Source organism: Urocitellus parryii, chromosome 6 (assembly GCF_045843805.1).
Source record: "Urocitellus parryii isolate mUroPar1 chromosome 6, mUroPar1.hap1, whole genome shotgun sequence".
Classification (NCBI taxonomy): domain Eukaryota; kingdom Metazoa; phylum Chordata; class Mammalia; order Rodentia; family Sciuridae; genus Urocitellus; species Urocitellus parryii.
Window position 1 is genome coordinate 87576629 of NC_135536.1, and position 70294 is coordinate 87646922.

The 70294-nt window shown below is 45.3% G+C and overlaps 1 protein-coding gene across 1 annotated transcript; it reads right to left on the reverse strand.

Annotated features, from left to right (window-relative positions):
* Nucleotides 1–17169: 17169 nt before the first annotated feature.
* Bmf (Bcl2 modifying factor) lies at nucleotides 17170–38461 on the reverse strand. Its single transcript, XM_026393505.2, is given in 6 exon segments — nucleotides 17170–21079; nucleotides 33704–33864; nucleotides 35409–35705; nucleotides 37817–37897; nucleotides 37900–37938; nucleotides 38338–38461. Coding segments are annotated over 6 exon segments (804 nt in total). The 3' UTR covers nucleotides 17170–20977.
* Nucleotides 38462–70294: the final 31833 nt, after the last annotated feature.

Sequence of the window (70294 nt, forward strand, 5' to 3'; positions counted from 1 at the left end):
ATCCTTCTCACCTCAGGGGCACCAAAGTGAAACCTGGAAGTAGAGGAGTAGGTGTGGGGGGTCTAATAACTAGGGAGCAAATCTTTTTGCGAGTGAAATGGTTTCCAGCTCTCTGTTTTTAACAAAATTAAAGTAGGCACTAATCAAATTGTCAGGAGGTTGTTAAAAAATAATAATAAAGTTATGAGGCATATAACTTAGAAGAAATTCAAAGAATTGAATGACATCCCTATAACAAAATGTGTTGATTTCCTGGGCTTGGGGTATAGCTCAGTGATAGAGTGCTTGTCTACTGTGTATGAGTTTAATGTCCAGCAGAATGGAAGGAAAGAAGGAAATAACTCATGACTCACAAGGAAAATGATATTGATGTTGAGCCTATGACAGCCTAGCAATAAGTTACAGTCACCTACATATGCATGCACTAATTGGGAAGAAAATTGCCCCAATCATCTCATTAAGGAGACAATTTAGGATAAAAATTTACAATCCCCCCCACCCTGTACTGGGGACTGAACCTAGGGGTGCTCTACCCTAAGCTACATCCCCAGTCTTTTTTTTTTTTTTTTTAAGAAAGAGGGAGGGAGAGAGAGAGAGAGAGAGAGAGAGAGAGAGAGAGAGAGAATTTTAATATTTATTTTTTTTAGTTTTTCAGCGGACACAACATCTTTGTTTTGTATGTGGTGCTGAGGATAGAACCTGGGCCGCACGCATGCCAGGCGAGCGTGCTACTGCTTGAGCCACATCCCCAGCCCCCCAGTCTTTTTATTATGAGACTATTTTGTTTAGTTGCTCAGGCTGACCTCCAGCTTGCTATCCTCCTGTCTCTGTGTCCAAAGTAGCTGGGATTACAGGCATGCACAACGCACCTGGCTAAAAGCTTACTTTTTATGTTTAATAGTTGCTTATAAAATTTTAAAAATTATTAATGTTGTTCTGATCAATTGAATATTAACTATCATAATAACTGAAAGTGTGATAAAAATTTCTAACACTCTGAATTTTATGAACAAAGGAAGTTTTCATTGCAAGCATAAAATCACATTACATTAGCACCTGTAATCCCAGGAACTCAGGAGCCTGAGGCAGAAGGATCATAAGTTCCAGATCAGTATAAGCAACTTAGTGAGTGCTTGTCTCAAAATAAAAAAAAAATTTAAAAGGGCTGAGACTGTTGCTTAGTGGCAAAGTTCTCTTGACTTCCATCCCCACCCACCCCCCGCCAAAAATAATTACATTAGGATATAATCTATGACAGAAGTGAAATGGAAAGTTCATGGAGGGAAAGGAACAATGTAAGCTTCCCACTGTTAAATAATTAGTTTGTACACCTATTCTTTTTTAAATAGATAGTGAAGGATATAGAATTGCTATGGCATTTAGACTCCATATGATAGCTAAAAGAAATTTGCCAATTTTTTATTTTAAAATGTCACAATTAATTTTTCTTTGAATTTTAATAATAACTGCCATAGATTGAAAAGGCACATATTTATAAGGATATTCTTTGGAACTATTTAAACTTGTGTTGAAATTTTTAAATGCCAACTTAAAAAATACAATAGAGTATTTAATGTAAAAAATCTTTAAGAGAATTTGAAGGTGACTAGCTGGATGGGGAGTTAAGAACCTCAAGTCTCAAGTGCCTAACCCCACCCCAAGGCCTCTGGAGGTACATCTGCTGTACAGGGAATCTTTGATGTGGCTTAAACAAAAAACAAAAAAACAACCCTCAGCAGTGTGTCCTGCCCTCAGGCTCTGAAAGCCACAGTCCTGCCCACCCCACTTCTGGTCTGGCCTGCTTTCAGCCCCCTCCCCAGGCCTCAGCCCCCCACCCTATCCCTTCTAACCCCCTCCATCCCTTCTAAACCACCCCCCCTTCTCTCGCCCACCCCAACCCCTCCCACTAGCTGTACTGATGGCCCGCCACCTCCCAACCCCAGCCTGTCCAGCCCTGGAGTAAATAAACCACCGGGCAAGGACCCAGACAATGGGCCTTGGCAAGGAGTTAATGGGCTGGGCCTCTCGCGTTAGCCGAGTGTGACCGGAGCTGGCAGGGGGCCTGGCCTGGCGCCAGCATCGATTACGACTAGACGGAGCCAGGACAGACTTGGCAAGGCTCCACAGCTGGCAGATTCAGTCACCCTGGCCAAGAGGGCATGAGGCCTGCCCTGGGCACCCACTGCCACCCGCTGGCTGTATTCCTACCACCACCATTATTGCCTGTGGGAAGGGCTCCCTACTGGGCCCCCAGACCCTGGGCTCTGACTTTAGGCCATTCCCAGGGGACTGTCCCTGATCAGGCCTCTTCCTGTCCCAGGCTGTTTGGAGGCTGCTCTGTGACCCCCATAGGCTGGGAGATGGGGGATGGACAATGGCCTGCAGTAAGGACAGAGGAAGGCTGCAGGGCTTGGCTGGTGTCTGTCAGCAGGAAAAGCAGATGAAGCAGCCTGCACTTCTGGTCTCCAGATGGAGGATGAGTTTGGGTAGGGGGCTTTCTTTTCCAGACCCTCAAAAGTCCTGCTGGGCCTTTAGGCTCTACTCCACCTCAGCAACTTCACCCTGATGAAGAATTGGGAGGGGTGGCCTGGTGCCAAGGAGGCTCTTGTAAACTGTGCTTCAGAGAAGCTGTTCAGGTGGCAGTTTACAGTGGGGCTTGCCAGGGGCAAGGGCTCCTCCTTGACTTTGGAGTTTATTGCTAGCTCCCAGTATCTCCTTGGTTGCTCCCCTGGGAATGAGCAGCAGTAGCTTAATTCTTTATCAACAGGAATGTCTCCATCCTAAGATTCTGAGGAGATCTGTGGCCTCCCAGTCTTGCTGAGCAAAGATCTTGCTTCTTTGACATCAGGAAGACGGATCATTCTACCTGACAGTCTCTTGATATTGTAAACAGAATATCTCACTGAAGGGAGAAAACAGTAGCAGACAGTCCTTGCTTTCTGAGGCCACAGGTGGAAAGGGTACTCAGGACCAGAGTGGTCTAACCTGTTAGAGCCTGATCATCCTACCTCTTCAGAGCTGTAGAAGGAGAGATGCATCCCCTCCCAGCAAGTTATTCCTTCTCCTCACCCTCTTTACCCTGAGAGGGGAGTGCAATAGGACAGAGAAGGCATCTGAAATCAGGAGAGGAATGGCAGCTACCTTTCCTGCAGGCTGCAGGCCCCCTCTTCACCCTTGATCTCCCTTCTTTCCTCGTCTCCTTTTACTTCTTTGGTGAGCTCTGTTCTCAGAGGGAGTTTAATATGTGTATTGACTGACAGGCTGAGGGTAGGTTGGGCTTAGAGTGGGTAGGGAAAATGTGTAGCCCAAATGACAGCAACTCTAACAACCAGGGAGTCATGGGATCCATTGTGAAAAACAAACCAGTGGCAAGTAAGACTAGGGATTTGAACTGTCCAGAACAGGTACAAAGGATGAAGTTTCTAACAAAGAAATATTGATATTTGGTAGAGAAGTAGAAATGCAAGCAATTTTTGCTTTTCTCACAATACTTACTTTTTTAGTGTCCTTGAAGGACCTACAAAAATCACTTTGTTCGTTTAGGAACATAAAACATGCTATGCATAACTTGGCTCATAAAATTGTCACCTTTGTTATATAGTTTCAGAGATGTGAAGTCCTGTCTGAAAGTTAAAAAAAATGTGATTTTTACAGTCTTTATTTCTATCTAATACCTTTAAGCACCAAAAGACCCTTCAGGAGTCTGATTGCCTCTCCCCTTGCCCTTCACATCTAGTCTGGACTCATCCTTTAGATGTCTTTTTACAAAGGACTCTTCTCACTAGATCAGCTCACATCCTAACCCTTATGAACACTGGATTTATTTTAATACTTGGTTGTTGCCCTCTTAAAATTCCTCATACTTTTTTTTTTTTTAAACAAGGGTCCACATTTTTCATTTTGCATCAGTTCCACAAGTCAGGTAGATGTTTCTGCTCATAGCCCTGCCTAAGGCCAACATTGTCCTTCCCAGCCCTTTGGGCCACAGCTAGGCCTCACCAGTGCCATCTCTCCAGAACCCAGGATGCCCTTGCCCTTGGGTAACTCCAGCTTCTCCTTAGGCCCCCCACAGGTCTGGCTTGGGGCCTGTGACAGCACATCTGCATCTGCTTCTTACATTCCCCCCTCCCTTTCCCTGTGTTGACTGCTGGGAGCAAGACAGCAGAACAGTGTGGCTGTGGGTGTGAGAGGAAGGCTTGCTTCTCACCCCAGCTGCAGCTCCCTGAGAACCATGCATACCTCACGCAGGGCAGAGCGGGAAGCCTTCAAAGGAGCCACTCCTTCCTGACTGCTCCCTTTGCATCCTGACCCAGTCTGATGGTGTTTTTGCAATTTTCCTGTCAGCTTGGTGGGAGAAGTTCAAAGAGCTTCTGTCTTCCTTTCTGACTTCCTCTCCAGACACGCAGCTTTCTCTGCTGCTCCCCTGCCCCAGGTCTCTCGAGGAAACTGATTTCTATCCTCCCCTTCCCACCCCCTAAAAGGTCTGTTCTTGGGTGTATATATCCTGAAAGCTGGAGAAGTGTGGTGTCATCTGAAGCTCAAGGGGAGGCTGCCAAAGCCTTTGTGGGGTTGGATCCTCAGAGGCTTTGGGAAGGAAAGAGCTCCTAGAGCAGGAATGGTCACCAATCTTGAAAGAAGCTGATGGATAGTTCATAATTTACTCTCTGGGACATGCTTCCTAGTGGCCAGTGACAAATGAGAATTTGTCCTCAAGGCTGCCTCCATAGTGAGGAAGCTTAGTTGCCGAAACTATTCACTGGGAAGAGCCTTGGATCCCAGGGCTCTCTGAACAGGCCTCAGAAACAAGAATGTGTGGCAGTTACTTCTGTCAAGATGTCACTCTCTCAGATTGGAGTTTTCTGGTTGTCCCAAGGCATGAAGTGTCACTCAGCATCATGCTCCCTCAATTCTAACTACCCCAGAAAATCCAGCACCTCTCCTTCACCCTGCTCTCTTTCCTCTACTAAACAGGTCCACAGGACCTGGAGGTGGAGGGACCTTATAGTCCCCTGCCAGGTCTATATACCCACTGGGGGGAGTTTGCCAGTCCCAGAAAGAAGCAGGTCTCCAAGTCCACCCTTTCAGAGATGGGATTAACTAGGTAGGACTATAGGCAGGCCTAGTAGACCCCAGAGCTAACCAGAACATGATCTGAAAATCTAAATCCCTCAAGAGTAGAGGGGCTGGTTTTCAGAGAAGCCCCAACAGTAAGCCTTGTGGACAACACTCAGAAGGCAGATAATAATCTGGGCTGCAGAGAAAGGGGGCTCAGGACTGTGGGGCAGGAAGAGGGCAGAGGACAAATGAGTCAGCAAAATTACTTCTCACCCCCCCCTCCCCAAAGGAAAGAAGAGGGGGGGATGGAAATTTCCATCAAGAAAAACTGGCAGGATGCTGGGTAAAAGTTGAAAGGCCAAGAGATACACAGGGCAGGAAAATAACATCATCCAATCAAAGCGATTCACCTTGAGTCTAGTGATAAAAGAAGGAAGGGAAGTGAGTAAGTGCTGGGATTTTGGTCATTTTGGTCAACCGTGTGACCCACCAGTGCTGGGGATTTCCCTCATAGAATTAGTACAAATGGACTCAGAAGTATATGCTATTACAGAAAGAGCACTCAGTGAGAAATAGAGAAGCCCAGGAAAATAATTAATGACTTCATGTTCATTTGACCAAAGGGCTACTGAAGGAGATCTAACTCCTTCCTTCGTTAACATCCATCTTTTTGATATTTTAGATCTTCAAGCAAATATCAGTATCAGAATAGTGATTGTTATGTGGAAACGACTACTTTTTGGGTAGGGGGTAGGGGGTGGACTTAAGGTAGTTTCTTACTTCAAATACATATGCCAGAATGAGTGACAATTAGAGCAAATAATTATTTTTGAAGGGAAACAATTTTATTTATTTATTTATTTATTTATTTTTATTCATTTATTTTTTTAAAGAAATGGTTGATGGACCTCCTTTTTTAATATTTATTTTTTAGGTGTAGATGGACACAACACAATGCCTTTATTTTTATGTGGTGCTGAGGATCGAACCTGGGTCCCACCCGTGCTAGGCGAGTGCTCTAGTGGAATTGAGCCACAATCCCAGCCCCAAGGGAAACAATTTTAAAAGAAGAAAAACAAGAATCAAAACACTTGGGTTTTTGGGTTTTGTTTGTGTGTTTTGTGGTGGTGGTGGTGGTGTTAAGGATTGAACCCAGGGCCTCAGTCTTCTGAGTCGCTGGGATTACAGGTGTGCACTACCATGTGAAAAGTTTTTTTTTTTTTTTCTTTTTAAGAGAGAGTGAGAGAGGAGAGAGAGAGAGAATTTTTTAATATTTATTTTTTAGTTCTCGGCGGACACAACATCTTTGTTGGTATGTGGTGCTGAGGATCGAACCCGGGCCGCACGCATGCCAGGCAAGCGCGCTACCGCTTGAGCCACATCCCCAGCCCGTGAAAAGTTTTATAAGCATAAAAACAACAGGAGTTGCTTGATTAATTTGACTATATTAAAAAAAAGTAATTTATGCCAGGCATGGTGGCACATACTGGTAATCCTGGTTTGGGAAGCTGAGGCAGAAGAAAGCAAGTTTAAAGTTAGTCTCAGCAATTTAGTGTGGCCCTAAGCAACTTAGTGAGATCCTGTCTCAAAATAATATAAAAAGGGCTGGGAATGTGGCTCAGAGGTTAAGTGCCCCTGGATTCAATCCCTAATAAAAAAAAAAAAAAAAATTTAAAAATTGTGCTGGGCACAGTGGCACACAGCTGTAATCCAAGCTATTTGGGAGGCTGAGACAGAAGTTCAAGGTCAGCCTGGATAACAACAAAACCCTGTTTCAAAAAAATTTTTTTAAATTAAAAAGGCAAGGATGTAGTTTAGTGATAGAGCACCCCTGGGTTCAATTCCTAGTAGCACACACACAAAAAAAGATTGAAACTCATATAAATGAAATTAAAAGACAAATAATAGCTTATAAAGAATTATATAAATCCCACAAGTTGAAAGAACCAAGTACTAAGAAAGAAGCAATTTATAGAAGAAATTATGGCAATTAAGTATTTAACAATTTCTCATTCTTTTGGAAAATAAGAAAGTGTGAATTAAGCAATGAAATATTCCTTTTCACTCAAAATGAGTAAAATAAAATGTTTCAAATGATAAAATTGCATTCTCCATAGGTAAGACACTGTAAATGAAAGCATGTACTGGAACAGACTTTCTAAGACAATTTGGGGGCAGATATCAAAGGCCTCTAAGAAATGCATTCTGTTTGTGACCAGAGATAGTAGCTATCCACTGATTATGTTCCCTTCCACAGTATACAGGCAGTTCTAGGAAGTGGGAACCCAGCCAGGGACTATATTCCCCAGGTCCACTTGAGGTAAGTACCATACCATGTAACTAGCCCTCACTGATGGAAGATGAGTGGAGGTAGTGTGTGTCACTTGTAAGCTGAATGGTTAAGAAGCAGATGTACTTAGTCAAGCATGGTGTCATATGCCTATAATCCCAACAACTCAGGAGGCTAAAGCAGAAAGATTGCAAGTTTGAGGCCAGCCTCAGCAATTTGTCAACACACTGTCTAGAAAAAAATAAATAATTAAAATAATTTTTAAAAAAGATTAAAAGGGCTGGGAAATAGCTTGGGGGTGTAGGGCCCCAGGATTTAATGCCCAGTGTGGAAGAAGAAAGAGAAGGAGAAGGAGAAGGAAGAGGAGCAGGGGGGTGGGGAGGAGAAGATGATAATAATGTACCTTTTCTACCCCCTGTTTCCCTATTTATAGTGGTACATGCCAATGATGGCAAAGCAATAAGTTAGAAGGAACCTGGGTCCCTGAATGACCATGTTGAAATCTATCCACCACACTCTTATTAGATAGCTGAGTGAGAAACACTGTTTTATTTGGGGCTTTATCTATTGCAACAATTGATATTCTTTACATCTACTACCCAGAAATTGCCCTTATAGGAATATTTCCTAAAGAAATAATCAGAGATGCAAAGAAGATAGGACCCAAGAACAACAAATAAAGCCTAAATGTTTATAATCACAGAGCATGCTTCAGAGTGTTCTGGAACATGGGAATGGGAAGTGACCAATTGAGAAGAGAAAATAAATCAGGCAATGTTTCAGTAGTACAAATACTAATAGCTGTGATGGGAATAAGGAAGAACAGCAGATGAAAAGAAAAGGGGGGGGGAATAAAAAACTGGTCTGCAAACCTTGTATTTAATAAGTATATAAACTGAACCATTTGTACAAACATTTTGGAACAGAGTGGTGAATGGATCCTGGCATGGAAATATTTTGTTAATTGTGATCAGCTTTTTCTTCCTAAGAAATCTTCTGACATATGACTAAATTTCCAAGGTCTCTTTTACCTTTTAAATCTCCAGCCCAAGTACCCTAACATTGTTTTTTTTCATAATTATAAAGTTTTTCATCTCCTCTTTATTACTGATCCTTCTCACCATTTTATCCAGTCCCAGGCAGTGATGGTCTTACTAGTCGGGTAAGTACCACTATTAGAGGTATATTAAATATATGGCTGGACACAGTAGTGCACACCTGTAATCCCAGCAACTCAGGAGACTGAGGCCTTAGGGTTGCAGGTTCAAGGTCTAAGCAAATTAGCAAGACCCTGGCTCAAAATAAAAAATAAAAAGGACTAAGGTATATAGCTCAGTGGTAGAGTAACCTGCGTTTAATCCCCAGTACCACAAAATATATATGTTTGTATATTGCTTATACTTACACATTACTTTCACATATATTTTCACTGTTTTATATAAAATAATCCCTACTTCAAGCAGCATGGTCTGAACTGTCAAGTCTTCCATATACCAGAGTTGATTTTCAGGGTTCTATCATTTCATTTTTTCAAAATGAATTAATTAATTGTTTTAGTCAGGAAAAGGTATGGTATGCTGCAGTAACAAATAACTCTCAAATTCCAGGGGACAGGGGCTAGAGTGGTAGAGCACTTGCCTAGCATGTGTGAGGCATTGGGTTCAATCCTCAGCACCACATATAAATAAATAAATAATAAAGGTACCTCAACAACTGAAAAAAAATTAAAAAAGAATTCCAGGAGACAAAAAAAAAATTTTTCTCTCACATGCTACATCATGTGCATGCCAGGTTGGCCAAGGGCTCTCCTCTACATAATCATTCAGGGACTCAGGGTGACAAAGTTACATTATTTCCCTCCCCCATCAAATCCAGGGCCTCAGGCATGATAGACAAGCACTTTACTACTGAATTACATCCCCAGCCGCTGTGGTTATTACACCCTTTTGTAAATGCACTATTAAAAGAAGAGGCCTCTTCAATCACTGAAGAAAAGAAAAGAAAGCTTAAAGAATGAAATCCAGGGGCTGGGGTTGTAGCTAGTGGTAGAATGCTTACCTGGCATGTTTGGGGTACTGGGTTTGATCCCAGCACCACATAAAAATAAATAAAATAATAATAAACTTCCATTAACAACTAAAAAAATTGTTTTATAAAAAAGAATGGAATCCAGTATTTTCTGCCTTAGGCAGAAATGACGACATAATTTCTGCTTAATTTCATTGCTTAGAACTTGTCACATGGTTCACCTAACAGGCAAGACTACAATGTTCAGTGTGTTTCACTGTCTCTGCCTTAATTACCACTGCTTTTATCATCCTCTCTATCATTTCCTCTCTGGCACTGCCTGTTTTCTACTTATCTTTGCACACAAATGATAATCTAACTTTCTGAGATTACACTAGGATAAATATTGCTGTCCTGTCCTCCTCCCATGCCCATTAGACCTTGCTTGTTGGCCATTACCCTCTTTTCTGCTGAGCCTGGAGAGAACAACAGAATCCTTTTCAACCCAGGTAGCTGCAGTTTGTCAATGCCATCACTAAAGATGAAAATTGTTTGTCATTCTCCACCTGAGGAGGAGTTTCTCTGGACTCCAGGACACAGAACTTTCTTGATTCCATCTTCAATACTCCCTTGCTCATTTTTGTATTGTTCATGAATTGTACCTAATCTAGGAACTCCAATGTTATTAGCATTTTTGGGTTCTGGTATTTTCCCTTCAACTTCTTCCACTTTGATCAGGGTAAGAACAATCAAAGGAAACCTGACTTCCTTCATAGCTAACATGGGCTACTACCCATAAACTGAAAGAAAAGGAATCTTTAGGCTACAAACAGAAACATAAATGCTTTTCAAACAACTTTGAAAGAGCAGCCCGACATTTCTAGAAGTCTCCTTGGTATCAAGAGCACTCCTCTATGCCAATGAAAGGAACAATTTTTTCCTACCCCCCTGTGACATGGAACAAAGAGACTATCCCTCATTAAAAAAAAAAAAAAAAAAATTCCTGCTGGGTGTCGGGGCTCACACCTTTAATCCCAGCAGCTAAGGAAACTGATCAGGAGGATTACAAAATTGAGGCCAGTCTTAGCAACTTAATAAGGTCCTAGGCAACTTTGAGACCTGTCTCAAAATAAGTAAATATAAAGATAGATAAATAAATAAATAAAACAGCTGGGGATATGGCTCAGTGGTTAAGCACCCCTGGATTTAATCCTCAGTACCAAAGAGAGAGAGAGAGAGAGAGAGAGAGAGAGAGAGAGAGAGAGAGAGAGAGAGAGATTCCTCTTTAAAATTAAAGAAAGAAAGTATCACTTTCCTTATGAGTTAAAGAAAGTAGGATCTCCTAAGGAAAATCCAGAATGTTCTGCCTCTCAGCTGTTAAAACTCTGTTCACCATTTTGTTTCTCACAAGTTTTTTACTGAGCCCCTGGGGTCTCCGGTAAGAGATACTTTAGAAAATAGAGAAGTTAGGGTAGGCTGCTGGCTTCCTTGTATTTTTTCCTCTAAGCCATTTCCCCAAACTCCTCAAAAGTCCTCACGATATACAAAGTGAAGATTTGTTCTCTCTACACCAATAGTCAAGAAGTCTCTCCTGACAGAAGTTTTCACTACTGTTGCTGTTTGGAATTGGCTCCACAGACGTAAACAGGGTCATCTGGGGCCAAAGAGGGTGGGTGTTTAGTTTTAAAGCTCTGGGGTTAAGAGTGAAAGCATGTGACTTCAGCTCCGCCAGAAACAGAGAAGCCTTTGTGTGCAGAGAGCAAGCGGCAGTCCTGAGGCTAAACACAGGGGGAGCGGGAAAAGAGAACGCTGACACAGGTTCCAGGGGCTGGTAGGACACCAGAGAGAGAGGTTAACTCTTTGTTTCGAGCTCCTGGGCTTCCAGAGGGAGAGCTTCTGTTTGTGGTTCATAGTAGAGCAAAGCACTTACAAAATAAAAATTTAAAAAAAAGAGCTTGCAAAGGGACACATGTACTCCTACAGCCAGCCTTGAGATGAGAGGCACACCAAAGCAACTGGAAGCAAGAGCAATGTCCAAGGTCTCCCTTGTGTAAGATTTTCCATAGTACTTCCTTAGGTCCCCACATCTAAACATCGCAGGCTGGTCCAGTTTCCAGTGGTACCGCCACCCCCCTTGCTCATCCCCCTCCCCCCCTCATCCCCCTCCCCCTTCTGGGTGAACCCAAGAGGAGAGCGGCCAGATAGAACCACACATCCCCCTTGTCCCTCCCTCTTAGGAGTGGGAGGGAGGTGGTTGGCAGGCATTGCCAGAGGGAAGCTGCAGCCTGCCTGGCTGCACCCTCAGGCACCAGGAGCCCACTTGCACCATCTTTCACCAAAGTGCTTGGCCCTAAGGACACTTGGTGAGCTTAGACTTTGTTCATGACCCACACAAAGCAAGGCAGGTTGCCCACTATCCAGCACTCTTCAAAGCTTACCTGCCCCAGAGGCCAGCGTGCCCTTTCCCCAACCCCACCTCAGCCCAGAAATCCCTGCACCAAGACTTATTGAAGTGAGCTAGTCAAATTTCCTAAAAGTTTGCAGACTCTGACCTTTAGACTTTGGAGGCAGGAGGAAAGGAAACAAGGCTCATTTTGCCACTCAAAGACTGGTCCAGCAGGACTGCTCAGGAGGAGTTCCAAAGTGACCACAGCAGTGGATGGCATACCTTGCTGGACTTGACGCTATCAGCAGTCATTAATCTTCCCTCATGACTCCTCACTCCTTCCTTCCAAAGATTTCTGAGCCTCGTGTCAGAGTCAAGTTCTTTGCTAGATAGTTCTTCTGGTGAATCAGACAGACCAGTCACTGCCCACCAGGGGCCTTCAGTCTATCCAAACTAAAAGCAGAGAGCTGCTCACATGACAATGTCCATTGGTGGTCAAGAAAATAGTGACCAACTGTTGTGAAAGGGAAAAGGGATATTTGCTGGTCCTTAATGGTATAAAATCCTGTCATACAGGTGGTTTTCAGTTTCCCTAATTGATGATATATCCCCAGTTCTTCTCTGCATTTTAGGGAGGAATCATCAAAATTATGCATCTGGAATGGCCATGTGCTGCAAACATTGGGTTAGTACTGAAAGCCTCACAACCCCAGCCCTACAAGATTCAGGGCCTAATGGATTTTTCTGGGGCTGCCATTTAGAATAGTACCCAGCCCACTTGAGTGTGTGTGTATGTTTCCAGTATCTTTGCAATGAGTGCCTGGGACTTGAGGGCATTTTGGCAAATGTAATGGTGTGTTGGCAATGAGGTTGCCACTAGGCACTGAACTCTCTCCACTTCAAAGATAAAATCATGGGGCAGAACCCTGGGCTCACTCAGGTAAAAAACCAAGAAGCTTTTATCAGGGTTGTACATATCTCCTGGGCCTCTGCTCTGGATGTCCCATGGCTACTAACCACATTCTCCTACACCTCCAATGTCTAATTGCTTCCACCAGCTCATTCAGCAAGAACCTGGAGACTCCTTGATCAGAGAAGCCCCCTGTAGAGTTTGTGGGAAGGCACCCAGGTTCACTGCCCTTTTTAAACTAAGATAGAAGGGCTACAAAGGACACAAATACCCTGTTTGCACTAGGGTTGTGGCCTCTAAAAGAACTAGACCATTGTCACAGCTTCAGTCTTTGAGCGTGCTGATGGGAAGCGTGGGTCTCTGAAATCAGGAATACAGTACGATAAACATGAGTCTCCAGAGATTGCACCATTCTCCCTCACAGGACACAGAGGCAGCTCCTTAAAATATGAAGAAAGTCATGAGCTTGCTTAGGTTTCTAAGTTTATTTCAATGCTTATTCTTTCTCTTATTGCTTTGCATAAAACCAGTAGTCATTAAATTTCATGACCATGTGACAGATTTAGACATTCAATTAATTGCCTGAATTTTTACACACAAATTCTTAAGTTTGTGCATGTTCTGTGCCTTTTCCTGAGGAGAGATCGATCTATTGTTTCAGGAGAAGCAAAAGAATTCAACACTGAAAAAAAAAAAAAAAACCTTCTGGATAAAATGGTGAACAGATATGCTGACAGATGAAGACATTCAAGACCAGAGAAGTAAAGTCACTTCTTTGCCCCAAGTCATTTAGCCAGTCAGTAATAGAGTCAGCTTAAAAATTTAAGTCTCCTTTGTCCTAGCTAAGCGGGTTTTCCACTATCCCATACCACCTGGACTTCTCACAGGATACAATTTTCAAGACAAGGACTCTGGCCTGTTTCTTTTGAATCTTTGCACTGGGTTTAGGGTGGTGGCTTACCCCCACAGCCAGTGCCATTGACTCATTCAGTGGACCTTGTCTTCTCAGACAGAGTTGGTATTCATTCAACTGCAGGGTGGCACAGAGCCAGGGGGCCTTTGAATTACACCGGTCAGGCCATCACTAACACCACTTACTCTTACCACCCTCTTTAGGGCAATTCCAATTCTATTTCCACACTGAGCCTTCCCAGTTGGGATGGAAAACATTTCTCCCAGGAAGCAGAGGATTAAGGGCAGAGTGGTTGGGGTTAGTGGTCCAAAGGAGTCTCATTTCACACAGGCATTGGTTCCAAGACCTCCTGTGAGGCAGAAATCGCACAAAGTGAAAATTGTCCTTGAAAATCCTTTCCATGAAGTACCCATGAAGTTCAACAAGCAGACCTGCTTCTCAGGACATCCCAGCCAGCCAGCTTTTCCTTCTGTTGCATCAGTTGAGCAGCAGAGGAAAACCCTGGTTGGCATTTAAACCCCACTGGACCAGAGAAACTTATCTTTGAGTGTGATCAGATGCTGGTGTGCTGTGAGGCCAGGGAAGGGCTATCATGCGTGTTCCCTTACACACTCCCTCCAGGCACCAGTTGCTTATGGAATGAAGGACGGGAGTGCTGTGTTGCATCACTATGTATCAATCAATCTCTCTCTTCCTCTTCCCTCTCAGCTGAAGTGTACAGTAGACTTCATGCAAAGTAAATAGGTGCTTCGGGAACTATTTATTTTACTAGGGATTGAACCCATGCAGCCTCAGCAAGCATTTTGCCACTGAGCTACTCTCCAGCCCAGAAATCTTTACCTTAATAATAGCATCTCATCATACTGCCACCTTTCCTGAATCTCTGATGCACAGAAATTATGAGATAATAGATGTCTGTTATTTTAAGGCAATAAATTGGGGGTAGTTTGTTGTATAGAACACAAATAAAGAATTCTAATATGATGGGTAGGTGCCTAGAGCAGCAGGCTAAGGAATAATCCAGTAGAGCAAGTTTTCCAGTGGGGTTGATGGGATCAGAGTTGCTTTTAGAACCACCCCTCCCCCTCCAGCAGAGAAGGTGGCAGGTTAGCAAGTGTCACTGTGGAGGTGGCATGGCTGACAAGAGACCAGTTAGGAGCCTTTGCAGGTGTCCAGGCAAGAAGATTTACATTAAGACAATGCAACTAGGTGTGGTGGTGCATACCTGTAATCCCCCGTGACTCAGGAGGCTGAGGCAGGAGGATTACAAATTGAAGACCCTGAACAACTTAGTGAGATTCTGTCTTAAACTAAAAAATAAACAGGACTGAGGATGTAGTTCAGTATTAGAGCACCCCTGCATTCAATCCAGAATACCAAAAAAAAAAAAAAAAAAAGACAATGCCATAGAGAAGAGCACCTATCTTCCTAGGTGCTGGAGATAGGTGCTCTTCTCTATGGAGACATTTCCAAGTAAGAGTAGTCACAGCTTATTGATCCATTGCCTATAAACAATGATCAAAGTAATATTATTAATAACCAACATTGGGGCTAGGGATATAGCCCAGTTGGTAGAGTGCTTGCCTCACATGTACAAGGCCCTGGTTTCAGTCCCCAGCACTACAAAAAAAATTAATAACTAACATTTATTGAAAACTTATGTCCCCAATACTGTTTCTAAGCACTTTACATGTGCTCGCACATTTAACCCTCATAACAACCCTATGTCTAGGTGCTATTATGTTACAATGGAGGAAATCAAGGCACAGGAAAATTATGTGATCTTCCCAATGCCACACAACTAGGGGGAAGCACAGCCTGGTTCAAACTTGGGCCACTGTGCCCTCACTTTCACAATGTGTTTCCTCTGTACAGATCAGAGAGAGGAAGAAGGAGAGGGTAGACAAGGGTGAGTTCTCAGGTTGCTACTCAAAGTAGGAGCAGATGACTTGCATGAAAGACCTGACCATCACCAGACACCTACTCCTTATAGGAGCTGCTTAATGGACCCAACTACAACTTAGCATGTGAAATGTAGAATAACATCCGGATGTGGCACCAGGCCCTACTTCTGCCACACTCCAGTAAAAATAAACTTCACTATCCAAATATAGAGTGGCTAGCAGTGCCATGTTTTACAGGAGAAGAGGCAGTTGTTTGGCATTAAAAATAGACAAGTTTGGCTTCCTCAAAGAGCTGAGCAAGAGCAGCGCAATTTCCAAATTGCACAGATGGATGGGTTGATACCACTCAGCCTGACTCAGCTATCGATTGATTGATTGGGGTACTGGGGATTGAACCCAGGTGTTTTCTACCACTGAGCTACATCCCCCTTTTATTTTTTTATTTTGAGATTAGGGTCTCACTAGCTGGCCTGGAACTTGTGATCCTCCTACCTCAGGCTCCAGAGAAGCTGGAATTACAGGTGTGCACCACAATGTCCTGGCTGACTCAGCTATTTAGAGTCCAGGGCTGGGGGTGTAGCTCAGCAGTAGAGCACTTGCCTGGCCATGGGTTCAATCCCCAGCACTGCAAATAAATAAATAAATAAATAGCGAGCTCAAATGTGGTTGGGGAGGTAGCTCAGTCGTAGAGTGCATGCCTAGCTTATACAAGATCCTGGGTTCTATCCCCGGTACCAATAAATAAATAGCCCAGACAGAAAATTACAGCTCCTTTTTGGGCCTCAGTTTACTCATTTGTAAAACAAGAGATTAGACAAGATGGTCCAGACTGCAACCATCTGTGGAGGTAGGAGCTGGAGTCCTAGACTGGCCCTCTTGCTCACAACTTGCTGCTGATAGAACCAGGAGTAGTTTTTCCCAAGGGCTTACAGAATTCTGTCAAGAGCTTTAAATTATTCTTTTGAGTCAGACACATTATTAATTCATAGAGAAATGCAAGCCAGGAAATCCTGAGATGCTACATGGAGAAAGGAAAACCAAAGCCCAGTTTGAAGGAGGGTAGGTGGGCATGGAAAGGGTGCTAGAGGTCCTTTCCACAATTCAGGCTGCCATTGTTGAGTGTCAGCAGTGGGCAGACCCTTTGACACATCCCCTTTAATCTTGCAAGGCAGGCACAGCTGGATTTTACATGGAAGAACTGAAAGCTCAGAGAAGGTTACAAACTTGCTCAAGATCATTCAGCTGGCAGAGAGTGGAACCCAACCAGGATCCAAATACAGGTTTGATGAAAGCTCCATTTTTCCATCTTATGGGACCTCTGTTGTGCTGCTTTCTTTGCAGTCAGACTTTGCTCTTCTCCGTTCCAAAAGGGCAAAGGAAATCATGACAAAAGCACAGAGTCTTTGGGTAACTCTTGATGCAACTGAGAAACCACTCAGTAGTCTTTAATTCTCCAATGCTTCCCTTGCATTTTTTTTTGATGGGGGGCCTAACGAGGGATTGAACCCAGGGGTGTTTGACCACTGAGCCACATATCCAGCACCCCCTTCTTTTTTTAAAGACAGGGCCTCACTAAGTTGCTGAGGTTGGCTTTGAACTTGTGATCCTCCTGCCTCAGCCTCCGGAGTCTTTGGAATTCAGGTGTGTACCACCACACTTGGTATCCGCTTGCATTTTACCACATCTCAAAAAAGAAAGACCAGCTTTGCTTTAAATGGTTTTATTAAAAATGGTACCAATTGATGAAGGAAAAAGATATACACACAAACACATATATGCATGTGAAGAACAGAAAGTCAGATGCTCTGTACAAGTTAAAAAATAACAGGTACCCCTCTCTTTTCCCCTCCTCAGAGCAGAGTGCCCAGACCCCAGGGCAACTACCTGGGGATGAATAAAATGCTACATCTCACTGGGTCTCCCCCTGACAGTCCCTGTGGATCCAGGGATGGGGTGGACCCCTAGGCAATGCTCCCAGATTGGGGAAAGGCACTGTCATCTGCACACTGAAAGGGGTGCCAGCTGGGGCCCAACATATGCACAGCACCTTTGGAGGAGGCTGGCCCAGCTATGGGGAACTCGGCTTTCTCTGGGGTTCTCTCAAGGCTCAGTCCCCAGGGTAACCCCAGGGAGCTTTGAAGGTTGATGAGTTAACTCCTTCCTGCCAGGTATCTGGCCAGAATGGCCTGCCTCCAAGGGTCCTCATCTTTACACAGAGTAGAGACTCTGCAGCTTTCTCCAGCCAGGGCTGGCTGCAATAGCACTAATTTGCAGAAGCCCAGAAGAGCTGCAGTGACTGAGGACTTGTGCTACTCTGCATTCTCCCTTCCTTGCCTCCCCATCAAGCCCCCAGAAAAGCTCTCATTGGGGTAGTGTGTTCCTTGCTGGTTAGAACAGTGATCGTGGCTTCGTTTTCTCAAAAGCTTTAGGCTGACAGGGTCCCTGGCTGGATCATCCTAAATGACCCCCTCCTTGTCATGCCCTGGCACCAGCTGAAATGCCAGAGGCAGCAAGACAGGTCAGCCCTCCAAATAACCTTGTCTTGTAGCTCTGGCTATCAACCCGCTCCCCTGGGGCCGGGGCGAGGGATGTCACTGAGAGGTGATCTTTCTACCTCAGATGGAGCAAGAAAAGGCAACCAGGGGCAGCTCTGCAGCGGCCCAGTCTCTGAAGCAGGCAAGGCAGTCCAAGCTGAGTCCTGCAACCTCACCCAGGGAGTTAGCGTCTGGCCTCCCCCATCTCCATCTGTGCACAGCCTTCTAGAAACTCCTCCTGGGGGTTCTGAATTAGAGGGGCTGTTTGGACCCTGAATATTAGACTTCCCTCCCTCCAAGGCATTTCCACACTGAAGAGGTTTCCAGCCCCTCTCCCGCCCCCACCCTTAGCACTCCACAAAAGTCCCACTTGCCTTCAGCCTTACAGGTCAGGACCCAGGTCGACTCTCCCTCCCTCTAAAACCTTACCCCCTCACTAGAGACTGTTAGGCTCTTGGGGTGGGGGATGGAGCCAGAGGGGCCCAGGCAAGGGGCATCTCCTAAGGCTGGACTTGGGGAATATAAAGCCAATTCTCTAGGAGAGGAAAAGAGGCCAGTCCGGGTTACTAAGCCAGCCAGCCAGGAGGAACCTATTTATATATTCCGCCCCCCCTCAGGGGCCTCCCTCATCTCACTAAGCCACATCCCCATTCTAGTTTGGGATTTTTGAGAGGCAGGGGAAATAAAAGGGGGTTTAAATTTTGCCCTGGCTGCCTAGGATAGTGAGGGCATTCCTGGCATGGCTTAGATGGAGACCACACAGTGAGACCAATGTCTGCCTGGCTTGATGTTCAGGTGGACTTGTCAAACTCGGCTCAGTTCTCAGGACAGGCCACCAGGCATCCAGCCTGGGCATGGCCAGGTCTGAAGCTGATGGTCTGGCCTCAGCACCAAGTCTGGACATTGTTTCTCTTAGCTCAGGTGGAAATCTGCCAAGAGGGGTTAAAAGCTGCAGGTGTAAATAATCCTGTGTGTGTGTGTGTGTGTGTGTGTGTGTGTGTGTGTGTGTGTACTACTCAAGCAGCCTGCCTGTCACAGCCTTGATTCAGGGGGGGAAAACAACGTATGTCCTATACATGTCACAAAACAGTATGGAGACATGCAGAGAAGGCTAGATTTCACAATGGCCAGCATGTCCTCTTATCCATTCCCTGGGCTCCTTATAAGCAGGAACCAATCTTCTTAGCAGACAAACCATGGTACACACCCTGAGAAAATGATCCTGGCCAAGAAGAGGTAATATCTCCAGATCATCTGAGCAGAACATAACAGAGGCTTATACACACAGTCATGAGGTCCCTCTCAGGACCACTGTGAGTGCATTCAGTACCTTTGTGCAAATTAGGAAAGGCACCCCTAACTCTGAGCAGATGCAGCCCCACATCAGAGCACACAGGTTAGAGAGCAGAGTATAGGCTGGATTTCAGCCTCTATCAGCTCCCTCTGCAGGTGCCCTTGCACAGTGAACAACCCGCCCAACTGTACATCCAGAAGATCAGTTGTCCTTCAACAGTACTGAGTATCTCTTCTCTGCAGAACTAGAGGAGCTTGGGCTCGTTCAGATTTGAGAGTCTACTCTGGACTCCACCAGTATTCTTGAGTTGTCATGGGGTCTTCTATGCCCAGGGAAGTCATCCTTTCTTTAGGTCTTGCTTTAACTTTAGCACCAATGTTGTCTTCTCTTACACATGCAAAAATTATAATTTAATTTCTAGGTTAACAGATTCCCTGTGTCTGCTATCAGAGCTGCCAGACCAGCTGCTTTAAATTCCCTCCATTAGTGCCACAGCAGGGAGAGAAGGGAAGAAGTTCAGAGGCAGCTGTGATCCTGCTGAGTTCCAGAGCTTGCCCTCCTGGCTTGGCTGGAAGCTGAAGGAAGACAGGAAATGTGTACCCAGCTTTGACAGTTCCACACTCTGATCACTGTCTATGACTCTAAAAGTCACTTTTCACTGACAAAGCCACTTGTCCTGGCTTTTTCCTCTATCCCACTAGGTGTGAAAAAGGAATGGGGATGAGGGGGAGGAGGTATGTTGTTTCCAAGGAAACCAAGGGGTCTGGGGCCTCTGGAGCTTTTATCTGTGGGATGGCTGCCACATTTCCCAGCCCCACTGAAAACCTGCCCCTTTTTGTGCCACAGTGCTGATATTTGATGGAATACAGTCCAGTTGGCAGGGTCTTTGGAAAACAGAGCTGACAAAGGCACAGGCCGCTGGGCACAGCAAGTTGACTGGTTGCTGGGCCCATCTGTGGCTGACACCCAGGCAGTAGAAGTAGCAGTGGTTCTGTGCCTCAGGACCAATCCTGGAGCCTCCAAGTAGGATCAAATCAGATCTGAGGTCAAAATGCTTGGTTCATTCTGCAGCACCTTCAAGGAGTCCTTGGAGAAGCTCAACCCTCCCTGAGTCTGATGGAGGGGACAAGTTCTGGGGCAAGAATCCCTGAGTCCTCAGGGTGGACACTGGCTGGGCCCAATAAGAACCCAGATGTGGAGCCGGCTGGCTGGACTAGTGACATTGCCGTCCATAGCTGGAAAGGCCCTGGCCAAGGCCCTGTTGGGTTAGAACAGTATGACCATGAGGAACAAGGCTCCCATGCATGATGGAAGGCTGATAGGTTGGTGGAACTGGAGGTCTAATCTAGCGTCCTACTTCTTAACTGAGTTCCTGGAGAATAGTCCACTAACTGGTCATCTCTGATAACTCTGAGTGAAGAATCTACTTGTCAGAGCCCTTGGGAGTTCCCAGCATCACAGACACACGAGCCTCTCCATCAACAGTGTTTGACAAAGGTCCCCATTCAAGGTCAAGGCCCTGAATAGGGACAGAAGGTCCGGATGGGGTATGTCATATGTACACATAGAGGAAAAACTTAAAAATAACAAAAACAACTTCACAAGACACAGTGTCGGTCCTTCCCGACGTCCTTCTGCTCCAGACTGCATTCCTGGTGCCCCATGCGAAGCAGGCAGCCCAGCCTCACCTAGGACCTGCCCGGTCCCTGTTCTCATCTCCATTTAAGGCCAGGTTGTGCAGGAAGAGGAGAATCTGCCACCACACACGATTTCGGTTCTGCTGGTGCTGAAAGGGGGAAAAAAAAATCACCATAACTGCCAAACACCACCTAGACCATTTCCAATAAAAGTTCAGATCTCCATGCCTCAGGGCCGCACTTTAATCCCAACAGTCCAGCAAACTGGAGGAAGAGCGGGGGCGGGGGGGGGGGTGGACAGACTGGGGATGAGGAGGAGATGGTTGGGTTCTCCAAAAACAATTACAGTTTTAACATTCAAAAGAAAATACTGGCTCTATGTGCACTGTGCACAAGAGGATTAGACTCTTTCCCCTGCTTGCAGGATTTTCCAGAGTTTAGCCAAGTGCTGCTTTTAATCAGTTTGGCTCTTGAGCCCCCAAAACCTCAGCTGCATGAACAACAAACTTGCTTCAGAGAGAAAGAGAAGAAGTGCCCCCCCACCCCTACTCTAAAGTAACACAGAGAACAAGGGGAGAAAGAAGGGGGGGAGCCTCCATCTGCAAGTGATTTGACACTGTGAAGGTCAAAGGGTTAATCTTCAATTTAAACCACACTGCTGAGGCAGCAAAAATCTGATTTCATCCAGTGCAAACACACACACACACACAGACACACACTTGTGTGTCCGCCCTCTCCCCCTTCCCAGCATCTCCAGCTCCGTGCTGCCCTTTTTATAGCTGCTCTTGACAGTAAGCCATAAATAATCCCTCTTGGAGCGCTTTCCTACTGACTGGAGCCAATTAAACGTTAAGCAAGAACATACTTGAAAACAAAACAAAAACAAAGAATGCACACCACGCTCTGGAGGTTATCCCAGGTCCTACTGTCAGGCTGAGAAGTTGGGGGCAAAGTTCAAGGGTCAGTGGCTCACAGGTTTGTGGCTAGTGTCCTATCCATACAGGTACCACTTCCCAGGGGCCAGCAGAGGCCCAGAGGGGATAAGGGGGGTGCTGGAAGAGGCAGTCTTTGTTCTCTCCTTGTCTACCAGGGGAGGAGGACCGGGCTGGGGCCTCTCCACAGGGTTCTCAGTGGACAGGGGAATAAAAACGTAATATGCAGAAAGGGGCCAGCACAGGCTGGCCTTAGATTCCTTAGATGACCCAGTCTGCAAGCAAGTTTATGTGAAGAGTCCAGGGGAGCTGGAGCCCTCTCTTAGACAGTCTTTAGCCACAACTACCACTGGTCCCCATCAGGCAATTTCTGGTCAGATGAGAAAAAGATAGAAGAAGCCAATGTGATAACTGGAACGTTGAGCCCAGGTTTCCCAGACTCCCAGAGTCTGAAGTTATGTCCAGTCCCAGTCTCCCTGATCTTTCCCCAGGGAACCATGAAGAGGCTTCCCTTCTCCCTGCTTAGACTCATATAAAAGTGGTGTCCACTGAGGCTGACCTCAGGGCTCTGACAACCCAGGTGAACAGAGAACACCTCACATCCATGGCTAGAACATTCCTCTTTCCCCTGCAGAAAAGACACTGGAAAACAACCCAGCAAGTGGAGGCACAGCGCCTGCTCTCAGGGGAAGGGAAGTGGGGTGTGCCACAGAGAGGCCTGGCAGGTGGCTGGGAGACTGATAGCTTCCTCGTGTTTTGTAAACAAAGATGAGTAAAAAGAGGAAACACACCCGGCTTAACAAAATCTGGTTGGAGTAAAGCAGCGTGAAAATGGACTCAGCTGCAAACCTGGAACTCGGGCCTATAGCAGCTGGGCAGAGGACCCCTTCCTCCTGTATCCCCTCCCCAGCTGCTGCTCAGGACAGGTGCAAAGGTCATGTGGTGGAACAGAAGGAGAATCCAGGAAAAGACAGATCCCTGGAGAGGCCAGTCTGCTGGCATTCTTGCTCCTCAGGTGCCTGTTTGAAAAGGCTGAGTAGCAGTAATAACCATGACTGTAACTGTAACAGTGACATGGACTGTGTACCAGGCTTTGCGCTGAGTGCTCTACATCCCTGCTTCTCAAAGTGTGGTTCATGGTTGGCCACGATGGTGCACGCCTGTAGTTCTAAGTGACTCAGGAGGCAGAGACAGAAGAATCCCAAAGTCAAGGCCAGCCTTAGCAATTTAGCAAGACTCTGTCTCCAAATAAAAAACAGAAAAGAGCTGGGGGTAGCTTGGTGATAGAGCACTCCAGATTCAATTCCCAGTACCAAAAAAAAAAAAAAAAAAAAAAAACCATGGTCCATGGGCCAGCAACCTTGGTAATATCTGGGAGCTTACTAGAACAGGCCCGCTGGATCAGAATGTGCATTTTTTCCCCCTGTGGTGCTGGGGATTGAACCCAGGGCCTTGTATACATGCAAGGCAAGCACTCTACCAACTGAGCTATATCCCCAACCCCAGAATGTGCATTTTAAACAAGATACCCACGCATTCTGAGGCATACTTTCGTATGAGAAACACTCCTCTGTACACATCTGGTCCTATAAAGACCTGATGAAACTGGTATATATTACCAACCATTACAGATGAGATAACCAGAGAGTTAGGTATCTTAAACACGCCATACCTACTAAATAATAGGGACAGGATTGAATCTAGACCATCCATCACTAGAGCAATATCCCTACCTATTATCACTCTGCTCCAAGTGCCATCATCTATCTTACACCAAAGCAGATCTTCTATCCTTTCCTTTACTGGATCATCTCAAAACAGCTGAATAGCCAAGGGAAAGAGATTTGAGGTCTGGACAAATCCCATCTCTGTGTGCCTCAGTTTCTCCCATATTCCACTAATGGAGGCCACCTGCTACATGATAACTTCCTGGGTCTTCATGTCTCTGGGGATGAGAAAGGCAACACCCTTACCCCCATCCTTTGAAGGAGTTTGGAGAACCAGAAGCAACTGTGGGCCAGTAAGTGCTGTAATACAGTAGGCTGAAGTTTGTGGGGACACTAGAAGATGCAGACGTAGGAGTTGGCCACGCAGGCCAGCCTTTGGGAAGAACTTGCTTCTATGCCTCCACCTGTGACAGTCCTCAGGCCAGGAATCAGAGGGCCTTGCTTTAAGCTGTTACCTCCCACTGACTATTTGTTAGAACTCACTTGATTCAAAAGGAAACTGCAGGTATCCTGTAAGATTCATGGTTTCCAAACTCACAAACCAGCTGAGGTACTATTATAGGTCCTACCCAGACCACCAGGGTCACTCTCCAGGAAAGGGGCCCAGTGATTTGTACATTGAACAAGCTCCCTGAGTGACATTTTAAAAATCAGAAGTAATGCCAGTTGCGGTGGCACACATCTGTAATACCAGGAACTGAGGATGCAGGAGGATCACAAGTTTGAGGCCAGCCTGGACAACTTAGCGAGATCTTCAGCAACTTAGCAAGACCCTGTTTCAAAATAAAAAACACAAAGGCCTGGGGATGTAGCTCTGTGGTAAAGTGACCCTGGGTTCAATCTCCAAGACCAAAAAAATTAAAAATTAAAAACAAAACAAAAAAAGAAGTAACATTCATTGCATATTTTAATCATAAAAGCAATATGTGCTGATTGTAGAAAAATTTAAAAATATTGAAAATTGCAGAGGGGGAGTTAAAATTGCTTATAATCCTACAGCCTAGAAGAAAACACTTCAAAATGGAACATCTTCTTCATTCCCTTTTAAATCTTTCCAACAAAGTAATGCCTTGCCCTAGAGACAAAGCTGGAGCTGAGTCCTATCTAGGTGGCTTTGCCAGCCAGGCCACAGTCAAGTCTTTGGAAACCACCAAGGTGCTTTCCAACGTTAAGGAATTTGTCATCATGATTACCTTCAGGATTATAATGCAGAGTGCCAATGAATGGATCCTGTTGGCCTGGTAGGTCCTGGGTGGGCCTGGAGACCCAATCACAGACCCAGGAGCCTCCCTGGGCACAAGCAGTATTGTACATACCCCTCTTGGCCATCTCCTGCCACAGAGCAGCCCCCCAAAGGAAACCAAGCTGCCTCGCACCAAGAGAATCAAAGAATGCGCTGATGACAAAGAACAACAATTAATAAAATATTTTTTAAAAGTTGAACAAAAGAACCTGATTAGAAAGAAAATAAAAAGGACTTGAAGGGAGGCCAGAGAGAAAAACAGTAAGGAGGAAGGAAATCAGCCTTCACCTAACAGGATGAAGGATACAAAGATACCAAAACACCAGAGAGAATGAGTCCTTCCAGAGGAGGTCGTGGAGAAGAAGGGAGAAGGAAGGGGGAACCAGGAAAGAGTGTGCTCAGCTTCTGATTCGGGTATGTGGCATGGTGCCCAGCACACAATCTGAGATCAATGAGGACAAACACCTGGAGTAAGGTCTGGATCTTTCACATCAGCATGAGTGCCCCTCACAGAAGGGGGTTCCCAGAATGCACAGTCAGGATGGCCCAGAGGCAGGAGGCTGGGGGTAGGGGACAGAAAGCTTCCTCTGAGTCCTCAAAACTCACACAGAGCCTAACACCAAGGCATAGAGGGAAAGAATAGAAAGAATACCCCTGGGAAGAGGCCAATCATGGGGGATAAAATAGTTGTCCTCAAGCCAGGTATGGCAGTACACACCTGCAATTCCAACTACCCAGGAGACTGAAGCAGTAGCATCCGCAAGTTGGAGGTCAGCCTGGGAAACTTAGGGAGACCCTTTCTCAAGGTAAAAAGGGCTGAGGATGTGGTTTGAATAGCTTGTGAGAGGTCTTGGGTTCCATCTCCAGTACCACTCACATACAAAATGTCTTTTCCTCAGCTAAGAGAGCCTAAGCAGGTACCAGGGACCCACAGGTCTTCTCTGGCTCAGCCTCGCTTTCCTGCTGTGGTCAGGGGATGTAGGCATCCATTGACAAGTGTTTAAATCCTTAGTGTGTACAAAGCACTACAACCTAACACTCCATCTCTCACCCCATATAGTGGGTAACATGGAGGACACATTGTAGGTACTCAACAGGCGCCTGCTGCACAGACTGCAGAAGAGTCAGCCCTGCAGGATAACGCATTTGTGTGAGGCCAGGAACAACTGATGTCTGGCCAGGTCAAAAGATGCATTTTATATGATAGCCATGGCCTCTCCCCTGGTAGAGGCCCACTAGTAAAAGGGTTAAGGGGGAAAAAAAAGAGTTGGCTGTGGTATCTGACAAGGTTGGATTACACAAATCAACCTCTGTTCATCCCACACGGTCTGCACATTTAGCACAAAGTGTGTTCCAGGGCCTCCCTGGATAAGAATCTTCTTTTGCCTCTCCCATTCAGATCCAATTCACACCCTCTGGGGGCTTCATGTGTCACCGGTGTTCCAGATGCTCCAGCAGAGCTAAGTCACCCAAAGAATCAGGAAAAAGCAGATCCAAGCTGCACACCGTTTAAAAAGGACCTTACACACAAAATGCAAATTTACCAAACAGCAAATTATACCATCTTAGGACAAGAGTGCTTTCCTATCTTCTCATTTGATCCCCACAAGGATCTGGGACATAGGAAGGGAAGGCAGTATGGACCCCATATTACAGATGGATAAGAAAAGGCTCCAAAAGTCACCCCACATGGGTTAAGTAAGTTATTCAAACCCCTGGCTTCTGACTCCAAAACCATGCTCTTTTGCTAAAATACTCCACCTATTTATTCACATCATGAATACAGTATTTCCTTTTCAAGGAGAATCACTCCTGAATTGCTCCCCTGGTATGTTTAAAGACATCCTTTCCAGACCATTAACTATTTAGAAAGGATGCTGTAGACCAGAAAAAAATAAACCTCTCAGAGGCAGAGCTAGCTGAAGATCAAACAGAAATAAAGCAAGACTGGTATAAAATCAGAACTTCAGACTGTGTTCTGAAACCACCCTCATTTTCTTCAAAATGCAGAACTGTACACACTCTACTTCACAAGGGGATCTGCACTCTATGAAGTCAAGTTTTCCTACCTCTTCCCTTTCCCCTGTCACACCCGAAATCCCTCCAGATCAAGGCTGAAGGAAAGAGCCTTGTAGCTGATAACAGGAACAGGATCAGGGCAACTCTGGGAAAATTCCACTTGGGAGAAGTTGGGAAGATGTTTTTGTTCAGTCTAGCAGGCTTTGATCAAGCACCCAACTGAGCTAGAGCTATGAGGGATCCAGATGATTCAGATATAAACCTCATTCTCAATTATTTTACAATCAGATGGGGAAGAAAGCAAGAACACAGAACTAAGTATTATCTGAGGGAGGATGGCTTGGGGCAATAAATGAGAGCTCCATTGTATTCTTGCTTCCTGGCAAGTCTGCTGAGAAGCAGGTATGGGGAGATGGGAATATCATGGTTGTAGAATCAATCAAGTCTGTATGGGTCCTGGCTCTGCCACTTACGGGGTAACTTAGGCATGCTACTTCACTTCTCTGAGTCTCAGTTTCCTATAAAACAGGAATAAGGGGCTCTAGTGATTATGGAGAAAATGTTAAATTAAGCCCTGGGTAGAGTGCCTTTTCCTGGTGAGCACAAGGAAAACCTGGTATCCACTTTATCTTGCCAGGCACTTCCCTGGACACACTTTGCTCACAGGGCCAGCCTCAGGAGCACCACCCTGAACAGACTGATGAAATCCTGGGGAAATCCAGAACTTACCACTTGGAATGGCCACAGTAGCCAGAGGCAATTAGGCTCTGAATCCCAGGCTGCCACGCTGAGCCAGGACTTCTGACAACCAGGGGGAAACCTGTGGGCCCAGGGGGCCCTCTGCTCCAGACTGCCTCTGACCTAGACACCCAAGTAACTAGCAATGTGGCAAAATGGAAGAGGAATAAAACACTCCTTGCCAAGAGCTTCCTCAGCCCAGCCAGCAGTGCTAACAAGATGTTGAAGCCACCATCCCAATGTCAATCATTTCTCCAAGGAAGAAAGGGCAACCTGGGGGCCCTGCTCTCAGTTGCAGACAGAAGGGCTTTCTACAGCATTACTGGAGTGGTCTGGCTCCAGCTATTGGGAGATGAGGGAAGGGTGGGGGGCAGCACTGTGCTGCACCACTCCAGTCCCCAGACCCTTGTTCTATACCTCCACAGCCTAGACGTAGGAAGTACTGAGACCCTTACCCAGTTTCCCCCAGAACTGCTTTGTATTTTGTTTCCCTCAGTCTCAGAGCAGCTCCATCAGAAGACTGGGCAACTTTAGGAGGAATAAGAGTTCAGGAGGAAAGTGTTTTGTGTCTTGGAACAGTGTTGTGTGCCCTGGTCAAAAAGGAGGGCAAACTGACTACCAAGTTGAGGCCTTGGCAGCTGGCTGTTCTCATCCCGTCTGGGGTCAGTTCTCTAGACAGGACAAGGCAAACTGGTGGGGATAAAGGTTGGAACCCTCCCCTCAGCACACATGCTGACTGTTCTTGTGCTGGTCATGGAACATGCCCTCTTGGCTGCCAGACTTGGATCAACCCTATCCCCACTGTCTGCCTTGGTGGGCAGAGAGGGATGAACTGTCCGGAACTACAAGGCCCTTCTCCTGGAAGGGAGAGCAGTCAGGTGCAGAGTGTGTGGGGAACTCAGCCTCTAGTCTGCCACGCTGATGACTCAGAAGCTAAATATAGCAAGTGATATAAACAGAGCCAGCCACAGAGCAAACAGGGCCCCCAAGCCCCGGCAGCAGCTCTCACGCACGCCTGCTCTCCATAACCCTGCCCCAGCCTCACTGTACCTCAGCACTGTCCAGGATAGACCTCGCATTCCTGAGACTGGTGTCCTAGGGGCACTTCTTACTAGAGTAAAAAGGGCAAATTTCTGGGGATCCTGCCCAGGACTGTCCCATCTAGAGCCCCAGCAACCTCTTTAGCCACGGACCTGACCTCCATAAAATCACTTACCAACATGGAGAACATCCAGTCAGGGGCGCCCTGAACAAAGAATGAAGGTTGCTAGGCAGAGATGCGGCCAGTTAATGAACCATACAAACACCAACTTGGGTAACAACATCCAAGACAGCTTCCAAGAACTATAAAGCCAGGTCCAAGTAAAACTCCCAAACTCATCTTTTAACATATTTCTAAGAGTTCAATTTGTCTATTCTTTAATAGTTTTTTTGTTGTTGTTGTTGCTTGAAGTGCTGGGGACTGAACTAGGACCTTACACATGCTAGGCAGGTGCTTTACCAAATGAGCTATATCCCCAGCCCTAGTCATTTGCATTTCAGTTCCCAAAGACCTTTCACAGCAACTCTGCAAGGTAAGCATTGGCACCGGAGGTTTGGAGGGGTTAAGTGATTTGCCTGTTAAGACAGAATGTTTAAGTGGCAAAGCTGGGATTTTAGCCCAGATCTAGCCCTGCCTACAAGTCCTGGATCCTTCCTGTGATATCACAACTGAAGATGGTTTCAACTGAGTGGCTGAAAGTTTTCTTGGATTTCATTTTCCAAAAAGTCTAATTACTATTTGGGGAATTTCCGAATCTAATTTTTCTGAATGGAGCCACTCCTGGTCCAAGTGAAAAAGTCATTTCCAGTCTGAAGAATTCCAATCCTCTTGTAGCTTTACTCACTCACTGACCTAACTCAGTTACTTTTTCAAGGATTCATGTCCTCTTAACATTGCCCAGAAATATCATCACAGATTTCAAGATGGGGCACTAGGACAGGAAACTTTCCCAAAGGGAGGGAAATCAGTTCCTGTCTCTCTCTCTAGACCCATGCTGGAGATCACAGGATGAAGAATGAAAAGAAACTGAGGCTCAGACTTTCTAGTCAGGGAAGTCTGTTGAGCTCTTAGGAAGGAAATCTCTGCCTCCTTCTTCCATGCAAAAACTGGATGGACATGGGAACACTCAGATACCACCTTCACAAAACCCAGGTGGAAGTTCCTTGCTGTCAGCAAAACTCCAGAAATCCCTATTGTAGCCTGTCAGCCCAAGAGGAACAAATTGAGGAACCTTCCCTCCTGATGCAGCTAAAGGAAGCAGGACATGTGGCAAAACTAGAAAATGTTGATCTCCACACATATTGTCTCTAACTCTCTCACTGCTTCGGAAACCCTAAGAGATTTTTGCCTCTAGATTCTTCTTGTAGGTCCAGAGGAGCTACCCTGAACCAATCACTTGGGTAACCAGTCTAGCCTTCCACTATGAACACTCCTCAGGAAACATACTTAGAAGTTGCAAGGCATGTATCAACTGACACCCAGGGGAATCTTGAATCTGTTTCATCTGAGATCATGTTGATACACTCCAATTTGCTATAATACCAACCTACTTCATCAACATGCTCTCTTCCTCTGTTCCATATCTCCAAGGGAGGTTTCCCCTGGTGCAGACAAAAAAGAATAACTGGTATCTAATAACCAGAGACAAAATGGAGTTCACACTTCCTATAAGACTGATGTCCAATGGCCATTATCTGGTCCCATGACACTGTCCTAGATCTGGGGGGAAAGGAGGTGGTTGGGCTTCCTTAACCTCTTGCTGCCTGTTGGGTAACCCCTCTCAGGTCTCCAAATTCAGTCTACAACAATAGGGAATAACTCATTCTCAGAGGAAAAAGCGATGAGGCCAAGATTCATAACCAAGCAGCTTGGACACTGATTTCTCTGGATAGGGCAGGTGGAGGGAGTGGTGTTGAGGGAGGGCAGCTCTGCTCAGGGATCAGCTTGGCAGGTAGAGGGGGAAATGAACTGTGAACCAAAAAGAATGAAGGTAGGGAGTGATCAGGATTATAGACAGAAAGAAACAAGCAATTCAAGGATATCTACTATGTGCCCCAAACTTTCATAGGTGTTTTCTCACTTAATCTTCAATAAAATTCTGTGATTTTAGCTCTAATTCACAGAAAAGGAAATTGGTTCAGCAAGGCCAGTGACTTCCTGAAGGCTAGTAGATGGCAGAGCTGTTATTTAAACCGGGCCTTCTGACTTTGTACCTGAAGCCTAGAGAGTTAATCTTCAACAACTGGCTTCCCCGTGCCTCAGTGTCTCTGCCTGCAAAAATGAGGAAAGGAAATAGGGGAAAAAAGATAAAGGATCAAAATGTAAGAGTAATAACGATACTTTCTAGATATGATATATCATATCATAGTTTTCAAAAGAATCAAGTTCAGAAAATGATTAACTTAAAAGGGCCCAGCTGCTAAAAGGTCTCAGAGTGCTAGTGCTCCACCTGCCTGTGGCTATCACCCCAGTCCTTAGTGGGAAGGAGAGGGTTAAAAGTAAGAGGACCTGGGAGAATTCTCCTAGGAGAAGACAAAAAGCCTATTTCTTTGTAATGGAAAATTGGGGGAAACCAGGTCTTTGGCCTAGAAAAGCCTTACTGTCCAGTCTTGAGGCTCAGACTTTCTGGCCAAGGGAGCTCACAGAAATACAGACTATGAGGAACTTGAGAGCCAGTGTGAGGCGAGGTACAGGGCAGGGGAAACCCTCATACAGTTCTTCACCCATTTTCCTTCTCCTCAGCTGGGATGGTTCTGGCTGAGAGGACAGCACTCTCTCTGGAACTGACCTGCACCTTCAAAGAAGCAGCCCTGAACTGGGAGAAACAATGCCAGCAAAAAGCAGGGTCAGACCTCAGGATAAGGGCCTCCTTTTCCTACACCAGGGTCCAGCTGGGTAAGAGAGACCTACCAGCCTGCTCCTAAGGTTATCAGGGCTCACCAGTGTACTGTTGAAAGAGGTCAGATTACTGTGAATCACATGAGCTGCCTTCCAGATGTCCATGGCCACTGTATCCTCCTACCCACACTGGTACCAGGACCAGAAGCTATGAGCTGGGCTCAGCTTTGGGCCTGTACAACCAGGGTGGAGTGAATGGGCAGGAAAGAGGCCAAGAGACTAAAAGCAAGAATCAGAGGGAGTCCACACATAGACTGAAGGGGAAATTCTAAGCCAAGTTTCCACAAAACAATCAAAGGAGGGAATAGGGACTGGAACCTGGAACTAGGGCTAGAGGAGGTAGCCAGGCTGCCTTATAATCTAAGCACAGGGCTGCCTTTGCTTCCTGATCACTAAGGGCTGAGATAACCTACCAAGACCAAGTCTAGCCCCAAATTTCCCTCAGAACTCCTTGGCACACCTATAATCCCAGCTATTCAGGAGGCAGAAGCTGGAGGATCACACGTTCAAGGCCAGCCTAAGCAACTTAGGAAGACCCTATCTCAGAAGAAAAAAAAATTTAAGGGGTAGAAGCTGGGCATGTTGGTGAACACCTATAAATACAAGCTATTCTGGAGGTTGAGACTGATCTTCCAAGTTTGAGGTCATCCTGGGCAACTTGGCAAGACCTTGCCTTAAAATATAAAATAAAAAGGCCTGGGGAGGTGCTGGGGTTGTAGCTCAGTGGTGGAGCACTTGCCTTGCATGCGCGGGCCCTGGGTTTGATCCTCAGCTCCACATAAAAATAAATAAATAAATATAAAGATTTTTTTTTAAAGCCTGGGGGTATAGCTCAGTGGTAGTGTATGCCTGGGTTCAATCCCCAGTACCCTGTATGGCCCCCGCCAAAAATGTGTGTGTTGGATCCTTGGATGAGGCCCTGAGTTCAAACCCCAGTACCACAAGAACAAAACAAAACAAAACACCACTCCTTGGCAGAGGGCATAACTATATCTAACCCTCAATAACTTGTTCTCAAGAAACCCCCAAGTCAATTCCTTTTCCCCCTTGGGCTGCTAACGATTTGGTCCTTACTATTACCAATAATTCTTCTGGTCACCTGAAGTTACCCATCTAAACTCAGGGTCTGTCCAATCATGGTAGCTATTTATTTCCTTGATCCAGACAGACACATGGCCACAGGCATACACACACACACACACACACAGAGCCTGCTGGGACTGGACAAAGCCCCAGAGATAGGAAATGTATTCATTTACAGGTGGTGTGGCTTTGCTTCAGCAGTGGCTGTACCAACACGGATCCAGTCTGGGGCTCCTCTCTCTACCTTGGCAACCTCTCAAAAAACCAGCCTGGAGAGGAAGGGTTAAGTGCCTGGGGACCCAGTGCAGACAGAGGCTGTTGAGCAGGGCAGCCTCCAGTCCATGGCACGGAGGGTTCTTCCAGCACGAGCCTGCCAGCCGCCGCCTTTGTTGATGGACTCTGCCACATGCTCGGCTGACACGCGATGCTCCGCCCTGGCGGGGCTGGTGCCAGGCTGCCGGCCAAGCACCCGGCAAAGCGCGCCCGGCCGGCGGCCAGTCTGGGGAGACTCTCCGAGGTACACTCTCCAGAGTCCCAGGCCCGGGTTCCCAGACACAGACAGTGAGGAGTGGCTCCCCAGCTGGAAAGTGTCAGGTTTCAACCGGTTCCACTGCTTTCCCCCACTCAGGCCCCATCCCCTGGCCTGATTACCCGTTTCCCTCTGTACCTCAGCCAGGCACACACACAGCCCCCCCCCCAACTGCCCAGTTTCACTGCAGCACCCTGAAAATCTTTCCCTCAGGTCTATAAGAGACAAGCCCCCAACCCTCCCTGGAGAAGAGATAGTCTATCAAGTCACAGTGCAGAAAGCCATCCCATTGGCATGGATAGATCACAGCATCTCTCTGCTCTTCTGGATCATGCAAGAGCTGAGAGTATGCAGATAAACCAAATTAGGGCTCAGAGATGAGGGCAAGAGTGCTCATCCAGTCAGGCTCACCCAGTTCATAGGAATGACAATGGCTAAGGCCAAAACTCTGGAACATATCCTCCAGGCCTGGCAAAGACCAAGTTCCTGACAAGAGAACAGAGGCAGGCACTGGCCCCCAGCCCCAGTAGACTCATGCCCCCTCCCCATCCCCCATGCCTACTTGCTGCATATGAAGCCGGTGGAACTGGTCTGCAATGCACTGAAGTTTTCGGGCGATCTGTACCTCTGCTCGATGTTGCCACTGACCTTCAGGGGGCTGCTCTCCAAGGGGCAAGCCTGCAGGGAAACTAGCAGGGAGAGGAAGCCGGTAGCCAGCATTGCCTGCAAAGAGAGAGGACCCACATCTCAGCATTCTCCAGTACTATCGCATCCTCCCCAAGCCTGCCCTTTCTGGCCGAGACTTGGGCTGAGGGTAAACCCTAGAATGAGAATAGAGAAGAACTGCCTGCCTTTATCAGGGAACTCTGCCAAGCTTGGACAGCCTGCCTTGCCTGCTGCCCAAGCACAGAAAAGTGACACAGAGGATAGGGGTATAGTTCAGTGGTCCTTAGCTCATGGAGGCTCTGGTTCAATCCACTGCATGCACACACACACAATATGTTGATGCCAGGAGAAGAAAAACGAACGGTCCCAATCTTCTCTTTAGTTCTCCACTTCCTGTAAATGCCATGACATAGGGCAGGGTGGTAGTGTGTGTGAATGAACATGCCAACCTTCTGTCCTTATTTATCAAGCTACACTTGACCACAATTCATTAGTCATAGTAGCAGGTTGAAGCTCTTCAGAGCTCCTGGGCTGAACAAACCAAGATACACAGAGAAGAAAAAAAAACAAAAAGTATTTTGCTTTTTTTCTTGATTTTTTTAGCATAGTGGAAGAAAGCTCAGCTCAATACCTATAGCAGTGGGTGGTGACACAAAAGTGAGTCAGAGAAAACTCCTGAGGCCCTCAGAAGAGCCAAGTTCCTCTCTAGAAACAGCCTCAGGAGAGCCCTCTAAGGCCAGAGCATGACACTCACCAAGTGCTGGCACTAGAGCCTCCACTAGGGGCGCCAGCCCAACTGCCTTCTCCCCCTTCTCCCTCTTCCCCAGCCACTGGCCTGATCCAACTTCTCAGGCTCCCTCCAGAACCGCTTTGCCAGAAGTGCCCTAACAGACAGTTTCTGAGAATAACTGCATAGCCTCCTTAATCTGCTTGGGCAGACACAGCAGGATGGCCTCTGAACCTTTACCCTCCCTCCAAAAACCAGTGTACTAAAAGAAGAAAAAAGACTGAATAGTAACCCTGCCCTTTTGCCAGAGAAGGGCATAGTCCTCATAAAACAAACCATTTAGGCCCACAAATGAAGGGGTCTTGTCTGATTTAGCCTTGGAAACAGCCCCTCTGCTGGCACTGAGCCCAGGCAGGCCCAACCCCTTTCTCCAGTTCCCCTCCCAAGTACAGAAAGTCCTAAGTGACAACTGGAGGCCACCTTCTGCCTTCAAGAACCTTCCCCTACCACAACTGGCTGGGTTTTTTTCTTGAGTGTCAACAGCAAGTCACAGATCCCTCAAGGGCAGCATTAGCTACTTTATGGAAGGTGAATCACTGTCAGCATTTAAAAGGCTGACACTCAAGTGTATAAAATATAAAAGGAGAAAGCACAAAAGAGCCAAAAGAAGGACAAAGCAGTTTGCCTTTTGGGGAGCATGAACACAGGTGAGAAGCAATAACAAGCAGCAAGACAGAAGGTTGAAAGTCGAGGAATCAACAACCCCCACTCATCAGTTTGGGGAAGGAAATAGCAGAGGCCATGTTTGGGAAGGGAAAGTCCCCTCTTTTCCCCCAATATCTATGGGAGGAGCCCTGAGGCTAAGAGCACCTACCATAAAAGAGTCGCTGGGGTTCTTCAGTCACTCCACAAGGCAGCATGACACCCTGGCTTGGGGAGGCTGGGCTGAGGGTCTGAGTGGCCTTGTCTTCCTGGCTGGTAGGTCGAAGCCCAGGACCACAGCAGTGGGTGAGAGGGAAGAGCTGAAGCCTGCTGAGGGGGCAGTCCAGCTGGCTCTGGGCAAACAAGTCAGCAGAGAGCAAGCTCCCAGGCTGGGTCCCTGGCTCCCCATCCTCTGGCTGGAACACATCATCTTCCAGCTCCTCCACACACTGAGGCGGCTCCATCTCCTCTGTCAGGGAGCAAGGTAGTCACGTGAGATGCTGTCCCATCCAGTCCACACCTAGAAGGGCTTCCTCCCCCTTCTTCTTTTCTTGCTTCCCCTTCTCATTTGGGGGAGTTGGGCCAGATACTGATGACATGTACCACTGGTAATAAAGCATTGCCAAGAGTGACATCCACTCCCTTCATGTAGACTGCCTCAATGTTAGGGACCACCTGAGCCATTCCCCCAATCTCTTCTGACCTAGGCTGGTCACAAAGTTTGACTCTGAGGGTTTAAGCAATAGCAGAGGTAGGATCAGGTACTGGCAGCATGCAGAATGCCTGGGAAAACATACATAATACTAGTTTCCATAAGTGACTATGGGAGCATAGAAGGGGCCATGACTCACCATACAAATAGTGCTCACAACTCACACACACACAACGACTACCCTAAAGAGTAACCTCCAAGATCTCATCTTAGTCTGAGTTGAGCTCCAGGCTCAGCAGCAAAAACAAAAGCCAGCAATCCTGAGACAGGTTCCCTCCAAACCTGCTAAGTCCCGCCCAACTGCCCATCCACACAAGTCTCCACCCCCTGCTTGCACAACACAACAAACAGACTCTGCTGTGTGGTGAGAGTGTGTCCTGGGAGAGGGGATAAAGACCCAAGTTAGTCACTGCAGCTGCCCTCTCAGCTTTCCTGGAACAGAGAAGAGGTATTTGACCACCTTAGGCTGGCCTCTACGTTGGGTCCAGCCTCTGGCAAATTGTTCAGCCTCCCCCAGCTTAGTCTACTCACTAGTCTCTGCAACTTCAAATCCTCAGGAACAGCCTCCCATTCCTGCCTGTGCTGAACCTGAGATTGATGCAACGTGTCTCATAGAAGGAAGTGAAATTTGGCCCTCACTCTGTGACCTCACTCACTGCCTATACTATTTGGGTTGTTGATGTGAGTTTCTTGGTGATAAAGAAGTTCCTCTTGCTCCACCTGATGGCTCATGGAAGTCTGCCACCGAGCAGCTTGAGCTTCTGACCTAGCCCTCTACACACACACACACACACACACACACACACACACACGCTCGTGCCAGCACCTAGGGACCATGGGGCAGTCAGCAGCAACCACATGAAGGGTTGGTTAAGAGGTGGTGAGATGAAGTTTGTCCTTGTCCTTGTCTGTCACTATTAGAGTTCTGCCCCCTATCCCAGTGTCTTGCCTTTGAAGAACAAGCTTATGAGTTAGTGAAGGAATCTCAGTAGAATTCAGAAATCCTGCCTTTCCCAAGCTCAATCTCTTTAAGGTGCTTGCTCCAAACTTCCCTTTACCTCATCTAGTCCCTGAGCTACCTATGGTCCTGTCTCTGCCCTCTTCCCTAGAGATTGAGGAATGACTGCTAGAATGACAAAGCTGGTATCTTTGGACATGATTTCTCAAGGTCAGGGGTGGTGGGTGGAGAGGGTTCAGATTATCAGCAACAGGAAACAAAGTTCCCTGATGAAAGGACCTAGTGCTGTCACCTGGAAGGGGCTCCCCTCCTGCCCTCCAACTCCTCTCTGCAGGCCGGCAATCCCAACCTAAGAAGAGACTCTCCAGCGCCAATCACAAGCAGGAGTCATTGTCTTGGTGTTTCCTTTGAAGCCTATCACCTCCCCTCCCCCTTCCAGCAAAGCCCCAAAGTTCAACTCTTGCCTAGACTGGACAGTGGGGGAGGTGCAGCCAGAGGGTGTGGCTCCGCAAGCCCCCAGGGACCCCTCCCACTCTCCCCAAGAACTGCAGGTGGCTTTCCAGTCCGTGGGAGTCTCCAAAGGGGTGCTGGGCAAGGTCAAGTGTAAACTGGGAAAGAGTAAAGAGACCCTCTCGTACCTCTTTCCTGAGTACGAGTAGTGATGTCCAGATGTAGGACGAGGGCACTTCCTCAGAATACTGCTAGGGAATCTTTTATTCCTAGCAAAGGGAACTAAACCCAGTTGGAGCCATCCCAGAGCCTAAGGGCTCCAACAGGGATGCTGAACTTAGACTCCTCCTCTTCGTAGGAGAAGGCAGTAGCCAGATACCCCCAGCCTCAACAGCAGATAAAACCGCCTAACAAACGAACACACACACACACACACACACACACACACACACACACACACCTGGGTGACTCCAGGAGAGAGTCTCAGCCTCCGAGTCGTGATGCCAGGGCTCTGTGCCAGGGTCCAGCGTGATGAACACTTGGGGGCTTGGCGCCCAGACTCGATTGGGAAGGAGGGGGAAAGCCCAGCTGTTAAGGAGAGGAGCCTTCAGACTCCGCAGGGAGGTAGGACACCCCATAACTCCCTAACTACCCGAAGTCAGACCCAGAGGCTGGTCGTTCTTAGGCGCCCAGGTGTGCTTAGCAGTGCACCCAAGGATCTCCTGCTCACCTGCACCCAACTCCTTAGAGTTCCAAATGCTACCCCAAAGTTTCCACTTGGAGCAATGCGCCCAGATGTGAGTTCTGCATCTCATTCCCGCACCCTAGCGCCCCAGTTCCTCATGGTCACCCCAGTTGCCCAGAGCCCAGACCTTCCCGGGCCCCCGCGAGCAGCGAGACTCCGCTCCCACTTCCCCGAAGAGGTGCGATCCAACTCCGCCCAGCCCCCGGCCGCCCGGTCGCTCACCGGGCTCTGGCGGGAGGCGGGAGGCGGGAGGCGGGAGCCGCTGGCAGGGCCGGCGGCGGCTGCGGACTCTGGCGGGCGCCGGAGGAGGCCAATGCGCACCGCGCGGTATTGTTTCCAAAATACGCCCGCTCGGGGCATCCCGCAAACAGCTGATGAGGCCCCGCCTCCCAGCGCGTCACGCCAAACACTGGCCAATGGCGAGTGGAGCCCCAAGTCCCGGGATGGGCGGCTGCCAGGGACAGCCACAAATGTAGAAGCTTCCCTTGGAAACATTGTAAGGGGCCGAACAAATTTCTGACCGCCGCCAGAAGCGCAGTTGAAACGCCGTCGCCCTTGTGGATTCCGTTCCTAACGCAAGCTTGAGAAGCATTAGAGAGTCCCTGAGTTCTCTTAGGTGGGGTGAGGGGGCGCCAAAGTGACTTTTTGTCTTCTCTTCGCGAATGGGCACCTCTAGAAAGGGAATTGAGGCGGCGGAAGCTTTGAGACACGATCGGCAGTGTCCCGTGGGTACAAGTTGCGGGTCTTGGTGAATCCCGAGCAACTGGAAAAGAGTCCTCCCCCCTACCAGGCGGGTCAGAAGAAAACTACAACCCCAAAGCCTGAGAACACGTGTATCTGGCGTTGTTATTTGAATGACATTCGAATCAAACTCGGGCCCCTATGTCCTCTTTTTTACTGGGTGAGAACACTGGCAAAATAAGTATCTGGCAGAGCATAAGAGAGGCTGGGGCTCCTTGGACTGTTGACACACAACTCTCTATATGGCTGCATGTAAAGACAGTGCTGGTGTTGCCAGGAGCGCAAAACGTCCCGTCAATAGATCGTCCACTATCTACAGGGGAGTCTAAGGACTACTGAATATTTATTGAGCACCAACTCTATGCCAGGTACTGAACTGCCTGCCTGCCTTCAGGAAATTTACAGTCCACCTGGAAATAATGGGTAGTAGCATGAGTTGTGCTCATTCCAGGGACAATGACTGCTGAGGGATGCAGAAAAGTTCAGGGTGCAAAGACTGGGGACAGCTTCAGGGCTTTTGAGTTGGGCCTTGAAGAATGGGGAAATTTTTCGATAAGGAAAACAAGATCAAACAGCCCAGCCTGGTGCAGTGGTGCACACAACTGTCATTCCAACTAAGTGGGGAGGCTGAGGCAGGAAGATCCCAAGTTTCAGGCCAGTATGGGCAACTTAGGGAGACCTTGTCTCAAAAGGGCTTGGGGTGTGGGTGTAGCTCAGTTGTAGCATGCTTGTGTAACCTGTGCAAGGCCCGGGTTCAATCCCCAGTAACAAAAAAACAAAACAAAACAAAACCAGGCAGAATAAAGTCCTGAACAGGAAATCCTGTCCAGAAAGCAGAAGCAGGTTAGATAAATGGATCATCAGGTGCACAGTGATTTAGGAAGAATGGGCATGGGTAGGTAGGTTCCAGTTAGATTACAGAGGTGTCCCTGGAATACCAAGCTGAGGAATCTGTCTTTTATAATGGAGAGAGAGAGAGAATAGATTTTATAGAAGATGAGTGATTTGACCAAACCAGAATTTCAGGCAAGATAAACAAAGTGCAGAAATCAGTGATGTGAAATCAGTTGTAGTGGTACATGCCATCAGCTCTTCGGGAGACTGAGACAGGAGGATTGCAAGTTCAAGCCCAGCCTGGGCAAATAAGTGAAACCCTGTCTCAAAATAAACATAAAAGGACTGGGGGTAGGGGCAGGGGCTGTGGCTCAAGTGGTAGCGAGCTCGCCTGGCATGCGTGCGGCCCGGGTTCGATCCTCAGCACCACATACAAACAAAGATGTTGTGTCCGCCAAAAACTAAAAAATAAATATTAAAAAAAAAAAGGTCTGGGGGTATAGTTAAGTAGGGTGCTTGCCTAGCATATATGAGGTCCTGGGTTCAATACCTGGCTCCTCAAGAAAAAAAATCAGTAAGGAGAATCAATCCCTGCAAAGCTTAGATAAGCCATGATAAGGACCTGACCCACTGGGGCAATGGGGTTGTGAAGTAATCTGATCACCAACCTGCTCTCTCTGGGTTATAAACTCGGACAGATTCAAGTTAGGTCAAGCCAGGACCATCAGCTGGTTGGCACTTGAGGTCTCCTTGTACAGTTTTCCCATCCATTCTTTCCCTAGCTCCTTCAGAATGTACCTGATAAAGAATGAAGCAGGAATACTAAGAGCTGTGGTTGCTGGAGTAGGAAAATAATGTTCTCAAAGGACAGAGAACAGAGAAAAGGAAAAGGGGGATAGTCAATTTTGGCCAGCAGCCCACTCCACCCAGGAGTTGATAGTTGTCCAGCAAGAGGTGTTAGAGCCAAAAGGAGGTACATTATTTTACCAGGAATCTTGGCTAAGAGGGACTATCAGAGCTGGTCAGGGTGACCTTGTACTCATGCCACATATAGGGAGATGAGAAGGCCAAATCCAGCTGCTGGGAAGGGCACTGGGAGCCTACCACTATTTCCCACATACAGACCTCCTTCTCTTCCTTCCCTCCATCCTTCTCACTGGCCTGGACCTGTGCCTCAGGCTGGCCAGTGGTGCCCATGAGCATTCGTTGGGGTCAAAGTGGAACCGAAAGACAAAGTGGCTTCAAATCTGCCCTCTGAGTGGGACCTGAGGGGTAGGGCTCATGTTAGCTTTCCTGATCCACCGGATGTTAAAGTCCTCTGTTTCATCACAGCCCTATAGGCTAGAACTGAGTCACAAGAAAAGGAAGCTGGGAGAGCATGGTTTTTAACTAGGATCCACAAACTTACTAGGCTCCACAGAGTTCTGAGATTCAGGGTCTCTGAACCCCTAAAAATGACTAAAATGTGTTTGTGGGTACACACAAATATTATAATTTACAACAATTTCCCTGAGCCCTCATAAAAGTTTAAAAATCAGCTGGTCTTGGTGGCACAGGCCTGTAATACCAGCCAGTTGGGAGGCTGAGACAGGAGGATTGCAAGTTCCAGGCCAGCCTGAGCAATTTAGTAAGATCCTGTGTCAATAAAATAATTTTTTAAAGGGCTGGGAGTGTAGCTCAGTGGTAGAGCATTTATTTGCCTCCCACGCTCAAGGTCCTAGAAACACATATATGCATACAAAGTTAAAAATCACCATTTTAGGGGAAGGGGGCCTGGGAAGCAGGAAGAGGTCATCTTAGTGGGCCTGGGAATTGTGGGAGATAGGGGGAGGGTCACACTAGCCAGGATCTTGCTTTTAAGACCTCTCTCCCATGCCTTTCCAGCCTGCTCCCTCGGGCTGGTTCTGAAGGACACCTGTAGCTTGGCCTCCTGTGCTCTCTGCCTCTGAGGTCAAGCAGCAGGAGGCCCAGGCTTCTGAGCTGGAGGGACCAGAGAAGGGCTGTCAGAAAAGGGATAAAGGGGTCAGGGAGGTCAGGAGCCTCACCCCCACCTCTCATCAGTGTCAAAACAGACTCCTCCCCGTCCATGCCTTTTCTGTCCTTCCAACACAGGGACTCATCAGTGTCAAAATCTGCTGACTAGATTGCTGAGCTGTAAGCCCTCTGATTAACAGCAGCACCCTGCAAATAGATGAACCCCAGCTTTTTTTTTTAAAGAGAGAGAGAGAGGAGAGAGAGAGAGAGAGAGAGAGAGAGAGAGAGAGAGAGAGAGAGAGAGAGAGAGAATTTTTAATATTTATTTTTTAGTTCTCGGAGGACACAACATCTTTGTTTGTATGTGGTGCTGAGGATCGAACCTGGGCCCCACGCATGCCAGGCGAGCACGCTACCACTTGAGCCACATCCCCAGCCCCTGAACCCCAGCTTTTGAACAGGCTAGGAGCAAATGCATATTATAGCCACAAAAACCTACATTTTGGAGAATTTCCCCTTTCTCTTGTCACTTCTTGCTTTAATATGCTTTCTCTCTTGACCAATGCCAGCTCTACAATAAAGGACCCCAGAGGAAGGCAGAGTTGCTCTAAAAAACATCAGCACAGAAACTTAGAGGTTGGTGGATCTTCCTAACAATCTGAGAGGGGTGTAAAGAGTTAAGGGAAGCCTGCTCCTAACCAAAGAGAAAAGCCAGCTCCCTGTAGAAAGTCAGGAGCCTTCTCCATTGTTTCACCTGGCTATAGGATTTCTCTCAGAGACAAGGAATAGGCTCTGAAACGCCAGTAACTGGATCACTAGGAAGAGTGGTTTTTAAAAAACCCAGCTGACAGCTGAATAATACGAATTACCAGGCAGGATGCCCTGGGGTTACTGAGGTTTGTAACTCAATCCCCAGGGAGGGGGTGGATTGGAAACTGATTTATGGGTAAGGTGGGGGTCTTGGGGAGCCCATGATGCTTGACCCTCTTACCTCTTAACTCCCTCTAGGAAGGATCATGTATGTAAGAAAGACTGGGAACTTGGAAGGTATGGCGTCCTTCCCTCACCAGACTTGCCCTAAACAGGGAATTTATCTCTGCATCATTCCATCTGTCTGCAAAAGATAGTTCCTCTTTTCTGAATTGCACAGTGTGTATGAGAGGGAGTAAGACAGACAGCTGTACATACAGACACAAAGTATAAACTAGAACAGAAAACAGACTGGCTTCTACTAACTGGGCAAGTGGGGAGACCTGATCTTCCAGTTAATAAGGTCACTATGTGCCAATCACCAATTCAGTGGGATTCAAATAGGAAAAAAAAGAATAGGTACTAAGCAGAACAACTGGGATCCAGAAACTAAGGACTAAGGCTGCCAGGCTAGAGCCCAGGACAATCTAAAAGACAAGTGTGAAGTTCAAGATTCTTTGGATTATAACATTCAGCAAATATTGTTTGTTTTGGGGACCACTCAGTAAATATTTGCTGAGTGCGTGAACATTTTCACATTTAAAAAGTACAATTAGGGGCTGGGGCTGTAGCTCAATGGTACAGTGCTCACCTTGCACGTGTGAGGCACTGGGTTCAATCCTCAGCACCACAAAAAAATAAATAAAGATATTGTGTCCAACTACAACTAAAAAAACAAAAAATAAAAATAAAAAAATAAAAAGTACAATTAGCTCTGTGTTACAAAGTGGGAAGAAAACTACAGTGGGGAATTTCCAGTAAGTGCCCTGTCTCTATCTTGTTCTTGCCCCTCAAGATGCCTGGACTACCTTAGTTTCTTGTCACCAGTAGAGAGAATCCTCCTAAGAGGTAAGAGTGATGCTACTTACTCCTGGTACCCTCAGACCACTCCTTCTGCGTTGCCACATGATGACACTCATTAAATCTGTGAAAATAAATTTATAGAAAAACTCAAAACTCCAAACCAGCTGTCTGAGCAGTATCGTTGGCTGCACTCCCACACATGCCAAGCCCATGAAAAAGAAGTTGGCTTCATCTCACCAAGGGATCGAAAAATCCAATCAAAGTCAACTTCCTTTCACTCCGTTACCGCCAAGATGTCAGCTTCTTTCCGGGACAAAGATACAAAAGTAGTATGAAATCTCAGAAATTTCCAGCTGAGGTCAGAGAATAATCAATTGTTATCAAGAAAACCTGCTACCCAGAAGAGCTGGAGACCGGTCCCTTCCAGGCTTAAAGTCTTCCAGGTGTTGAATCTGGTGCTCAAAAGACCCTGGGCTGAGAAGATCAATTAGATCAGCATGCTTCCCAGCCAACCCCTTTCCCCCACTGTTCTAGACTTGGGAGAGGGTCTTTCTCTGATAATGAGGGAGGAGCTCAATCACCCAGCTGTGCAAGTCCATGAAACATATACTGTGTTAGTCTCCATGCCAAGACTGGAGGTGTAGATACAACACCTAGGGAGACCTTTGAGCATGTCAGCACCCTTCTTCCCAAACATGAATTTTTCACATGAATACTACAAGCTCAAAAAGACATTGGGGTCAGAAACAGGGTATGGCAGATAGAGTTGGACCTGGAAAAGCAAAGGAAAAGCAACCTTCCCAGGAAAGGTTGGTCTTGCCAGCCTTCTCCCGGATGTTCTCCTCCCAGATGGTCTTGCCTTTTCTTATACCAAGGGATCTGGAAATATCTGATGCTCCACTTCTTCCCTGCTCTCAAAGCCCACCTATCATCAGAGTAGACAGAGATCCAGACTGCGTGTCAGGAGATCTGGGTTCAGCTCCCAGCTCGGCCACCAACACTCACTTACTCATGCTTACGTTGTTATTCCTGTGGATTCAGAGATGGCAGAACTTGGATGAGTGGTGTGGCTCAGCAGGTTAGGATTTGAGACTGACACGAGCCTCTTATCCCAATCCTGCCCAGGTCCTGCCCAGGTTCCAATTTCCATCTGTTGAACACTTCTAAGCACCAGACCCAGTATTATAAAAGGTGTTTCATTCCATCTTTCGAATCCAACCTAAGATGGAGTTATCCCCATCAGTAGCACTTTACATTTAAGGAAAACTAAGTTCACTTCTCCAAGGACAGGAAAGCCTAACAACTTGAAGCATGAAAGCTGGTGCTGGCATCCCCAGTATCTACTGCCTTACAGCCACACCCAGTTCCTCCCCCCAGACCTGGTTCTCTCCCTTTCCCCCATCCGTAACCCACCGTCTTCACTGCCCCCAGAACAGGAAGGTCAAACCTGAGGCAGCCCAGCTGAGGTAAATTCCAGCCTCTCAGTCGCAAACACTCCCACCGCAGCCACCACACACCACCTGTGGCAGAAGCTATTGCATCACCCGCAGGAAGCGACCCAGAGTTCCAGCATCATCGCAGGGGCACATTTTCAGTTCCCACTTCCACCCCTTCCTCCATTCAGCACACTGCCCTATCTTCTGGTCTCCACCTTGGCCCTGTGGGCTTAGGTTAATGTGTGTCAATGGATAAGGGACTGTGGTCTGTCACCCCGATAGGATTTGTATAGGATTCCTCATTTCTTTTTGGAACACTGCCAGGTGGTGGAGGGGACTCTGGCTGAAGGGGCTTTCCCCACTAAGGATCTAGGGATCCTGTGGGCTCAGAGAAAAGGCCTCTTGGGCATAGGAAACAAGCAAGGAAGGGAGACCCAGGCAGCCACCCTTACTTCACATCTACCTTTCAAGGATCAGTGCCTCCGTGTCTGGCTGTCAAGTGGACCAGCAAGGGGAAGGCCCTTGAAGCTGGCAACACAGCCAGGATGTCTCTCTTTGGTGGTGTCTGAGGGGGGTAGATTGGCAAACATGCTGCACTGGGCTTTGCTTTCCTCCCTGTTCTGCCATGGAAATGTGCTGGACTGAGGATTAGATCCTCCACACTATAGTTCTTCTTCTGTTCATCATAGACTTTCCCTCTCTGCCAACTTCCTTCTCTCTTTCCCCCATGCAGCACTCTTTCTGTATCTCTTAATCTCTCTTTCTACCCTGGTTTCCTCTTGCGTCTGCCACCTTTCAATGCCCTCACCTTGGCCCACAGCAACAACAGTTAGCCCTTTATCAACTCAAAATACTCCACATTTCAGTAGAAGTCATCCCAGGTAGAGAGGCTGTTTGTGTGTATATTTGGGGGAGGAGGGGATACTGAGGATTGAATCCAGGGATGCTTTCCCACTGAGCTACATTCCCAAACCTTTTTGTGTTTTTTATTTTGAGACAGGGTCTCACTAAGTAGCTGAGGCTGGCCTCAAACTGTGATCCTCCTGCCTCAGCCTCCATAGTCATTGGGATTATAGGCATGTGCCACCACAGCTGTCAAAGAGGCTGCTGCTTTTAATATTATCATCTCTATTCCAAAATTGTTTGCTTGAGTACAAGAGACATTTTAAGTGGTTGTACAAGTGGACTTATCACTATCCTTTACACAGAGAGAGATCTACACTAAACCAGTGACTGTTAACATGGGTATCGCCCAGCTCTCTGATTGCTCTTGGCACACCCAGCCTGATTTACTCCATGGCAGGGGTTAGGGCACCCAGATCAGTGATTTGAGCAAGTATCAAGTGTTATTTTAGAACCAATCCAGCCTTATCAATACAGTTTTACTTTGTTTAAAGAAATATCCAACTGGATAATAATTGTTTCATTTGTTGCTATGCTGGGTTCAAACCCATGCTATTTTCAGGCTCTTTCCTAAGAGTTTGATGTCATTAAGCCTGTTCTAGATGTATAAATCTCTAAAAAAAAAGATCTCAAGGACTCAAAAAGAAGATCTCAAGGAAGTCTTTCTTCCCCCAGAAGAAGTTGAGGCTATTCTAGGTTTCATGGACTACCCACATCATCTAATGATACATGAACTCACAATAAAGAAACTAAATGTCAAAATCAATCCTGGATTTTGCAACTGGAGAAAAATGACAAAAAAATGTTGCAGAATAGGATAATTTATTTTCAATCCTGACCTCTCTTACAATGAGTGTATAAAATATACAAAACTGACCCCTGAGCCAGGCATGGTGGTGCATATCTGTAATCCTAGGGGTTCAGGAGGCTGAGACAGGAGGATCACAAGTTCAAAGCCAGCCTTAGCAATTTCATGAGGCCCTGTCTCTAAATAAAATACAAAAAAAGGGCTGAGGATGGGCTCAGTGGTTAAGTGCCCCTGAGTTCAATTGCTGGTACCCCAAACAGAAAACTGACCCCCGTATAAACTCTTGGCATCCGTTCTTATTGGCTTTGGGAAGAAATTATTTCTCCAGTTTATATCAGCTCCAAAACAGGTCACAGACTATGCCCTTTACAGTGGCTTTGAATTAGGTAAGTTCTCAGAGGTGAGAAGAAAAGAATCTTGATGTTGTTTTGGAATTCATTTCTTGGAAAGCCTCCCTGCAGTTTATAAATTTCCTTGTCTACAGGAAGGAAGTCTTTGCTTAATTGTTTGATTTGTTGCTGTGCTGGAGATCAAACTCAGGGCCTCAAGCATGCTTTGCAGGCAAGTGCTCTACTACTAAACTACATTCCCAGCCATCTAGATTCTCTTTTTCATTGCAGCCTTGGGAATTGAACCCAGAGCTTTAAGGATGCTAGGCAAGTGTTCTACCACTCCCATTCCATTTCTTTGGTACTTACAACAATGTTTTTGCTTCTATCTTTGAAATATAATTTTTAAAAAATTTTTAATCTCTTTTTTGGGGGGTCTTCTTTCATTTTATCTCTTTTCATTCCTTGGCAACAGAGTTCATTCCTAGTTGTACACATTGCCAATGGTTAACTGAAATAATTACTACTTTCCTCTCTAAAAAGAAACTTTTCCTTTACATTAAGTATTTATTGAGTACATACTATGTGTCCCAAACCACACAGGAGGGTTGGGGAGGCCAGAGGTGTATATGACATATTTCTTGCCTGCCCTCTCAGTTGCCTGTCCCACCCTTCCTCCACTCTAATTATGCCCAGGGGCCACTGAAGAAGGAGCCAGGACTCCTTGGGGGACTTAATTAGTTGGCCACAGATAACTATGAGATAATGCTGTGACTCAGTAAAGAACCAGTACAACAGGGTAAAAATAAGTCTTTGGGGGGCTGGGGATGTGGCTCAAGCGGTAGTGCGCTCGCCTGGCATCCGTGCGGCCCGGGTTCGATCCTCAGATCCTCAGCACCACATACAAACAAAGATGTTGTGTCCACTGAGAACTAAAAAATAAATATTTAAAAAAAAAATAAGACTTTGGAGTCAGACAAATAGAGATTCAATTCCTAGTATATGCACCCGCTGGTGATTTGGGTATATTAAATTAACCTCTCTGAATTTAGTTATATCACCTATCAGATGGAGATAATTATAGCATCCTCCACATATGATTGTTGGGAAGTAGAAATTGTAATTAAGTGAACAACATACCTAGTAGTATGCTTTTGTACATAATAGATGCTCAACAAATGGTAGCTATTACCATGTGTTCAGCACTGCGTGACAACCATAAGATAGGGAAAGAAAGTCCATAAAACGAATGAAAAAATGATTGGCCCTGTTTTCAGAGGGTGTGTGTTTTAGCTGGAGAGTCAAACCCAGCACATACAAGATAAATTGTATGAGCTGGGTGCAGTGGCACAGGCCTGGAATCCCAGCTTCTCAGGAAGCTGAGGCAGGAGAATCGCAAATTCTAGGCCAGCCTGAGGAATTCAGTGTAGATGTCGTTTTAAAATAAAATAGGGCTGGGCATGGAGCCCTTGCTTAGTTTCCATGAAGCCCTGGGTATGATCCCCAGCACTGAAAAAAAAAAAAAAAAAGAGTAGAACCTTCAAACATTAAAGTTAGTAAGCTTTTTAATGCAGGATACAAATGAAGCCCTAAGATACCTCCTTTTCCATCATGTTCCCCTTCAAATCTACCTGTTTTAGTCAGCTTTTTCACTGCTGTGAACAAAAGACCCGACAAAATAATTTTAGAGTAAAAGTTTATTTGGGGGCTCTTAGTTTCAGAGATCTTAGTCCATAGACGACCAGCTCCATTCCTTGGGGCTTGACGAGATGCTGAACATTATGGCGAGGGGTATGGTAGAGGGAAGCAGCTCAAGACATCAGGAAGCAGAGAGCTCTGCTCAACAAGGACATATATATCCCCGAAATCCCACCCCCAGGGACCCACCTCCTCCAGCCACACCCTACCTGTCTACAGTTATCACCCAGTTAATCCCTATCAGGGGATTAATGCACTGATTGTTAAACCTCTTATAACCCAATCATTTCATCTGTAAACCTCCTTGCATTGCCTCACACATGAGCTTTTGGGGGACACCTAATAACTAGACTATAATACTGCTTTACCAGAAGAGAGACCGAGGAGGAAAACAGAGCTTCTTCCTGACCTGACTGAGCCAAGGGTCCTAGAACAACGTACCCTGCTCCCACCCCTTACACACCAGCATGTCCTGCCATCCCAGAGAAAAGACACTGAGAGCTTGTGCCTGGTGTTCATTTGTAATTATGCTGTGACTAGTTCCCTCTTGAGGGCAAGAGGGTCTGTGTCACCCAAATCCTTTACTTATTCATGAAACAAGGAAAATCCTTTATCAGACCAATTGTGTACCTCAGGAGCCTGAACCAGATTGCCCCAAGATTCTTCACCATTCCCCAGCCCTGGCCGTACACCCTGCCCAACTTGGTATATCCTTGTGCCTCCAATGTCCAGACCAGTTTCTCAGACAGAGAACCTGAGATGGAGTTCAGCAGAGTTAGGAAAGTGCCATGGAAGCTGGGATAACCTAGAGCCTGTGTGCCATCCTATATAAATGCAAGTTTTGGTCTTTGGAAACCATGGATTTTCACCCACAATGACAAGGAATAGCCATCAGTTTGTCAGTAAAAGAGAAGCATTCCTCTGCTATATACTATTTTTGAAAAGTAGCTAGTCATAAAAGAAGGGTGGATTTGGAATCCTCAGACACAGGTGAAAATCCTTCTGTGCATCTTATAATTTCCTTAACTTTTTAGAGTTCCAGTTTCTTTTTCTGTTAATAAAAAAAGGAGGAGGGATTAAGCTGGGTGCAGTGGTGCATGCCTGTAATCCCAGCAACTCGCAAGGCTAAAGCAGGAGGAACACAAGTTCGAGAGCAGCCTCAGCAATTTAGCGAGACCTTGACTCAGCATAAAATGATTTTTATTTGGGGATTGTTTTTGTTTGTTTGTTTTTTTGGTTTTGGTACCAGGGATTGAACTCAGGGGCACTTGACCATTGAGCCACATCCCCAGCACTTTTTTGTATTTTACTCAGAGACAGGATCTCACTGAGTTGCTTAGTGCCTTACTTTTTTGCTGAGGCTGGCTTTGAACTCGAGATCCTCCTGCCTCAGCCTGCTGAACCGCTAGAATTATAGGTGTACGCCCAGCAACATAAAATGTGGTGACACTCAGCAACATAAAATGTTTTTTAAAAGACTGGGAACATAGCTCAGAGGTAGAATGCTGCTGGGTTCAATCCCCAGTACCAGAACAACAACAACAACAACAAAAAAGTGAGGGGTGTGTGGAATAAACAGGATAACAATTGTAAAGGCCTTAGCATGGGGCCAACCAAGTAGATGCTTAGGATATATTAGTTTCCCTTCCCTTTTTTAAAAAGGGAAGGAGGGTGTGATCAGTCAGCTGCCCTAGCCTCTACTGTGAACCCCCAGAGCCACCAGTGTCTCTGAAATTCAGTCTATGTATCTTTTAGAACTATTGCTAATTAAAAACATGATAACATTTACATGTTAAATACTTCTCTGAGAATTCCCCAGCCAGGGCTTCAGTAAATTTATAGTTTTAATTCACTTCTTGCTACAATCTATATTCTCAGTACATAACTAAGAAACTCAAGTAGCAGAATATAAGGTTGATTTTTTTTAAAGTTGATTTTTATTCTTGTCAAAGAACAAAACTACAACAAATTTAGTTATAGACCTAGTTGGCTTTTATTTGTGATTCATGAGTTCTACAAACTAGAATGAGAGCTCCCACTGGACAACAGCAGAACAGCAGGTTTTGTAAGGTAGGAACAATGAAACAATAGGAAAAAACCTGACTGGCTAACATCAGATGACTTCAGGTTACTTTTTCTGCAAGGGTTAAAGTAAGGGGACTTCATTATTAGCTGACTCAGGTACACTGAAATCTTGTTTTCAGGAAATACTGGTCTACTTTGTGATCTATCTGCTTCCTTAAGGTTGCAGTTTGATTATATGGCACTAAACATGAGTGACTCCATTTTTTTTTGTTGTTGTTGTAGTTGGACACAATACCTTTATTTTATTTATCTATTTTTCTGTGATTCTGAGGATCACACTCAGCACCTCGCACATGCCAGGCAAGTGCTTTACCACTGAGCCACAAACCCAGCCCCTATGAGTGACTCCATTGTGGTATTGTCTGGTCTATAGGATCCTAGTACAGGAGTCCAAAACAATAGCCTTCCATCATTTTTGTTTAGCATTCTAAAATTGTTATTATAAAAACTAATAGGACAATCCCATGACCCCTGTCTCATAGAATGTACCCATTCCCATCCCTGAAAGCTTGGGGCTTCCTTCTAGGGTTTCGTTTTTATTTTATATATAAAATAATATATATATATTTTATATATATATAACTCAGTGGTTTAAGTGCCCTGGGTTATATAACCCAGGGCACTTAAACCACTGAGCCACATCCCCAGACCTTTTTATTTTTTATTTTGAGACAGGGTCTTTCTAAATTGCTCAGGGCCTCACTAAATTGCTGAGGCTGGCCCTGAACTTGTAATCCTGCCCCAGCCTTCCCAACTGCTGGGATTACAGACTTGCATCACCACACCCAGCTAGGCTTTCTTTTTTTGATCTGAGTTCACATTTCTGCATTTTCTCACACGGTCTAGGGCTGACTATCTGAATATCTGAAAGTAGAGGAAAAATGAGCTGTTGTCTTCAAAAAAGGAAATGGTTCTATCCTTTTAAAGCCCCTAGACTTCTGGAATGCCCACAAAATCCCCAAATTTCCAGTCTGAGAATCTGAATAAAAATAACATCAGGCCTCTTGGGATAGCCACAGATGGTGTACTTATTTGCATACAATTACATAGGCTCAGAAGAAAACATGAACAATGAATCATTTAGGGTACCCAGTAAATGATTGCAATCAACCCCAATATTACAAGCTGACCTGTGGGAATTAGATGGCAGGATGGCAGGGCAAGGCAGGGCAGGGCTGCAGTCCAGAAGCAGCTACTGCTCTGAGAGCTCCCTAAAGTGAAGGCCAGAAACCAGTGCTTCAGAGACCTAATGCCCTCCCCTTATCTCTCTGCTCTCCCAATTCCTTCTTCACCTTCTTGATCTAGGGGACACTATGGCTCAGTGACTCTCTGCCTCAGTCTCAGCGGATCCTCAGGCTGCAGAGAACTCCCTAAGCCTAGGAAAAACTCCCTAAATTTAGTAAGCTGGGTGCATACACCTTTGGCAGTCTCCCCACCTCACCCAAGAGCATCTGCAACAGAGCTACTGTGGGGCAGATACGCAGGGGCATGCCAACAGTGAAGAGCCTTTTAAGGAAATCTCCAAGAGGATAGGCAGAGGGGGAGACCCAGTGGTGTAGGGGAACTTGGCCCTCATCCATTACACCTGCTCTTAAAGTATATCATCAAAGTTTCATGCTGTTTTCTTCCCATGTCTGCAGAGCTCTTTGTTCTCTAGCCATTGCTGACCAGCCCTGGATCTAGGACAGAACTAGGGAGATTGTTCTCAAGTTTGGATTTCCACTGGCTCTCTGAATCTAATGAGCTGTCACTCAGAGCTCTGCCCCAGAAGCCAAGCAGTGTGTGGAGGAAATGGGAGGGGACAGTATGTTCTATAGCATCCACAGCTGGGCCTGAGCCTTGTGAGTTAAAGGGAAGTCTGGACTGCTCTGACCTCTGGCCTCAATGCCATTCTTGTGGAAATCTTAGCCTTTGAGTCACCTAGACTCCTGAGAGTAGAGTCCAACTGTCAGAGTGCAACTATCGGCAAGGTCTCTGGATCCTGTGTGATCCTCAGGTCAGAGCCATCCAGATGGGCAATGTTACAATTACTGTTTCTCTTCACAGTATTGTCTATTGGAATGACTTGAAAAGGGATGTTAAACCTCTATGCTTGCATGGCCTAAAGTCCTGCAGATCCCATAACTGGAGTCCATTCCTGCCAGTGGAAAGCCTTAGAGAAAGAGGCTATCGCCTTCCCTATGGCTCCATTTTCTCTGGGGTCATGTTCAGCTGTAGCTCACCCCAAGAATCCAGGGGTTTTTCCTCCTGTGACCATGGACCAAAACCTGTCCCTTTTACTTCCTCCATTTTCTTCTCTATGGGAGGGTTTATGGGAAGCCACCTGTAAAGCTACTTGAATAGTCTTTTATTCAGTATCAAGCCATGGGGGACTTAGTGTCCCCTTGGGAATAATTCCGGCATTCCTGTGTAGACTGCCCTAGGCATGAGATCTCTGCCCTCACTCTACTAGTGGGACAGCTCTTGAAGCTCTAGAGTTGGGCATAACTCAATGGGAACTAGACAGCCCACCCTCTACCTTATTTGGCAAAGAACATTCCATGGAAAATCTTTGATGTTTCACACAAATAAATAAAGCAAGTGCAGGCTCTTACTCTCTTTCCAATGAGGAAGTTCCATTCCTAAGATCGGAGAGCCTTCCTACCCCTGCTTTCTAAAATTACTTCCTGTGTCCTGTGGTTTCTTCATGGTTTTCTGTTTCTTAGCTTTATTCCGCAGCCAGCCCGCTACACACCGAGGAAACCCAAATTCCACCGTCTGCGCGGAACTTCACATGATACATGTTTGGTGGAACCATTATGGGACAAGGGTTGTAGTTCAGTGTCCCATAAGGGACGTGTGTGTGTGTGTGTGTGTGTGTGTGTGTGTGTGTGTGTGTGTGTTTGGGCACCAAGAATTGAATCCAGGGGTGCTTAACCTCTGAGACCTTTTTATGTTTTATTTAGAGACAGGGTCTTGCTAAATTGCTTAGGGTCTCACCAAATTGCTGAGGCTGGCTTTAAATTAGCAATCCTCCAATTAGCAATGTTGAAGCCCTAACCCCCTCCTGACCCTAGGATTATAGGTGTGCACCACCACACCCAGCTCATAGAGATTAAGTAGAATAAGTGAGAAAGGTACAAAATTTACCAAGGTGGACAGTTGCAGTCATGAGGATGAGAATTGCAAATGTTTATCCATAATCCCTTATTCACAATTCTGAAATCCCAAAGCTCTGAAAAACAAAACAACATGCACACTTGCATAACGCATTTGGCATTAAAGCCTACTTAAAATAATGTGAAAGTTAGAAAAAAAAACTATTCATGGTTTCTATCCCATTTAGGGTGATTATTCCTATTACTATCTATTGTTTCTATTCTAGTAGAATATTTTTCTATTGCCAGGTATAGTGTAATCCCATCAGCTCAGGCAGGAAGACCACAAGTTCAAAGCCAGCCTCAGCAACTTAGCAAGGTCCTAAGCAACTTAGTGAGAACTTGTCTCTAAATAAAAAATAAAAAGAGCTGGGAATGTAGCTCAGCAATAAAGTGCACCTGGGTTCAATAAAATAGAAAATATTTTTCTATTATATTACTATTTTTATGTCAAATTAGTATTTATTTTTGGAGTGGTATCCCAGACCTTGAAGGACATAGTAGCAAAAGACATGGCACATGACCCTATGTATTGGTCAGCTTTTTGTTGCTTTAACAAAATTACCTGAGGAAAAACAATTTAAAGGGGCTGGGGATGTGGCTCAAGTGGTAGCGTGCTCGCCTGGCACGCGTGCGGCCCGGGTTCGATCCTCAGCACCACATACCAACAAAGATGTTGTGTCCGCCGAGAACTAAAAAATAAATATTAAAAATTCTCTCTCTCTCTCTCTCTCTCTCTCCTCTCCCACTCTCTCTTTAAAAAAAAAAAAAAGAAAAACAATTTAAAGGAGGAAAGATTTATTTTGGCTAATGGTTGTAAGTTTTAGTCCCTGATCATCTGGCTCTATTGCTTTGGGCCTGAGGTGAGGCAGAACATCATGGCAGAAGGGCATGGTGGAGGAAAGCTATTTACCTCCTGACAGCTGGGAAGAAGAGAGAGAGAAAAAAATGAAGAAAGGGCCAGGGACAAGATATAATCCCCAAAGGCACTCACTTCCTTAAATTAGATCCTACTTCCTACAGTGTCCACCACCTTCCCAATAGTCCATTTGGGTTATGAACCCATCAATAAATTAATCCACCAATCGAGGTTAGAGTCTTCATGATCCAATTACTTCCCAAAGTCCCACCTCTAAACATTGCTGCATTGAGGACCAAGCCTTCAGGACATGAGTCTCAGGGGGCATTTTAGATTCAACTTATAACACCATATTATCTGGCTCTAATGGTTCAGATAAGGGATTACAACTATGTATCATATGCTTTTTCATGTGGAGGCTAAACTATACCAAGGTAGGAATGTCATTAGGAGACCATATAGAATATGGTTAATAAAGTAGATTATGAATTAGATCTGCTTAATTCAAATCCTGAGTCCACCATTTACTAGCTGTGAGACCTTATGAACATTTCCTAATCTCTCTATACCTCTGGTGATAAACCGAATGTGTCCTGCACACTGCCCCATCCATATGTTGAAGCCCTAACCCACAATATCTCAGAATGTGACCATGTTTGGAGATGGGGCCTTTAAAGAGGTAATTAAATTAAAATGAGCTCACATAGATGGGCCCTGATTCAATGTGACTAATGTCCTTACAAAAGGAAAATAAAGCCAAGCATGACAGTACATACCTGTAGTCCATACTTATTGTCCCAGCTACTTGGGAAGCTGAGGCAGGAGTAGTTCCAAATATACCTGGGCAACATAGTGAGACTCCATCTCAAAAAAAAAATAAATAAAAATAAAATTAAATAAATAATAAAAGACCATTTTCTATTTTCTTTCTTTTCTTTTCTTTCTTTCTTTTTTTTTAATTTCTTTTAGTGTTGGGGCTCAAACCCAGGGCCTTGCATATGAAAGGACACTCATTTACAGTGGGCTATGTCCCCAGCCCCTGATTTTATTAATTTATTCAAAAACTGCAATTGATCTTTTAAAACATAAATAATTACCATGTGTGGGGATTATTACATATACATAGAAGTACAACAAGTAACAGCGATAGTTAAAAGATGGGAAAAGATAAACTAAAGCATAATGTTGTAAGTTCCTTACATTATTTGTCAAGTAGCATAATGTATATATAAAATAAATGGTAACAAATTAAAAAGTCATATTGCAATCACTAAAATTAAAACAGAGAAATATAGCTAAAAAGCCAATAGTGGAACCAGGAATGGTGACACATGCCTGGAATCCCAGCCACACAGGAGGCTGAGACAGGAGGATCGAAAGTTTAAAGCCAGCCTCAGCAATTTAGCAAGGCCCTAAGTAACTTAGCGGGACCTATCTCAAAATAAAAAATAAAAAAAGGCTGGAAATGTGGCTCAGTGTAAGCACCCTTGGGCTCAATTCCTGGTACAAAAAAAAGAAAAGAAAAAGAAAATATGTGAAGCAAAAAAAGTTGACAAAACTAAAGGGAGAAATAAATCCACATTATAGATGGATATTTTAATATTCTTCTATCAGTACTGGAAGAAGTAAAAGACAAAAAGCAGTAAGGATATTGAAAATTTGAACAACACTATCAACCAACCTAACCTAATTGACATTTATTGATCAGTATGCCAACAATTGCAAAAAGTATATTCTTTTCATGGAACATGAAAACATTCATCAAGATAAAACATATGCTCAGCCTCCAATAACTGGACATGCTTCTGCCTCAGGGCCTTTGTACTTGTTGTTCCCTATGTCCCTGGAATAATTTTCTCTTAGCTATTCACATGGCTATTTCCTTGGCACCTTTATGTCTTTTCACAAATGTCACTTCAGAGGAGGACCTTCCTTGAATCACACTGTGGTTTGTACCTCCTCTCCAGAGTATGCCCCTATTTTTCTTTCTGTGGTTTTCAGGGCATTGGCTATCTTTAGAGTACCAGATCTGGATATGCTTTAGCCTGAAGTCTGAGACCTTTGAAATGATATTGCTCAAACACTGCAACTTCTCATGAGGAGTAACAGAACCATGTGCCGGATGCCTTATCTTTGCCCTTTATGTTTGCTAGAAAGCCACAGCTGTGTGGAATGTATAATGAAGGGCTCAGGTGTCCCTGAGGCCTTGGCCATGACACCAGGAGGACGTAAGAGAGGATATGGTGGCTGTGGACTGGAACTAGGAAGAGACAGAAAAGGAGCTACCATTGCTGGGGGGAAAAAAAAATTGTTTCTATGTGAACTAAATTAAAGTCAAAACTCCAGCTCAGATTATCATAAATACTCTTGTCCTGAGGTTCCTTTTTCCTAGGGACAGCTGATCCCCAAACTGCCTGCATCTCTCTCTTTCTCTGCTGACTTCTATTCATCAGGAAAAGAATTCAAAGTGACTGAATCGGGCACAGAAGCACATGCCTGTAATCCCAGAGGCTTGGGAGGCTAAGGCAGGAGGACTGCAAATTCAAAGCTAGTCTCAGCAACTTAGGAGGCACTAAACAACTCAGAAAGACCCTGTCTCTAAAATAAACTATATAAAAAAGGACTGGGGATGTGGCTCAGTGGTTAAGCACACCAGGGTTCAATCCCTGGTACAAAAAAAAAAAAAAAAAAAAAAAAAAAAAGAAGAAGAAGAAGAATTTAAGTTGACTTGGGTCAAACAGAGATTCCCAGGGCAGCAAGCCAGCTTTGTCCTCCACAAGCAATGGCAACTGGGGAGATGTGTATTACATCCATGTCATCCCTACTGAAAAGCTTATGGTTCAACAAGAACAATAAAAATTAACCTGCAAAACATATCATTTCAATAGTGCATTGCCTCTAACCATCTGCATTGCTGGAACCAAGCCTCCTTACCTGGCTTGTAGAACATTTAAAGAGCACTGTACTGACTGTCCAGTACTGAGCCACCAAAGTCTTAGTGAATCACCTTGAGATTTTGTTACAGTGCAAACCATATTTTGACTAGCAAGGCTGTCAGGGATTCCAAGATGACCAAGATTAGATGCCTGTCTTGGTTTTGCTTATAATCCAGGCAATAATTTGCTCTCAAAATGTAGGCTCTCTCTTCACCTCATTGTTTCTGTTGCTGAGAAGAAGATTTTTAGTTTGAATCCATCCCATGTATTAATTCTTGATTTTATTTCTTGTGCTTTAGGATTCATGTTAAGGAAGTCAGGGCCTAATCCAACTTGTTGAAGATTTGGGCCTATTTTTTCCTCTATTAAGAGCAGGGTCTCTGGTCTAATTCCTAAGTCTTTGATCCACTTTGAGTTGAGTTTTGTGCATGGTGAGAGATAGGGGTTTGTTTTCATTTTGCTGCATATGGATTTCCAGTTTTCCCAGCATCATTTGTTGAAGGGGCTATCTTTTCTCCAAAGTGTGTTTTTGGTGCCTTTGTCTAGTATGTCTAACTGTATTTATGTTTTGTCTCTGTGTCTTGTATTCTGTACCATTGGTCTACTTGTCTATTTTGGTGCCAATACCATGCCAGTTTTGTTACTATATCTGTAGCACTAATCTCCAGAATATATAAAGAAATCAAAATACTTAACACCAAAAGAACAGGGGCTGGGAATTTGGCTCAAGTGGTAGTGCGCTCGCCTGGCATGCATGCGGCCCAGGTTGGATCCTCAGCACCACATACAAAGATGTTGTGTCTGCCAAAAACTAAAAAATAAATAAAAAATTAAAAAAAAAAGATTACAGATCAGGGCTGAGAATATAGCTTAGTCAGTAGAGTGCTTATTTATCAAAAAAAAAAAAAAACACCAAAAGAACAAACAACCCAATCAATAAATGGGCCAAGAAGCTGAACAGACACTTCTCAGAAGAAGATATAAATTCAATCAACAAATACATGAAAAAATGTTCAACATCTCTAATAATTAGAGAAATGCAAATCAAAACTACTCTAAGATTTTATCCCACATCAGTGAGAATGGCAGTTATAAAGAACACAGACAACAAGGGCTGGGGTTTTGGCTCAGAGATAGAGCACTTGTCTAGCATACATGAGGCACTGGGTTCAATCCTCAGCACCACATAAAAATAAAATAAAGATATTGTTTTCACCTACAACCAAAAAATAAATGTTAAAAAAATACAGATAACAATAAATGTTGTTGAGGATATGGGGGAAAAGTCACACTTGGACATTGCTGGTGGGGCTGCAAATTGGTGCAACCAATCTGGAAAGCAGTATGGAGATTCCTTAGAAAACTCGGAATGGAACCACCAATTGACCCAGCTATCCTACTCCTCAGTCTATACCTAAAGGTCTTAAAATCAGCATACTATAGTAATGCAGCCATATCAGTGTTTATAGCAGCTCACTTCACAACAGCTGAACTGTGGAAGCAAACTAGATGCCCTTCAATGGATGAATGGATAAAGAAACTGTGGTATATTTACACAATGGAATATTATTCTGCATTAAAAGAGAATAAAATTATGGCATTTGCAGGTAAATGGGTGGAGTTGGAGAAAATCATGCTAAGCCAAGTAAGCCAATTCCAAAAACCAAAGGCCAAATATTCTAAGTGGATGCTGATTCAGGATGGGGGCGGGGGCATGGTATGGGGAAATGAAGGAAATTTGATGGGGAGGGCAAAGTGTTTGAGCTACTCAAACGCTCCCAAAAGGGGAGGGGGCAGGGAGGGGCATGGAGGCGGGAAAGATGGTGGAATGATTATCCTAGGTACATGAATTATCCTAGGTACATGAATGGCTGCACGTATGGTGTGATGCTACATCTTGTACAACCAGAGAAATGAAAAGTTGTGCTGCAATTGTGTACAATGAATCAAAATGCATTCTGTTGTCATATATACCTAATTAAAATAAATAAATTAATTAATTTTTAAAAATCCAGACAATATGGGGCTGGGATTGTGGCTCAGAGGTAGAGCACTTGCCTAACACGGGCGGCACCCGGTTTCGATCCTCAGCACTACATAAAAATAAAGGCATTGTGTTGTGTCTATCTACACTTAAAAAATAAATATTTTAAATTTAAAAAATCCAGACAATAAAGTATGAGGGAGAAAGTGAGAAGTTCCCTAAACCTGTGGATAAACCATAGTGAATGGATTTTCCTTGTTTCAGTCAAAAAGTGCATGATTTTGGTAAATTTCAAATCTCAAGATTTATCGTCTTCAGACAAATTTATTGTCTAATGTTATTTGGCAAAAGAGAGAGCTAGAGGACACAAAAACTCAGAGAAGTGGTATGAAGCCAGTGTCCATGTGACCCAAGTGTCTATGCTGCTGGGGTCCTCACTTTTCTTCTCTCCATTCTGATGGGAATTGTTGAGGGGAAGAGACCTCAGTCTTAGTACCGCCAATGTGGATGCTTTCCTGTGGGCCAAAGACGCCCATGATTGGCTATGGCGTGCCTCAGAGAAATGAGCCTGAAGTACATCAGGGGAGGTGCACAAGGACCACTTCAGGTGTGGGCCCTCTTGGAACTGGTGATGCAAGCAAAGAGCCAAGTGGCAAGTGAGAGCATGACTGGCTTGATTCTTGTCATTCGAAGCATGGAACCTTGCTTGCTTCTTTTAAACAAGGCCTGCTTTGATGGGTATAGATTTTGGTACAACTTTAAATCTAACACTTTCTTAATGCAGGGCTAAACCAGGCTCAGTACCTACCTGGCAGGAATCATTAGAGAATCATGAGGGATTTCAGAGCTGGAAGGCCTTGCTTTTCTTCTTCTTCTTTTATTTTTTTTTTTCTTTTTCTTTGGCACTGAGAATGGAGCCCAAGGCCTTGCGCATGCTAGGCAAGCATTATATCACTGAGCTGTATCCCCAAGTCCCTGCCCTGCTTTTTTGAGACAAGATCTAAATTGCCCAGAGTGGCCTCAGCCTCCCAAATAGCTAGAACTTCAGATACGTGACACCATGCCATGCTGAAAGGGCTTTCTTGTGGCCAACATATTTTCTTTTCTTTTCTATTTTTTTGCAGGGGGGAGGGTATTGGTGGTGATACTGGGGATTGAACCGAGGGATGTTTTGCCACTGAGCTATATCTCCAACTCTTTTTTTTTTTTCAAAATTTCTAATTTCCCTTTCTCCTCTCCTCCTCCTCCTCCTCCTCCTCCTCCTCCTCCTTCTTCTTTTGGCAGAAGGGTACCAGGGATTGAATTTAGGGCACTCCATCACTGAGCCACATCCCCAGCCCTATTTTGTATTTTGTTAGAGACAGGGTCTCACTGAGTTGCTTAGCGCCTTGGATTTTTTGCTAAGGCTATCTTTGAACTCATAATCCTCTTGTCTCAGGCTCCTGAGCCTTTATTTTCATTTTGAGACCGGGTCTCACTAAATTGTGGACACTGGCCTCAAACTCGCAATCCTTCTGCCTCAGCCTCCCAAATAACTGGGATTACAGTTGTGTGCCACTACTTCCAGCAACACAATTTTTTTATGGTAAGAAAAGCTACTAAGCTCAACCTCTGGCCTGTGCTCTCCGAAATACTCCACAGTGCTCTCCTAGCTCTGAACTTGAGATTCCCCAATAAGGATTGCTTTTTTAATCCTTATAGAATCCTGCTTGTAATCCTTCAGCAAGTATATTTGCCAACTTTCCATTACGGTAACAAACTACCCAGGAGAATGCACTTATAACAGATGAAAAAGTGTGCTGGGCATGGTGGCATGTGCCTGTGTTCCCAGCTACTTAAGAGGCTAAATGAAGTAGGAGGATCGCAAATTCAAAGCTTGCCTGAACAGATTAGCAAGACATTAAATTTAAAAAATTAAAAGTTCTGTGGATATAGCTTGGTGGTAAAGTACCTCTTTATCACCAGTTTAATCCCTAGTATAAGGGGGGAAGAGAGAGAGAGAGAGAGAGAGAGAGAGAGAGAGAGAGAGAGAGAGAGAGAGTTAGTTTTATTATGGCTCATATATATAGAGGCTCCATGATTGATCAATCCCGTTGCTTTCGGTCTGTGGTGGAGCAGCACATCATGACGGGAGCACATGGTGGAGCAAAACTGCTCACCTCATCATCCAGGAAGCCAAAAAGAGAACAAGGAAGGGTCTGTGATCCCACAATCCACTTCAAGGCCAAACTCCAAATGACCTAAGGGCCTCATACTAGGCCCCCCTCCTAAAGGTTCCACTACCTCCTAATAGTGTCAAGCTTTTTATGGATCTTTGGGGACACATCCAAACCATTGCAGCAAAAATAGCAGGGATAAAGGAAAGGGAAGCACATCCCCTGCCTGGGGTGAGAATGGGTGTAAGGAAAACTTCTCAATCAGTTTTTGAGCCACCCTCAAAGACCAGTAGGCAGGGTTGTGTGCCTGGTGATTCAGTCCCTAAGAAGCAGAACAAGAAGGAAGGCCAGCCCACTTGGCTGCTGAGAATAGTGGAAGTTGGCTTGGAGTGTGACCCCTCCCGCCAGAGTGATGGAGGGCCAGCAGGAGTAGGGTCCAGTGAGCACCACCCCCAAAGTTAAAATGCCCACATGACTGGGTTTGCCTGGAGTTATCCCTTATATAACATATATAACATATATAAAGCGGGATATGTAATCCTTGTAGTCTATGCTTACCAGAAGCTGCATTCCAGACACAACTTTTGTCAGTTCTGCCTTCACTATAGCTTCTCAATGGCTTCTAGGAACTACTTTCTTCTTTTGCTGCATCAGAGTAAAGGGCAACATTTTCCCACTACTGCTGGTCCCAAGGTACTTCACTATCCATGTTTGTTCCCCTTAACCCAGCTCACTTGCAGTGACTCATTGGTTCCTATTAGAATCCTGAGTGATATAGATGGTATTTCCATTAGCAATGAATTTGCTTCGGTAACAGAAAGCCTAACACATACGTCTCACTTATAATGAGAAGTCTGAGGGTAGTGATTCCAGGTTGGATCTACCTTTCTATTCTGATTTTACTTAGTATACTGGCTGTTGTCTTTCTGCTTTTACCCCAGGGTCAGAAGTGGTCAAGCTCCAGATATCACAGCCATCTCCAAGATAGCATGCAAGAAAAATGGTCATACAACCTCTCCAGACTTCTATTTGGATCATAACAGAATCACAGGGCCACTCCTAGATTCAAAGGAAGCTGAGAAATTGGGGAACAGAATTTTCATGACTGGATTGGGCAAGCTATGATTCATTGCTTGGAAAGGGAACATTGCCACCCCAAATAATCATCCTGTTAACAAAGGAGAGCAGGGGGAATTGGTCTAGAGTAGGCCATGAATATCAACAACTGTGAAGCTTCCTAGGGCTGGGGATGCAACCTGTGCCCAACATGATAGTGAACAGGTAACGGAGACAAGATGATAGAGAGGAGTGATTTTAGGCAATGATAGGTTTTGGGATCCACATTCTCACAACTGCTTCATTACCAGTTCCCCACTTTGGTAACACTTATCCAGTCCACAGGTATAGAGACAAACCCTAAACACAATCAGAAGTCTTGGAGAAGAATTTCACCCTCCCTCCCCAAGGTGCCCCTACTTCATATGATATTTCTGCTGAATCGCTGACCTCATTGTATTGCAATTATTTTTCCACACTATACTGTTTTCTCCCACAAGACTAGGATGTACTTGAGAACAAGAATTTTTATTTTAAAAGTGTTATTGTTAGGGGCTGGGGATGTGGCTCAAGCGGTAGCGTGCTGGCTTGGCATGCGTGCTGTCTGGATTCGATCCTCAGCACCACATACAAACAAAGATGTTGTATCCGCCGAGAACTAAAAAAAAAAAAAAGTGTTATTGTTAGTGCATTATAATTATATGTAATAGTGTGGTTTTCTGTGACATGTTCATATATGCACATAATTTACTCCAATTCATTTCCAAGTACTTCCCTGTCCCTCCCTACCTCCCTTACCCTATTCTCTAACATTTATTCTTCTGGTCTTTCTATTTATTTACACGTATTTTTTTTCTTTGGTTCATTATAATTATACATAAAAGTGGGATTCATTGTGGTATATTTATACATGCTTACAGCATAATTTGATCAAAATTTTAAAAATTTATTTTAAGTTATAGATAGATGTGATATCTTTATTTTGTTTATTTATTTTTATGAGGTGCTGAGGATCAAACCCAGTGCCTCACATGTGTGAGGCAGGCACTCTGGCACTGAGCCCAGAACCCCAGCCCCTAATTTGGTCAGTTTTATTCCCAGGTTTCCCCTTTCTCTTTCTTCCTCTCTCCCCTTGATAACCTACTTCTCCTCTACTGATCTCCCTCCTATTTTCATGAGATCACCCCCTTTTTATTCCTCTTTTCTCTCTAGCTAAATACAAAAATCTTGTCACATTTGTGACCCCTTCCCAGTTAGTGCATGACATGAAATAACAAAATGTTCAATAAGGATTTGTTGACTGACTGACTGATTGACTAACTATGACTGAGTGACTGATTGACTAACTAAGGCAATGCGAGTTGGGTTGTGCTACCCCCATATACTGTGTGACCTTGTATAAATAACTTCACTGAACCACAGTCCTGTCAACTGGGAAGTTGCATCAAAAGGGTCTCCAAGATCCCTTCTCACTCTGACATTTTGGTGATTTTTAACTTCCCATGAATCACAGAACTCCCAACCTCTATGATTATTTATTTAGATTGAGGCATTAGCTATACAGCTTTCCTTGCTATAATGTACATACCATACAAGAAAATCCATCTGCACAACTGAGGAGATATCTCTGAGTTTATTACTATCTAGTTTCAGAGAGAAGTGTCTTGAGGGTGTAGAACATAGGTAAGGTTTTTTTTTTTTTTTTTTGTATGTGTGTGTGTGAGTGTGTGTTGCTGGAGGTGGAACCTAGGGCCTTGTACATGCAAGGCAAGCACTCTATTACCTGAGCTATATCCACAGTCCATAGGTAAGTTTTGATGTGGACAGGAAAAAAGAAAATCTGAAACAAAGTGTACTGTCCAGGTTCTTTGGGATGAATTGAAATTCTTCAGGAAACAGAAAGTAGTGAGCCTGAGCAAGTGGAACATGGGGGGGACCTAAGGACAGTGGGGAATTTTGAGCAAACAGAAAGATGCCAAAGAAAACGCTATCAGCAGCTGGGTGCAGAGGCACATGCCTGTAATCCCAGTAGCTTGAAAGGCTGAAATGCAGGAAGATCACGAATTCAAAGCAAGTCTCAGTAACTTAACAAGACCCTGTCTCTAAATAAAATACAAAAATGGGCTGGAGTTGTGGCTCAGTGGTTAAGTGCCCCGGGTTCAATCCCTTGTACCAGAAAAAAAAAAAAAAAAAAAGAAAATGCTATCGTGGGGCTGGGGATGTGGCTCAAGCGGTAGCGCGCTCGCCTGGCCCAGGTTCAATCCTCTGCACCACATATAAACAAAGATGTTGTGTCTGCCGAAAAAAAAACTAAATAAATAATTAATTTTAAAAAATTAAAAATAAAATGCTATCTACATTTTTATGTGTAAAATCGCTGGATATGAATGAATAAATGATAAAGGTCATGTGTTGCAGAGGTACAGGAGGCCAAGCATGGAAGGAACAAGGCTAATGCCTTGCTCCAAGTGGATCAACCAAAGGACCTGATGAGAGATCCTCTGGGCAGCAGGTTGTCAAGGCGTGGCCTGCAGCCATCAGTCTCCATTGTGATACCCCATGGGAAGTCCTCAGAGTCTCTGCACAGCTAAAGCTAAGCTACAAAGGGAAGAACCTGTCCTCCATGCCTTCAGATCCCTTTTCACCATGGCACTCAGAGGGAAAAAGTCTTCCCCAAGGCAAGTGGCATTCTTTCCAAGGTGCTTATTTTTTTCTTTTTGTATAACCTGGCATGTTCTCTCCCCTCACAGATATTTTTTTTTTTGCCATGAGTATAAAGTATTCATTTATTATTAGTCACTTGTCATGGATAATTCACTTGTTTCTAGAACTCCAATTACATTAGATGAATGACAATTTTTTGGTCTATACATCTCTTTTTTCATTGTTGTAGGCATGGCCCATCTTTGTGCACATACCTACTTCAATGAAAAGAGAGGTGCCAGAACTAAAACATGCACCATAACTGCATCTGCTATGTGCTATTCATCCTATCCTCCTACCTGCAACCCTGCTCTCTCATAGAATTTTCTTAAAAATTTGCTCTTAAATTGCATGAGGTGAGAGACCATGAATAGGTATGACACTTATGAAGTACAACATCTTGCTGTGGTTTGAATGCAATTTGTCCTCTCCGAAATTCATCTTGAAATTTGACTGCCCTTGTGGCAGTGTTGGGAAGTAGGGCTTTTAAGAGGTAATTAGGTCATTAAGAGGAATTAATGCCTTTCTTGAAGGACTGGGTTAATTTTCAAGACAGTGAGTTCCCACTCCTAGGGTGCCAGTTACAGCAAGGGCATGCTGTGATGCACCAAGCAAGGCTGCCCCTTGTATTTTGTCTCTTCCAAGCCCTCCCATTTGCTTTTCCACCCAGAAATGAAGCAGCATGAGGCCTCCACCAGGTGCAGCCACCTGATCTTGGACTTCGAAGTCTCTAGAACCATGAGTCAATTTGGCCTCTTTTCTTATTACACAGTCTCAAATATTCTGTTACATTAGAAAACTGACTAAGACATACCTACTACCACAGTTTATTTACCAGGATCAAGATCCAGTGCTTCCAAGTTCTAAGGGCTGAATTTATTTCTGCTCAGAGGTACTTCAAGCCTCAGTCAATGACATGTTCACTGCATTGTAACTACAGTCACCAACTTGCAATGAACTAAGATTACCTCAAATAAATTTCACATCATTTAAAAATTTCATCTAAGCCAGGGTTTCTTAACCTTAGCAATACTGATAATTTGTCCTAGATAATTCTTCATTGAGTGTAGAGGTGAAGGGATTTTTGCTTCCCCTCTGAAAGATTCAAGTCTGCTGAAGTAAACTAACAGATTAGGAGAAGATATTCAAATACATTAACATGTACTTGTACATGGGAGTCACACAAAATATGAAGCTTAAAGCAGGGCACGATGGTTGAAACTTAAATACCCTCAAACAGAGGAGGTTGGGCAATTTTAGAAACTTTAGGGGAATGAATGGGTCCAAAGTACAGACAAAAGTTAATGGTTCTCTTTGTAAATTGAATTGGACTTGAGAACCTACAAGAGTTTGTGACAAAGTCTGTCTAGGTGTGGTAACAACATTCCTCAGTGGTGTTTTCCTGCACTGTGAGTTTAATCTCCTCTGAAATTTCAGGGAGGGGAGTGGTCAAAGGCAATTGTGCTCTCTTATGGAGATTTGGGTCTTTAAGTAGATAAATATTTTCAGAGAAAGTCCTCTCCTAGCATTTGGAGGGAGGAAAACAGTGGAAGTCTAGAAAGTCCTTGATTCTGGGGCAGCTTCTGAGGCCTTTCACTTTCCTTTAATTCAAAGTGCCCAGCATACCAAAGTATCATACTTTGGAGTGTCATTTTTGAAGCCCAATAAAGGGATTGTTCTGTTCTTTGTAAAATGTTTAGCAACATATCAACAAATTTTGCAGATAGAATACCTCAAAATACAATGTTCCTCCCTTAAAGATTACAAGCATACCTGTGCCCACAGAGCCTTGTGTGGTCCTCAAACTAATAGCCTGAACAATATCCGCAATCTTAGAATCTTAGTAGCAATGCAGAATCTCCAATCTTACCCTACGGGACTCAAGATCTGCATTTTTAAAAGATCCCTACACAATAATGTTTTGAGAAACACAGTTGTAGAACTTACAGAAATTATACTTCCTTGAATAATGTGGGCCCAGATTTGGGGAGAGGGTTTACTGCCTTTTTGGGTGGGATAATTCATTGTGTGGGGATGTCCTCCACTTTGTAGGACATCCTGTCCCATCCCTATGAGTTCCCCAGTGTCCAAAACAACCAGAAATACCCTCCAATGCCCTCTGGGGAGCAAAACTATGTGGGGGGTGCCTTGGGGTATGATCCCTTGGAGAGAAGTGTTCTTTGCAATGATGAGCACTCCTCCACTCATAAAACCTTGGGTAAATGCCTGACAATAGGGCTACCTGCCTGCAAATGGGTTCAGGAGATGAAGAAGGATGCAGAAGTTAAAACATCACAGAACTCTTCATGGTGTCCTCAAGGGGCAAGAGTGCAGAAAGGTTCCAGATGATGAACACTAGTTCAGGAGGAGCCAGGGCCAGGAGCCAGGCATACCCCAGCCAATGTCCACACTGGAGGCAGCAAGCAGAGGAAGAGGGGAGAACAGGAGCCCTCCAGGAGAGGCAGGGGCTGCTTAAGTGGTGCAGGCCAACCAGTCAGACCAGCTGGGCTGGTTCTCCCTGGTCCTGGCAGCCTCAATGCCCTAGTCAGGATAAAGCAAATAAATGAAAACAATTTGGCTTCTGAGAGCTGTGCTGGGATGAGGAATGGAATACATCCAGATGGGACTGTGCCCGTTCTGTGCCCTGCCCCCTTCTCATCTGAGGCAGAAGGGAGGAATCTGCAAGCCAATCCCAGAGGTGAAAGAAGCCAGGAGACTTGAAAGCTCGGCAGGAGGAGCCCAGCTTCCAGATTACACCTAGTCTGCCGCCCTTGACCACACCACAGGCAGAGGGGGCTGGGTTTGGCTTCCCACTTTGTGCTCCCCAGGGGCAGCTCCTGCCCTGTCCCTACAACTCCTGGAGACTCCCACCGACTACTGGCACTCCCCACAGAAACCTGATGCACTCTCATTTCCTCTCCTTTTAGTAACCCCTATTTGTTTTTCAAGACCCCTCTAGGCAGCACTGTCTGACCTCCCCTTCTCTAGGACCTGAAGGCACAGTTGGGGGAGGGGCCACATCTTCTTTAGAGTCCAAGCACACTGAAAGGGTACAGCTCATAAGCTAAGTTATAGATTTTCTTGAACATAGGACATGTGCTTTTTTTTCACATTTATGTCCCTGGTGCGGGACATAGTTCTTGACGTAAAACATTCAAGAGGGCTGGGGATGTGGCTCAAGTGGTAGCGCAGTCGCCTGGCATGCGTGCGGCCCGTGTGGCCCAGGTTCGATCCTCAGCACCACATACCAACAAAGATGTTGTGTCCGCTGAGAACTAAAAAATAAATATTAAAAATTCTCCCTCTCTCTCCCTCCCCCCCTCACTCTCTCTTTAAAAAAAAAAATATTCAAGAAATGTTTATTGTACTAATGAAGGGCATCCTTATGTGTTTGCTCTAACAAGGTTACCTGTTACCTACCCTCAGATGTTCCGTTTCCTTAGTCAGTTAACCAGTTTTTATTGAGCTGCTGCCCTGGGCCAGATGCTGGGAATTTGATGAGAAATAAAAACGGACACACCCTGGCCCATGGCTGATATGTTCCAGTGAGGGGAAAACTGGTCCTGGAAGAGCTAGGGTTCCTGGACCTAGCTTCTTTGGCTGCTAGTCCAATTCCTCTTTATTTATTTATTTATTTTTTAAATTAAGTTGAGTACATAACTGAAGCCTATGGATGGGAGGGATGAACCTCTCCTGCTTTTATGTGCAGCAGGGTCTTCCCTGTGACAGCTGCCATAGGTGATCACGTTCAGTGGATCTGCCCTGGGCACACATCTCACTGTTGGCCCAAGCCAGCCTGTCAGTTCCATAGCTCCCCTGCTGGAAACACAGGGGGGCCAAAGCTAGCAAACATCCCTGCCTCTGTCTTGGAATGCCCACCACTTTGTATAATTCCTTAAAAGGGGACTGAATGGAAAATCAGAAACAGGCCCAGAATGATCCGGGAGGTGTTCAGTCCTTTCTTTTGTCTTTGGTTGTTAAGAGATGACATTTTCTGAGATGAGATTTTTCCCGACTGCCTAGCTCTGAATTCTTTTCTCCCTGCTTTGGCCTGGGAGCCTATGTTAGAAGAAAGGCATTGACACTGCCAAGAGGCAACATGTCCTGAAGGGAAGCTTGTGTGATTCACAAGTTCAAAAAACTGAGGTATTTGTCTGTGGCATGCTCAAGCCCTGGAGTAGGCCGGGGATTCTGAAACATGAAGGTTCTTCTTGTAAAGGTGGATGGAAATTCACCGTAAACTCAACAAGCCGTTAACTCAACTACCATTTACCTGTCTGTCGGGGCTTTTATTAGCAGGACTGTATTGGCCAGTCACAGAGAAGAAGGGAGGAGAGGGGGGAGGGGAGGGGGAGGGGGAGGGGAGGGGGAGGGGGAGGGGAGGGGGAGTAAGAGAGAGTAAGAGAACAACACAAACAGGGTGTTGATATTTATGGGCTTAACACAGAATGATAAGGAGCAAGGCGAGTGGGCTGTTACTTCTTCATTGGCTGAGAGTTCGAGCCACTTCAGTGATTGGAGGTGCGCCATTCAAAGTTCACGCCATTCACAGGGATTGGAGGTGATGGTTCCCGGGCCTTCAGTGCGTCAGGGACCTGAGCTCCCAGAAGAGAAGTGCTCTGGGCGCCATCTTTCCTGAGCTCACAGAAGAGAAGCACTCTGGGTGCCATCTTTACCAACACCTCTGAATTGCTCTTGAAGGGGCCCCAGTTCAGCTCTTCCAGTGGTCTCCCAATCTTGTTTTGTAAAGGAAGAATGTTGACCAATTTCAGCTGGAAACT